The 72,089-nt window shown below is 39.1% G+C and overlaps 1 protein-coding gene across 2 annotated transcripts; it reads right to left on the minus strand.

Annotated features, from left to right (window-relative positions):
* Positions 1-319: 319 nt before the first annotated feature.
* LOC135467817 (uncharacterized) lies at positions 320-48,308 on the minus strand. Of its 2 annotated transcripts, XM_064745691.1 has the most exons (5): positions 47,077-48,308; positions 13,130-13,539; positions 6,377-6,427; positions 3,313-3,424; positions 320-2,578 (listed from the first exon to the last, which is right to left on the minus strand). In XM_064745691.1, exons 1-5 carry the CDS (start codon positions 47,155-47,157, stop codon positions 1,895-1,897), a joined length of 1,338 nt encoding a protein of 445 aa, XP_064601761.1. In that variant the 5' UTR covers positions 47,158-48,308; the 3' UTR covers positions 320-1,894. The 2 variants fall into 2 exon arrangements, with proteins under 2 accessions (XP_064601761.1, XP_064601763.1); XM_064745693.1 differs by lacking the exon at positions 6,377-6,427.
* Positions 48,309-72,089: the final 23,781 nt, after the last annotated feature.

The following is a 72,089-nucleotide window of genomic DNA, read 5'->3' on the forward strand; positions in this document are numbered from 1 at the left end:
TAACTTGAAGGAAGAAGACCTTAAAAAATAATAAATCAGCCCCATAGATTTCTGGGAACACCAAATATTCAGTTTGGATAGAGATTTAGAGAAAAGAGAGAAAAGGAATATAATGAAAAAAGAACACATGATAATATAGTCTAAATAAATCAAATATGTATATGAATATAAATCATATAAACAGCTTATCATAACACAATAATGACAACCAAAAAGGAGATAAAATACTAAAAAAACAAGTGGTGTTTTCATTAATTTTTTAAAAAGTTTTGTAAAGCTGGTATATATATATATATATATATATATATATATATATATATATATATATGTTTACGCCTAAATTGCCTCATATAAGCTGAGGAAAGCTTGTACTTTGTTAAATATGGTATCAAGTAGTTCATGGTGGTGAGTTCAAGTCCAGCTCATGCTGGCTTCCTCTCCGGCCGTACGTGGGAAGGTCTGTCAGTAACCTGCGGCTGGTTGTGGGTTTCCCCCAGGCTCTGCCCGGTTTCCACCCACCATAATGCTGGCCGCCGTCGTACAAGTGAAATATTCTTGAGTACGGCGTAAAACACCAATAAAATAAAATAAATAAATAAGCAGTTCATGGATTAATCTGGATGTATAATTATTCTAGAATGCCTCAAAAAGTTAAGTTTTTTCTTAATGTTGATTGTTAACATGATAAAGCACACAAATACTTCCTGCTTAATCAATACTGTATCCATAGCTATAGGTAGACCTACTTTTCGATATACATACAAATCTGGACAAGCTTAAGTATCAAGGTAACTGAACATTTCAACACAATGTGATATCTGACTGCTAAAACAACTGTCTACTATACAGTATAAAACTAAGATTTGTGCATGGAATTTATATCAGCCTCTTGCATGGCTTCCCTGACATTAAGACTACTTTTTATTTAATTTTCTAACTTTCTTTTATGCCAATCAACACACAAAAGAGAGCAAATCTAATAATGTTGTTCAAGGTTTTTGCTGATGAAGTAGGCTAAGTCTAAGTCCATAGACGTGGATGGTTATCTGTCACATAAGTAGTTTTCTGAATTAAATAAGGGAGCAAATGTTTCTGAATATTTCTTCTTTAATTCCCGTAAGCTACATCAGTATACTATCTTAAAAATTTGAGAAACAGGTCAGGTACCGGTAATGTCATATTGTTCATCAACACACACACAGCTTTCCAAAATATGACAGCAAACAGATACATAGGCCTATGCATGGGTTTACTGAGAACCACTGAGTGGCGAAACATAACACCGAAAACATAACACAAAAAACAATCATCTTTGAAAGTAAATATTACATGTAAAATGATTTCTTCATGTATCCCCATAATGCGTCATGATCCCATAAAGATAACAGAAATGTGATAGCAAAATTGAAAGGCACTGCGATATTCTATCACACAGCAAGATTCAAGAGAGATATCACAAACCAAATGCTTGTGGCAACATTGCATCATATTCAATGATATCACCAGTCAGTGATATCACATATCATACATGCTACATGCCTGTACGTTGCAACACTGCTACATATGGTTATTCAGCGATATCTAGTAGCATCCTTGTGATGAAACTTCTGGGACAGTTTAGGGAAGATTTAAAAATCTTCACAAATGCAATTTTCATAAGTGAAAAATTATGAAAACTGATTCACCAAGTATTGCTGAAGTGGGCTTAGTAAAAAGGAAAGTTGTATCTGAGGGCCAGATTGCGTGATATCACTGAATAACCATTTGTTGCAAAAACTTCATGGCAGTTGCTGTGGTATCAAAAAAGACAATTAAAATTTGCAAAGAGGAGAGTTTTTTCATGAGAGTTTCAACAAATGGTCAATAGGTAAACAAGACACTTTGAGAACTGCTATCACTGGTTAAGACTGCTCGAAGTTGTATCACTCTCTGTCTCTGAGAAACTGGAACTGGTTTGTCGTCTCCGCTTTCCGCGGCGTGTCCGGTGAGGGGGTCGTATGTGGTGTGGCCGTCTGTCCATCTCCTCCATGTCAAACAGTTCCGGGGCCCCTAAAGTCTGTGTCCAGCTCTCAGCCATCCTAATCGGGGGAGGAGGTGGAGCTGGGGGAGGGGGCACCAGAATGCCTCCGTAGGAATGTGATCTGTGGGGGTCAGTATGACCCCTGGGTCTACATATCGGGATCTCATACGCAGAGATTATCTCCCTTGGCCGCTGTGACGGAACAGAGTTATGCCCCCTGCGAGGGCTTGGCGCAATCACTCGGGGAGGGTAGACCTCATTGTCAATGTACTCATAAATGGGAGGGTCATCAGTGCTACAAGGGGAGGGCGTGTCCTCTTCGGAGAGCTTCTCGTAACTCGACCGTGTGGGACTGACGTGCAAGAATATGTCCGGCGTGGATGGGCGTTGCTTTTTGTACAGTCCGTTCTCCTCCCTAGCTCCATATGGCCCGCAGGAGTATGGCCCGCCATTGGCAGCTCGCATACTGTCCTCGCTAGCATAGTGGTTATGGAGCATACCCAGACTGTCTCGGGATCGACACATAGTGCGACTCATGCGCTCTTGACATGGAGGTTGCTGAGGAATAGACAAGGAAACAATGGGATTAGATTTCAATCAGTCAATCATAGTCATTCAGTCAAAAACAGTATGGTTTGAAATAACATTTATTTCTTGCCATAATTAAGTCATGTCTACTTATGGCATTCAAAAACATTTTATTTTAGTTTCTGAGGAGATAGATGTATTTATTGAGTAAAATTCCTTATATTTTTGCCTTTTTACTACCGTGATCATCTTTACAGTTGAAAAATAAATTTCATAGGCTTCCTTGGAGTCATAATATAAGCATGTCTCATTCTAAAATGGCTTTCAATAATGTAACAGCTAGACAAACTACCAAATCCCATTTGGGTTTATAACAGACTGTAAAAGTACTAATTGGGGCTAAATTTTCCCCATGATTAATAATTACTCATTTTGTGTAATCCTACGATCTAAAATAGGCGTTTTTGAGATTTTTCTAGAAGGTAGGATAACATCATACTGGAAACAGAAAATGTAAATTTTTGGGGTTTAATTGCCTCCAAAAAGCACTTTTGGTATGAATTTTTCGTGAAAATACATTAGCTGGGTACATTAACGAAACCACCAGTCACACCTGTTCCCACCTGAGCATTTTTTTCATGCTCCTAAAAATGCACTTTTCACATGAATTTTTATGGAAAGTACATTAGCTATGTACATTGACGAAAACATCCTCATCACACCTGTTCCCACTTGGGCAATTTCTCCAGTTTTTTTGGACTCACCTGTAATTTAGTTTCTTGTTCCACCTGCTCGCTGTAGAGTTTGTTAGACGTGGCATTAAGAGCTGTCTGGTGAGTAGGACTGCCCGTTACGCTATAGATCTCGGGCTGTTTTCTGAAACAAGATCACATAGATATATAGAAATATGAGAAGACAACACCAGGTTACTTACCATCAGGAAACAGTAAGTACACCTGGGTACCTGTTCATTTATTAAGAATAAGCAGCCTGAATGTTTTCCAGAATGGTTACCATGGTAATGAGTCTCCAAAAATTATAAAAGAAAGTCAAAAAATAAATTATAAAAGATAAAAGTACACATTAAAAATCTACTTATTATTTTATTCACATCAGAACTTTAAAAGAATTATGATGCTCTCATGTGATAAAACTGATGCCAATAACATTTTAGTTTCCAACCAAAAACTGTTCCGGAATGGATACTACAGAGCTAATTCAAACATTTTTTTCTGCTATGTGTTAACATTTTATATCGACATACATGTTACAGACAATTTATGTATCAGTTGAATCTAGAAATGTATTGCACCATATAAGTATATAGATATATATATATGCATGTATAATACCCAAGCAAAGCTTCAGTGTCTCTGTCATGCATCATAGGCATATACAGGCATATATAGGCACAGAGTAGAAGTCCCGCCATTACTATGCCAGGGTAGTTGACTACTCGCACAGGTTTACGATTCAAGATACGATCATCATACATTTAACTTAATTTTGTACCATAACTTAACTTGGCTTGCTGACATCGTACTTAGTATATGGCTACAGCACTAAGTTTTTGCCTATACTGAAAGCCCACTTCCACAGAAAAGCAGATTTGGCGCAAACCAATAGCTAAACAAATTCAAATTTTCAACTTAGCAAATGTAAATGTAATCAATTAAACCTTTTGCAATTTTACCAACTGTTACAATAAATCTGTTACTTTTTCCTAAGCAGATTTTGCACAATCCAACTGTTTGAGAAATTTGACATCAATATTTGCAAGAGTCCTAAATTACATCATGTGCTATTATTACAGCTTACATAATAAACAAATATACCTGTATTACTATAAGACCAATATTGGTAAGGGTATTACCAGTACTATGATATATAATCATGTTCACAAACCAACCAATTTATTATAGTATATATATGATCATATTCATAAAATTAAAATATGACTGTTAATAATACTTGTAATCATTACGACAAACCAAGAAATGTTTATAACACTTGTGTTCAGGAACAGAGTTATGTTTATAATACTTGTGTTGACAAACTAACTTATGCCATACAAAATATCTTGTTAACATCATCGCTATACATGTATTTAAAAAAAAAAAGTTGCTGTAATAATCAGAGCAAAGGTAATATGTAATGCATAAAGAACATATAGCAAAGAGCTCCAGTATTTATACTAGTCCTTTTTTTTTACATTGCTATTCTGATAATGATGACACTTTCTCTCATATTACTGCTCAGATTCTGTTTTTCTCATTGCGTAATGGAATATTCATTACCATATTACTCTAACGTTTCGTACACCCCGATTTCATGTGATTAAAATCATTCTGGGACTCACCAATTCTGTTCCATTATGCTTATCAGGATAGGCTTTCTTATTAAAAATTCATGTTGCGTTTAAATTGGATAACACTTAAACAATCACAGTGGCAGAGGACAATCATTCACATTTCAGCACAAATTGATTGAAAAATAACATTAGACATGTATTATGAATACGCATTCCCTATCTCCAGAGGCACTTGATGCAAGCTAACAAAACTAATTAAGGCATACTTTTCCATGCAAAGCATGCTCAACTATCAAGACTTCAATTTATAAAGAACAAACAATGTGTATATAAAAAAATATACAAGGCGCAGAAATTTATGAGCAGTGCGATATATGTACAGGTACCATAAAGCAAGGGATGACCTTTCCTCATTATCTATGTAGGCCTATAGCTGATTTATATGGTGAAAGGCAAGATGTTTGGAAGGGAGCATTCTTATCTGAAATACTGTGTTTCTGAGAGGATTGGGTTTCTATTTTTAATGTAGACATACTGTGCTTTGAAACAATCTTATAGTTTTTCGTTTTTCTCAAAAAAAATTTGATGCAAAAATCTGGTTGTTTAACCAACAATTTTCATGTAAAATGTCAGTAGTACATGAATTTATGCCATTGCTTTCCATTTAGTACTCCTGATGTTGGCATCACGAAATGCGCAAATGCAGAGGAATGGAATATGGCTTCATTTTCTGGAGTAACACTTCTCGTGTTTTAGAGTACTGAATTCTATAATGAATAATCTTGGCAACAGGTAGTGTTAAGAACTAGATAATCAAAAAAGTTTCCACTAAAGCTTTGGCAGTCATCCTTAGAGAGAGGAAAAAAGCTGTCTAATCCTGACAAAAAGCTGTTGGTGGACTAATTTCAAGGTGTGAAACGTAACTGGTGCATACACAATATGTTTGCATGTCTGCTAGCTGACTTACTACAGGTAACAAATCCTGTTTAATATATGTACTACCCAGAGAAACATTTAAGGAGACTTTCAACCAAAGTATTTAAAAAAAATTTAGCTGCCTTTCTTCCCAGCTTCTTCACAAATATGTGATTTTTGGTCAGTTTTTTTACTGATTAAATTTCTTGAGGTTGCACTGCTATTTATATGGAAAACAAAAGAGTAAATAAAAGAAAAACATGCATGTCAATGAAAACATGCCATTTGAAATCAAACAGTTGCTAAGATATGCTGGTGTCTCAAATGTTTTAGTAGATCCTACACTACAAAAAAAAAACCACACATTCCCAGTGGCTTCAAAGCTTTTAAAAAATTATTTCAAATGCTAAAATGAAATGCATCACATTATACTAAACAAGTAGTAACTTAACTCCAAAAAAAAGAGAAATGTTTGAGCGATGTTCAAATGAAAATGCAATAAAACACGAATCTGAACATCCTAAACAAACAGAAAAAAAAATTTGTACATGGAAGCCAGGCTTAGTGTTCATTGCAACTGCCATTCCAAACTAAATGTTTACCTGCGAAGGAAGGCCCAGAACTCAAACTGAACAGCCCTGGACTGCTTCAATCTGGGAAAGGATCAATATCCAATGTTCTTTAAACGCGCTCAGAACACAGAAAAAACAAAACAAAAACGAGACAAACAAACGGAAGACTCAAGGAAGGAAGCGAGTTAAAAAAAAAACACGAGAGTATCAAGACAGACGAGAAATATGGGCTTATACCCAAGCTAAACATGTGTAAAAAGCATATCAATAAATCAATGAGGTTGTATGTATGTATGTAAGTGTATTTGTTCGAGATAAAGAGTTTCTTTGGAGTGTTGAGGCTGACATCCCCCCACATGATGGCTGTGGTTGTACTTGAATGAGTTTGGAACCAATACTCAAATGTCAACTCATCACTGGTGAGACAGCATGATGGATATCTACAGCAGATGTTCTCTCAGGTTTTATTCCTGTACTGAAGACTCACTGCCAGCAGATGTTCAAATTCATCACCAGTACAGCCAGTAGAACCTCCCCCTGCCTCTCCTCCCCTTCTCTACTGTGCCTCCCTGTCTGTATCACTGCAAAGCTCTCACCTCACTCCCCCCTCCCTCATCCCTTCTTGGGACTGCTGCACCTCAGCTGGGGGCAGCAGACCTTAGCAGGCCTAATCACACCTCCGCACAGATCCTTCCACCAATTTACAATAAACATACACCTGGAATTTATTATCCAAACAAATTCTTCAGATAAGTAGCAATTTCCCAACTATTTTTGCTATAGTGCAACACGATGGTTTAGCGGAAAATCTGCTAATTGGTTCATTAGAAAGCAAAATTGTGGCCATCAATCCTGACTCTAACCCACCACCCATGACCTAGGAATGTGGGGTAGAGCTGGGTACATACTACTTTTTATATCATCATGTCATCTTCAAAAGCTATATATTATATTTAACTTGTCTTCCATCAAGATCTGTTATCTCTTACTATTAACATCCCCGGTTGCCAAAACAGAGTTCTATTTCACAGAATCTCCAAATCTGATTTTGGCCATGACAGATACTAATGGTGCACAAGGGATAAAACTTAAGACTTCAGAACCCTTAGGCCAATGATATAAAATTTGTAGTCTGTGCGGAGAAAAGCTTACACAGAAAGTACATAATCTGCACACACCTATGTCTACATTTTACATATGTTTACAAACAGCCAACATACGGAAGGTAAACAAATGTCTTATCGGATGATGGGTTGGTCTGGGGCTGAAGTCAGACAGCATATTTATACATATCTATATCCGGAGACTAAAGTACTAATGCCAAGTCTAGCTGTGTATAATGGCTGCTAACTGGCCCTGCTGTCAGTCATTACAGTAAACTTTCTGCTGGTAGCCTGGCCACCACCCAAATGTCTGTGGAGCCATAACCCTCTACAGCCCAAAGGTTTTCCTTAAGGACAAGACTCGGTACTATATCTACTATGCGTTTTCATTTGCTGGAATGGGCAAAGTTGCCAAACACTACAAATCATCACGGAGACGGGGAAATGAAAAAGCTGTCAACATGCAAGGCAAAAAAGCTACAGCCAAAACGATGTGCTTTGTTGGCATTCCAATAGGGCCCTTTCTGAGTAAAGGCCAGCTTTTTCAAGACTTGAAAGGAGCAATTTGAAAATTGCCTTCCAGATAAATGAGGTAGACTGCATGTTGAGTTTGCTTGAGTAGCCCTGTGATTTGCAGTTAGGAAAAAAAAAAGCCGCTAACATTTCCACTCCAATTCCTAATCAAGCGGGTGAGAAAAGGGGCAATTGGGTCGGAATGATATTAATCCGGATTCCCTTCAGCGAGCAATTGGCTGACTAATTCCATCATTTGTGTATTCAATAAGGAGCGTTTGGCTCGTGTTTCGAGTCCGTGGACAGTGTGAACATTAGAGGTGTAACTCTTGAGCAGACAGAAAGGCAGGAAACTCAGGAAGGTTCATTATGAAGATACCTCATCATTGTACTTCATTACTTTTGCTGTTTTCCTAATGCCTCCTGGATTATTTTTATGGTTCCCAGGCAGTTCTTAGCCAAAGATCACAGAAATAAAATCATTTTTGATCCTCTGATCACAAGTCTCAATGCAACTTAAGTACAGTTCATTATGCTTGCTCTAGACTTAACAACTACCCAGTCCGGACGCAATGGCAGACAGATATTATATTTTGAGGTATTTTGAAAGCAGGGGTTGGGAAAAAAGATACATCTGAATTAATCTCACAAAAAATACCCCCCACCCCCACCCCGCCAAGAAGCCAACACAGGGATCATTATATTAGATTTTTCTTTTTGATTATTGTTTAAAGCCTTACATCTACACAAGAAGTTTCCCTTACATATGGTGGCATATAGAACATTATGGTGGAGGAACTCAGATTACATGACAGGATTATTCTGAACCTAGGACATCAACCTTTGGTAAGTTAATTATCATTAACTTTTGAGAGAAGATATATATTAACACACCGTCAAAAGGATAATCGTAAAATGGCTCTTAATTTAATTAAATTCATACTGAACTCTTTAATCATCCCTTATGTGAACGATTAATTTAATGCTAATAAGTGGTTTTCAATCAACTTCCATCGAAATCTAGAATTCGAGCCACAGGCTTTGGCAAGTAGAGGTAACAGATCGCAGGAATTAAGGCTGGTTACCTGAATCTCGTCTCTAGATCTGACACAACTGTGATAACCATTTATGAACTGAAATTGAAAGATGAATCATCTATCTTCCTTCCATCTGTGTGTTTCAAACTATACCCAATGAATGTTTGCCATTACTCTAACTAATCATGCAATACGAAGGTTCTTGCAAGATTTTTGCAGAACTCAAAGATCCCTTGATAATACATATATTGATAACAGATACACTGATAATACTAAATGGATATATTGATAACAGATATACAGTCTTGATAACTCTGAGTTATAGTGTAACAGGGTCCCAGCTACTTGAGGGAACTAGAGAAGCACTCTGGATTCAAGTGTGTGGGGAGGGAAATGTGTACCTTCAATGTACCCTATTCAAATGATCAAACTAACCATAGATTTTGCACATCTTATGATTCTGATGACCTCACAATACTATTGACATATTTCATCCCTCTGGCTCGATCACCAGCTCCACTGGCTCTGTCTTCCAACAGGTTATTATAGCCACAAGACAAATGTTTGAGCACGTGTTGGTGATATTGTAACCATACCCGCATGTCCCAATCTGTCTCACACTCTCTCTGTCGACTTTGATTAAAATGGATTTTTGTAATGCCCAGCTTCTCCAGTCGCCAAAGGTTACAGTGGTTAAGCTCAGACAAACTCACACATGTCTTAAAGGATCCTAACCAAAGACACCTTCAGCTCTGTCCACTTGGGCTCAGTTTGTTTTAGTATTTTCTGTTCTAACATATCCTGCCAGGCCTGCAGACAATATCTACATGTATATCGAAAACATATTCGGATCAGACATTTGGATATCATGGGGGTATCATGAATGGGTTTGCGAAGTACAGGTTTTAATCCCCTCCATATTGACAGACTGGGATTACAGGCACATGGCAGACACATGTACGGGCCTGATGGGGGGGAATATCGACAACAAATGAAAGAGGACAACAAATACTGGACACACTGGATACACAATCGATAGATGTTAAGGGGGTTATGGCGGAGGAATTAAACAGGGGCATTGGAGGCACATATAGATCTGTACACACCAATAAGGCCATGGGACTCAGCTCATGCCTTCATAGTATAAGGGCCATATTTTGACTGTGTATGACGAATGACATATCAAATATTTGTACAGCTGGTATTGATGTGAGAAAAATAGTTTGGTGGATATATATGTTCAGCAGAATTATACATACAGAGAAAAAATGTCTTTCTTTGGACTCAATGAGTTCAATATTTGTATTTTGTTCTCTTTGACAGGAGGAAAGCATAATTGTTCGCTGGAAAAAAAAAGATATTGCTCCATAAAGTTTGACTGATTGATAAAATAATTCAGAGTATGCATTTACTCTCAAACTCCTTACCCGATTGAAATATACATGATGATACAGCTTTACCTTTACAAAAGTCAAATTGGCACAGAACTTCAAAATATTTCTCTGTAAAGCGCGTAAAACTTTTTGTTCAAAGCACTGAAAGATTAATAGCATTTTGGAATTGTGCGAGACGTTATGGAAATTTCACGGAATCGTGCCGTGGTCATTTAAATGCTGTCTTCAGCTGTGAGTAACATACTTCAAAGCCACCGACACTAGCGAGATGTTTGTACACATCAGGTCCTTGTACCTAGCACAACCCAGGGGTCCAGCAGAAGACAGACCCAGCTTTGGTTGGTTTGACAGTAATTAATAATGAGCTGTCTGTTCTCACCTCGTTTATAATTGCTCCATTATTGTTTAGGCAAGGCTGTAGCTGACTTGTCTGCTTCATGTTGTATTGACATTACAAACAAGCTTTGGCAGATGTAATTCTGGTTTGTTTGTTCAAAGACATAATTGAAGTGGTTTCCACGACCCTAGATAAAGACAAACCTTCAAGTGACAGTTCTCTTTGAGCTCCTAAATACCCTCAGGCGGGAATGTATGGGAAATATGTCATGTTTGGGGGAGATTTGAGCATTTCTTTCCTACTTGATTATATCTCCTGTTACAAAACAAAACAGGAACTCTACAGAGAGTATATTTTCTTTCTGACAAACCTCTTTTTTTTTCCTTTTCATACAGGACTAGGTTTATTTTCTGTAACAATGGACACAATAAATAAATTCCTTTCACAACAGAATTTATAAGTTCATACACAGTTGTTTTAATCAAAGCATATATGAACAACATATGGAGAGATCTTCTTGTCACCTATCCATACACACACACACATATATATATGGTCTTTGGTTATATATATATATATATATATATATATATATATATATATATATATATGACCTTTCACAACTGAGTTTATACGTCTATACAGGCTTTTGAACAAAGCTAGTATTTGAAAAGCAAATGACACAAGATCTTTTTGTCAAATACTCATATATTCCCAACAGCCGCAGGCCTACATAATGCTTTCTTAATGAGGTAACAAATAATTAACAAGAATACTGTGTCAGCAGTTTGTCTTTTTAGGTAAAGTTTGATAAGAAGATGAGCAAACAGGGCAGTTGTATCAGATACTGGATATGGTAATAATATTATTAACAAGCCACTGTTAACTGAAGGTCAATAAAACAGTAAGTTGAGTACCAGTTGTAAAACAAAAACTGTGACGTTTTGCTGGCCAATTTGTGCCAGGGAACAATGGGTTCAAGGCGAAATGTGAAAGGACACGGCATATGAAATCACCTCATTTGGGGGGTAATTTGAGCTCATTAATTCTTAGCCTGGGGATCTGGTTGTGTGACAGTTTTGCTGGCACAAATGCAGGGATTGATTTACAGTCTAAATCATACACAGGGCTTGAGTTTGTGTTAGGGGTGAACGAAAGGGGCAAAGTCTGCTCACTAACGCCAAAATTACCCATGAATTCTAGTCATTTATCTGAACAAAATACCTGCACATGTTAGCATTGTAGCACATATGAGAAGAGAAACACAACCAAACTGCAGCTTGGCAAATTTTATATATACAAACCTGGAAATAAATTTTTAAGTTGGTACAGTACATAATGGCAGATAAAAAAAAAAAGTTACAAAAAAGCTACTATGTTATTTACCGGACAGTTTTGTCTTGTACCAAACAGATGACTCCTGTCAAAATACTTCATGTATCTGGTGTAGGAAGCCTGCTTATTTAGCCACCCAACCTGCGAATGGTCATGGATTTCCCCCGAGCTCTGCCCGGTTTCCACCCACCATAATGTTGGCCGCCCACGTATAAAGGAAATTTTCTTGAGAAGGGCGTAAAACACCAATCAAATAAATATTTAGCCACCCTTACGCTAGCTAGCTGCCTGAACTCATTTTATACCCTGTTTTTTTTTCTTGTATTCAAAACTGATAGCTTTGCAGAAAGAAGTTATTAACACGACAGTGTCCCTGCCCTGACAGTCCTCTTTCTTATAAAAATATAAAATTTTAGGAATGACTGTTCAACTTCTCTCTCAATTCTTTAGATTTTTAATTTGACTTGATTGATCAGACTCTCAGGGATAGTCAATCCTTTAGAAGTCAAATACTGGTTAACCAATTTGTTCATAGCCATCCAAGTCAATCCAACACTCACTTTAAACTGATCATCGCAGGGACCGTTTCCGACACATTAATTGACATCAATTACGGTACAAAAAAAGAGAAGGTGACATGCGAAAGAGCTTTCATGTTGTCAACAATCTACGCATATTAAATCCTTATTAGATTTCATTTCCGTCTTTTAACTAAAAGCTTAAAAAAATTTATAATGTCAACATAACCACAACACACATTAAGTCAAGTGCTATTCTGAATCCATGTTGCAGATCTTGTAACAAACCTCATGTGTGTGGCAGGAAAAGCCGGGGGTGGGGGGGTGGGGTGGAGGTGGTTGGGGGGTGTAGTGTCCAGGGTGCGGGTAGGGGAAAGAATAGCATCAGTCTCATTAAATCTCTCATCTGGATATGAACCATCTCAGTTTCAAATCCAGATTACACAGTCCTTCATTTCAAGTCCTGCAATAAAGATATCGAGGGTTAACATCGATAAAATTTAATAAAAGAAATTCATGCATGACAGCATGAGAATTTATACTTACTTGTATAGAACACAGGCTAGGACAATAACTGCCACACCCACAGCAGAACAACATATACAGACGATCACCAGTTTACAAGAATGGCCACAGCTGAGGGAGGAAAGCACTGTAGCCTTGACCAGGTTAGCACCGGGAATGTCAATGTTGCACCGTCGTGCCAAGTGAAATTTTACGTCCCGCCAATGAGGTCCAATACAACTCCAGTTCACTTTTTCCAACAGCTTTCCTTGCGCCCACGGCGGTGGGCAAGGGAATTTCTCCCAGTATCCTAGTATGAGCTCCTTGTCATCATGCGCACTGAAAGGGTTTTCATTTGAAGCGGTTGGGAACTTTTTACAACACTGACTGCGGTGGTTGGGGTCAACTGGGATAGACATCATCCTTTCTCCAGTGTAGCGAGAGGGAAAGTCCTGAAGAGAGGATATAGATGAATTATTGGTCTAAAATAAAGAGGTGAAAGTTACACAAGTATTTTGAAAACTCTCTGTCATACCTTATGAATGATGAAAAGAAATATACATTAAGCAAATCTGAAGTAAAAAGCAGTTATCGGTTTATACATTGCACTCGCTTTCATACATACATCTATCTATAATTACAATGAAAGCTAACAAATCTCATAAACACATCAAATTAAAAGTTTGTTTGGTACCATATGAGTTCCACATACAAGTAAGTTATAAAACAACCTGTGGAAATCAGATAGTATTGCTCTAATATGGTACGACATTCAAGAGATTTGTGGTTGAACTTGCCGAGAATTTAAAGCAAAAATTTGACTTTATTGGGAAATTTAATGTTTGCATAGTTGCTGTTACTAAAAAGTAGAAAATAGAAGTCCCCCAACAACTATAAAACCCAATAGTTGAACTTCACTACAACAATTCTGCTTGACATCTAGTTTATTTTCCTAGACCCAATAAAAACGTTTTTGTGGGGAAAGTTCAGCATTCCAACCTAACCTACACACTACACAGAAAAATGTAGTTGCCAATGTGTTCCACATGTGAAAAACACTGTTGTGGCCAACAACACAATAGTTCTTCTTTCCTTGCAGGTGCCAAGCTTATTACCACATATTACATGATTACAGAGAAAATGAAATTTCTGCACAAACTTGATAAACACGAGGAAGTAATTTGGCAAAGAGGTTTGTGAGGTTGAAAGATAAAAAATTGTGGCATCTTAACATTTAGATTTTTTTTCTGCAAAGCCTATTATATTTGTAATCCTCTGGCTTGAGGTTTAATGTTGTTTTCAAAATTATTTTGGTTATCTTAAAAGGCTAATTCTTTGAATCAGGCTGGTGCCAATATCAACATATATATGGCATTGCCCCACTGGAAATCCATGCCAAAGACACCAGATCTGACTACCACCATGCTAGGAAGCATCAAGATTGTTGACTTTAAGGTTCAAGGCATGACCCTATTTGGGACTGAGGCCCGGGTATATTCTTCCACTCAACCATTACCATGTGGTTCCATCCAATTCTGACATACGAATAACCTCACTGTTGAGTCAGGGACAACTAAAGGTGATTAAATGCCATAGTGTAAGTTGTTTAATCTTTTCTGTGTACATAAATCAACAAGGTCACACTAGTAACTACCACTGCAATCTGGGTGGAAGACTGGTGTACTAGATGACCTTTATCCACCTAGTTACTCCCAGATAGACCAGGGCAAGAAGCAATTGTGGGACCATAAAGCTGGAAACCTTATCAATAAGAACAGCTTAACAAGCCTCTGAAGGGGTTTGCCAAGGAAACAACAACCATCTCTTGGGGTGTGCATCAATAGAACAGCCCTGGATCTGCCAAGACATTAAACTCCCATCTGGCAGATGAGGGGGAGCCAGACTGTAGAATACCTGCTGAGTATCTGCCATTTACCAAGCATCTCATAAGTAGACCACTGGGATAAACTGGTGGCAGAGGCTACAAGTTTGGTATTACTCTTGAAGTCTACCATCATGCAAGTTTCATGACCAAGGCATCACTAGCTGTTCCCTGATCACACACCTTTACATGCCGAACATGCCAGGCTAATTCCTTAACACAACTTCATCTGCACAGTGCCTGTTCTACCAGACTCCCACTGGCTATATTTGCTATTGAGAGTTGTTTATGACTTCTACATTTACTCTGCCATGAAACTTTTGTCTGCATTAGGGAAAAAGATATTCATCATCATTTAAAAATCCTTTCTTTCATTTGCTCATGAAAAATATGATAAATTCCGGTTACGTTTCATTCCACACAGTACCGTTAACGAAATAAAAAAAGCCAAAAAAGAAAATGTATAAAATTAATTTGAATTTAAATCTGCACTTTTCATTTGATCAAAGAAATTCTCTGCTCACATGAGCAGAGACAGAGATAATTTCAAACAATTCTATGGAAAAACTGAGAGATTTATTGGGAATTTATGGTAAAAGTGGGTTTAGTTGAAGGAAGGCTTTTAACTGGTTAAGTGGAGAAGCTGAAAGACATTGGAGTTCACTACTGAAGAGGGACAAGGGCTTAATCGCAGACTAATCACTTAGTCTACTTAAAATTCTGTGGCATAAAACCCAGAGGAACCTTCATACTGCACTCTAAAAAAAAAACAAGGAAATGTCCAAGAACCTAAAAAACAGCATAAAAACCACTGACAGCAGCCAAAAGTAAAGTTTTTGTGTTCAATTTCAGCTTAGCATCACTTTAAATCTTAAACATTCAGCATGTCAAGACAATCGGGTATTTAGAGAATATTGGCAAGGGAACTGAGATAAATGAAACAAGCCTGCGGTCCAAAATGGAATGCATCAATGCAAATAGATACAGTGTTTCTGGTGAGATTGGGTGTACGCAGCAGAACCTTTGGAGTTTGAACCGAGACAGACCCACATGCTACTGACAGAAAGTCAGTGGTATCTCTCGGGACCCATGCATACTATTAAGGCTTGAGCTGATTGGGCAGGGGAGCTGTGAATACAGTTTAATTTTCTCACCAGACAGCTGACCAAACAGACGGAAATGATGAAGGAATCTAATTTCTCATGGCCTGCCATTTGTACTACTGCTGTTATCAGATTAATGTTAGAGCACTGTGGGGTATGGGTCACTCCAGCCACAAACTGGTCAGATTCTGCATGGTCAGGGCCAGGCCTCTAGTGACTCACCCACAGCCTCTTCAGCTTACAACTGATAATCAACTCCATCCCTCTAGTTATATAATTCATTAGATTTCATAGAGTGTGCCTAACATCTGATAAGACCCTATCTTAGTCATTTCTGAGCTCAGATGATTGAGGGTCAAGTCTGCTGAGTTTACCACCAGATGGCATAGGGAATCCAAGGGGACCAGGGATCTGTAGACACAATGGATTACCATTCGAGCCAGGCATAGACAAAACCACTTTACTAGTAACATCCCTCTAACCATCACCACGAAGGAACTGTGAATGTCCAATTTTGTCCATTTTGCAATTTCTGAACAAAATTTTATCACTTTACAGGGCAATAACCAATGCTGATATACATATGGTTTACACACCTGAAACTCCAAAACAGTCAAGAGAAAATCAGGTTTATTTCTGATTTTATCCACAGCTCATGATAAATCCAATTTACTGCTGACTGGACAATTGCATGACATGACTGCTGGCAAGACCTCCATCTTGTGAGTTAGCTAGAATTGTGAAAGCGGGCGTCCAAACATCCTTCTTTTAGAGGCCATTATGTTGGAGTATGGGAGAAAAATTTTCTTTTTCCCCTATGTTTCCTTTTGTTAAAAGTACTTAAACAGGGAGTCCAAATAGCAAATCCAAGTTTTCTATTTCACAAGTCCACTTGGACTCCATACAGATAGTAAGGAAGCAAAAATGCCTTTGATAGTATGACCCTGGAAAAATTTTCATGACCACAGCCTATATACAGCTTAGACACTGTATTTCACATAGTCACACATTTTGCTTGATTCTCACTGATTCATCTGCCTTAGCAGCTTTTTAAAAAGTTTTTTGTGAAGTTTGATTATTGACTTATTGCAAAAACTTAAGTGTTGGTCTAAAGTGTTATTTTAAAGCTTAAAATGTTGATAGTGCATTTTTACAAACCAAAGTTGAAATACAGTACATGCCACCTGCTATCTCCTTCAACAAATGCCAATCAATATCTTAGTATATGACTGCAGTCTTTCCAGTATTAACCCATATAAAGGCATCTCCAACCAATTCCCTGTAACCCTTGATGGAAGTGAACTTGAAAACCTTTCACCAGAACTCTTTGATGTTTTAATGTTTGTCGTCGTTCTAGCCTAAAGATTTCAATTTACATGTCACAGCACCCTTAAGACTGTGAGTGTACAATGAAAAAGTTCTGCAATGTTTGAAAGGCTTATGAAGGCTGATTGATTACAGAAGCCCTTGTCCTCTAGCCCTCAGAGAATCAGGGTGTCTTTCAAGCGCTGATATCAAGTCTTTTACAGCCAATAGTCCTCAGAATAAAGGAAAGCAATGAAGGCATCTCAAAAAACCCAAGTTTACAAACAGCAATCAATAACCGTCTTAAGTGTCACTGAAGAGTTTTGTGTGAAAAAAGGGTAGTTGGAAGTTTAATGCAGGTAAAAAGAAGAAACAGTATCTAAAAGTTGGCTTTTGAAGAAAAAAACGTAAAAATCCTTCAAAATTACGGAGAACTACCAGGAGGGTTTCAGCTGCACATATGTGGCATTTGTGAAGGTGAAAAATTACATTTACAACAATAAAATCTTTCTCCAGAGAAAAGTCAAATTACCTATTGGCAATGTTGAACCTAACCATAATGTGAATAAATGCTTAATAAATCTTGGGAGATTTGGGGGGAAAATTGACCTGAATGGTACTCATACCCTCATACTCCACAAAAGGAGTGAGGGAATTGATTTGACCTGGCACTGTCCAGCCATTCCATGTAAATCACCCTCATGCTGTCAATTCTTGTAAAGCTTTATTCCTCTATGAGTAGTCGCATGATCTGATGCTGCCTTACACCAGGGCATGTAGCAAGTTTGAATAGTGCATGTGGATTAAAATTTCTTCAGAATTCTCCGCATGGAGCAATTCAGAAGAAAACATGGCTGTTGTAACACAAGCTGTCATGCAGTATTATATTAGCTTTCAATACGGTTGTTAAGACGCATGCTGACAATGCAGTCAATAAAAGGCTTGGACATCATGAAAATCTAAACATACCTGTACAATAACATGTAGGCCTACTTTGTCACTATTGGCACACCCGATTAAAGCAGGGTTATTTTGAGGCCTGCACCACACCTGGTATTAATTAGCTGAGCTAGGCACATCACCTAGCTTTAGGATTTATCGCCACTTCAAACCAGCCAGTTCAATGGAGCTTTCTTAAGAGGCTTATAAAACACTTCTCCCTTTAGACATGACGGCCACATGTGCCATCCCTCAACATGTGAAGTATACCATACAGACCCTAATAACTTGTGATATTTAATTGCTTGTACCTATGTTAATGGTACTAATCGAGAAAACAGACCTTTTAGGAACTTTCTGGTTACATATTCTCTTTAAGCTCCAATAACTTGGGATTTGCTATAGTACTCACTATAGTGAAGTTATAATAATCTAGGAAATGAAAATTGTGCACATGTGATCTTTTTAGTCAAACACAAGACCAAATAATTTGTGATTTGTTAATATCAGTTGAAAAAAGTATAATGCAGGAAGTATGTACTGTGTGCACCCACTAATAATTTGTAACTTGTTTGCATTTATATCCAGTAAGGTAATCAATGGGAAATAGAAGTACATGTAGATCTATAGTAAATCTGCAAAATTTATCATACAATAGAAAAAAAAAGAATGATCTTTTCTGGCAACATATGAGTATGCATAAAGAAAAAAACAAAGAAAGAAAAATGCTAAGCATTTATCAAACAAAGAATACTTTTAACCACTTGTTGTAGTGGTAATTTACTCAGCAGCAATTCCACTTGAGAATGCTATGTTTAGGTGCACTTCAGAATAATATTTCTTTAAGTTGCACAGCTTTTAACTGAAGCCAAGTCTATAATAGACAGCTGCTCTAGTTCCTTTCTCCACAGAAAAGTACATGAGTATTTATTAAGGAAGAACTCCTTGAGTTTTTTTTGCTGCACGAAGTTGTGGTTGTTAATTCTAGCTATCCTAAACAAAAATAGTCATCATATTTTTATTAAATTTGATTTTTATTCAAAAACTTTTATACTTCATTCTCCTTGCCCATATTGTTTTTAACCTTGCTGCGAGATAAGGTGGTACAGTACCTGTAGATGGAACAGCCATTACTACTGGAAACTAACAAAAACTAATGAAACTAATGAAGCTGTTGCAGTTTACAGGCATACCACTAGCTCACCACGAATACACCTGCAGCAGGCTTCTAGAATTTATATTATTTACCTAGCTAGCATTCAAATTCTGTGGATGTACATGTAGAATTCTTAAGTGACGATCACTCAAATTAGCGTTTTTTAGTGTTTGTCAGTCATTCCACTGGTGTGTCCTTGTGGCTTATTACTGGTAGGCAAGTAGCTTGTTACTGGAAGACTTTTCTTAGGGTCCTGCTACTAAAAGGCTTGTGGCTGGCTATGGCAGGCTAATGGCTTGCTGTTGGAAAGCTTGAGGTTTACTGTTACTGGCAAGCTAGTAGTGTGCTACTGGAGGGTTATTGGCTTGTTACTGACAGGCTAGTGGCTTGTCACTGGTTGGCTAGTGGCTTGCAACTGGTGGGTGAGTGCTTTGCAAAATTGATAGGCTAGTTCCTAAAATTGATACACAGCTACTTGTACTTGCGAACGCCTGTGCTGTAAAATTCTCATTTATTAGCCAGATAGTGGTATTCATCCTCTGAGTGCTACAGCAATGAAGGATGTGCATGTATCTGGAACAGCCATGAGGGATGTACCAGGACCAGTGAGGGCATCCACAGGAAGCAGTAGTGCGGTGTTTATGTAACATACGGAACTTATAAAGCTGAAGCCAGTGCAGCAGACTTCCCACAGTGATAAACCTGTCAAAATTAGCCCTTGGAAAAACAGACATTAGCCTGGGAGAAAATAATCCCACCGTGCACCTGTTGCCTGGCTATAGCTGGAAAGATGATCTTGTGTTAAGTCTATCTTTAAACTTTGATTCACCTCTCAAAAAGCTCTTGTCATTCATATCTTACATACAAATCCTTTGGTATCTGCTACATGGTCTTGTTTATGTTTTTAAAATTAGATTTATGTTGCAGAAGGTCAAAATCATTCGTGCTTTATGATATGGTATTCCTCAACTATCTTCCACTGGCTTCCATGGCTCAGTTGGTGGAGCAGTTGGTAGAGCGTCTGATTCGAGGCCGGTAGATCCAGGGTCAATCCTGGGTTGTCTCACACATAAGACTTTAAAAGAGGAAGTTGTAACTTCCCCGTTTAGTGTTCAGCATTAGGAGGATAGTGCCATGATTGGTTGACCCGTATCAGTGCAATGGCTCTGGTTCCTAGGGCAAGTCATCTCCGTGAAGCAGCACTAGATAAAAGAGCGGTGGAAATCCGTCCTGCAACAAGGAGGTACATTACATACACCCTAAAGGATTCCTTTGTCGTAATATGACTGAAAAATTGTTGAGCACAACGTTAAACCTCGAGCTCTCACTCACTCACTTAAATGACAATTAAAGCGTTATTGGCTGTTTATCAAATTGTTTTGCATCTGGCATTTGTCCAATGCCAACTTTTTCCTCCCTCACTCAACTATCTTCCTTGGTGGGGCTATAGTCACACAGAAGGATGCATTTGTACCTCCTCTCCACAGTACATCTACCCTAATTCCTCAACATTTTCGCATATCAAAGAGCAACTTTCAATGCAATTTATGCACACTTTAATCTGATTATGGAGACAAATCTACATTCGTTGAATTGGCCAATTTCAGGGAGTCACAAAAAGTATAATTTTATCAGTCTACACCGAGACTGATGGAATAATGCCTTCAGAATATGCTTGAACAAACACCTTGCAAACATGCAAAAAAGTTAAAGAATTACAGTAATATTGAAAAAGAACAGCCAAGATCATATTTGTTACATCATTTTAAATATCTGAAATCCAACAGATCCCATTTCTCTTTAACATATCACCACCACTATATCAGGTTACAGACTGACCTGAGTAATTGCAAGAAATGGAGGCTATAGGGGTAAATTCAATGTTGAGTATCATATTAACTGCTTCCTTACAACCTTAACACTAACAGTAGTATAATACAAGGTTGTCAGCATTCAAACAAGGAGGGTAATTAAGTGTGAGTGAGTTTGGTCATAATGTGAAATGTCAGGGCATCTGGAGAAAGCCTGTTCTATAACCATTTATAGCAGGATGACATTCCCACTAGGGTCAGCCATGTGTCCACTGCAGGAAGTAAGCAGTAGTGGGTCAGCTAACAATTAACATTCCTCATACCTCACATACAGCATCTAGCACCTCAAGGAGGCAGCAACTGGTTAAAGCTGTTAACAATCTGTTTACATCTTTGCAATCACTTCCAAAGTACATATGTACATGTAGGTGCACTGCGTCTTCAATTGCAGGCTTTGGAAAAAGAGTACACAACGATAAATTATCTCTCATGATAATGATAATCTAGATCCTATTACAATAATCTAGTTTTCATAGTCTTAATTTATATCTTAAAATGATAATCTATCTCTTACAATACAATGATAATCAGGTCTTACAATGATAATCTAGGTCTTACAGCACAATCTTGCTGTTACAACAATTTACCTTAATACAATGATAGATAATATAATTGTGGTAATTATCAAACATTTGTGTTTACATTATCAAATGGGTAAACCAGTGTTATTAACTTCAAAAGCTCATAAATGAGGTATTATCACTAAGGATATAACAGCATACATCTACCCCTACCACAGTATCTTCAAATGACAATTATTTACACTGGCCCAGATAGCACAGTTGGTAGAGTGTCCGCTTTGGGAGCAGTAGATCCAGGATCAATCCTGGGTGGAGTCACACTTAAGTCGCACCTGAATGCTTGTCGTTCAGAAGGGGATAGTACAACGGCTGGTTGACCCGTATCAGTATAATGGACTGGCCGGGGTGGCTTACTTGCCTCCGGTAAATTGTCTCAGTGAAGCAGCATTAGATAAAAGAGTGGTGGAATTCCGTCCTGCAACAAGGAGGTACATTACACATACCCTACGGATTCCTTCATCATCGTATGACTGAAAAATTGTTGAGCACTATGTAAAACCCCAAGTATTATGGTGTGTGGATACCAGGCAGAGCCCAGGGGAAAACCCACGACCATCCGCAGGTTGCCGGCAGACCTTCCCACGTACGGCCGGAGAGGAAGCCAGCATGAGCTGGACTTGAACTCACAATGACCGCATTGGTGAGAAGCTCCTGGGTCACTACACTGCGCTAGCACGCTAACCGACTGAGCCACGGAGGCCCCCAAATGACAATAAAAGCGTTGAATTATTGTCTGTTTATCAAATTGTTTTGCATCTGACATTTGTCCAATGCCAGCTTTTTCCTGCTCATAATCAAACATAAAGCTTTACTCATAGATTTACTTGTATCTGTATGTAACAGATATAACCTTTGAAGTACAAAAAAAGATAAGGTTTCATAACTGACAAAGGCGGAATACAATAATAGATGAATGTGCCAGTTATAGATCTTATCTCACAAGCTATTAGGAAAATGTAATATGAGAACTTCTTAGATTTATCAATTCATCTTAATTCTCCTTTTATATACAATGGACAATTATGTAATCTAAGTAAGAAGCAATTTATGTAAAACTACAATAGCAGACACCATTCATTCCAAATAAACCGCTGACAAAGGCTTAAACTTTGAAGTATTATATAACCAAATGAGCATTAATGTAGTCACGGGGGTGCATTTTTGATTATAAATTCATAAATACACACGTCATAACATTGCATGAAAATAACAATAACTGATTTCCATATATCAACCATGCAATGTACTGCATCAGGCCTATAATCAATCAAGAGAGCGGCTTTGTTTTTATATGTCATTCATAAGGCCAAACATTTGTTCATTTTAGAATAATCGTAGAGAGAATGAGCCAAGATCCTGTTTCCTGTAATTATTGAATTGACTCGATTCACAAGAGGCCCTTTGTGTCTAACTGTTACATCATGGAATCCATTATATGCCATTAGCAAAGAGTGGGGTGTAAACAGTGCTGGAAGTCTGTGCCAGGCAGGGTCTGTAACGGTGGTAAGGTGGAGAATGCCTACATCATTTATACATACAGCTATTATTACATCTAGACACAAGGTCAAGGCTGACTTCCATCTGAGGTTACATGTATACTGACCAAGGCACGCCATTAGTGTTGCATGTACAGTATACCTTAGTTGTACCAGTACAGTATACATATCGTCATTATATATAAACAGTAAAAATCATGGTATCGGAATTGAATCAGGCCATTTATATCATTACCATGAAGTCGCTAAAAGTTCAATCAGCTAAGTGCAGGTTTTAAGTTCAAATGTTTTATGGTGCAATGCTGTATCATATAACGATGTTATGAATTTCTACATATGCAAGTTAAATCTGAAAGTTTCAGAAGAAGTATGGAATTTGGTCAACATTAATTTCAAAGTTCAAAGGTTTTATCGGATACACTTTATGGAATAGTTTTAGCCATTCTTTCATGCAAAGTTAAAAAGAAAGAAAAATGTCTTTCTTGTTCTCATAATTTCTCCTTTATAATGGTCATGCCATGAATTTTTTTTTAAACAAAGTAAATAAATTTAGATTTATTTGCCTGAAAATGACAACATTTTAATGAACTACTGATGATGTTCATTTGGCCTCAAGGCTAAAACTATATGTTCATTTAGCCCTTCAAGATGTAGTGCATTAGAACATGGGCGTGTGCATGGGTAATGATTGACAGCTCCATGCCTGGGGCACAAAGATAATGGATCTCAAATCTGAAGGATCGATACATTATCAGATAATGGCAAACATACATTTCTTAACAATAATTCATGACATGTTTACATAAGAATAGCTTGCTTGGTTATACTTACTCATTTTCAAAATAAAAAATACACAAATATACTGAACGAAATATATATATATACCAAGATATTTTGGATGCCATTAGACAGGTGAATGTTCCAATAAATACATCAGATATTCTTGTGCCACTTACACTAATTGATTTCAAGTGCACATACCAGGCCAAATTTTTTGTACAAAGAAAATAAACTTTGGTGGATTTGTCCAAATGTGCATATTTATGGTGGTGCCATTTCCCTTTGTGTATTGAGCTGGAATCTGAGCGGACAACAAATCCTTATCATGTGAAAGTGCCAAAAACAGTAAAAATGCATTAGATCAAAAGTCCATCGCTTGTTCAGTTTTATTATTGTTGAGAGACCAACATTACACTGGTAATACTCAACTCCTGTACACTTACCTCCGTATCCCTAACATAGCCTCAACAACAAATCACTTTACACATGTCAAGCAGCCACACTTGAACACAGTGCCAGTGTTGACAGGAATTGGCAAATCTCTGACAACACCGTTATCACTGATATCATGGGCTGGGCGGGGCCACATGTGGCTGCCATATGTTAACAGCTACACCATTATTCAAGCTTTATTGGCCATTATTTATAGGGTAGATGATTGTTATTGCCTTCTATGGTTCAGAATTTAAGAACGAGGTAATTAGGTGCCGAGTGTTTCCATTATGTTCATGTAAGGCATTGGAGTGGTTTTGCTTTTAGGAGAGGTCCTGGTAATAAAAGGAGATATTCTGACCAGTTTTATCCTGGAAAATGTTAACAGCTGAGGTTTGTGACATTTTATAGAACTGCAGCTTTTAACCCTGGTCACAAAGGCATAAAAGACCATTAAACCTTTTTCTGGTGTATGCAGGCATTGTTTGTCTGGTGGATTGGTTTCAAACTTCACAAATTTCACTTATCGGTGGAAAAGTTTGTCAGTTATTTGCTGATGATTGATAGTTTTCTCCACGTACTTCAGGTTTCCTCCACTTATAAAACCAATTGCCTACATGTACAAGATAACATGTGCAAATTCATAACAGTTGTGACATCAGGCTGAAAGAGGATGTCATCTTGCACCTAGGCACCTTGGAATGGAATGACTCATACTGACAGGTAGGGCGTCAAAAATCTGACCCACAGACATTAATTCATTGCAGACAAACATTAAGGACAAAACACCAGTACCACACATACATCCAGGACACAACACCAGTACCACATATACATCCAGGACACAACATCAGTACCACATAGACATCCAGGACACAACACCAGTACCACGTATACATCCAGGACACAACACCAGTACCACATATACATCCAGGACACAACACAGTACCACATATACATCCAGGACACAACACCAGTACCATATATACATCCTTGACGCAACACCAGTACCACATATGCATACAGGACACAACACCAGTACCATATATACATGCTTGACGCAACACCAGTACCACATACAATGAGCTGTAAAAACAACAAAGCAATAGCTTTAAAAAGCTTAAATTCTCATACCCAATTAGCCCCATCATAATTTAATAAACCTTTTAGAATTCTTTTGGAAGTATTATTTGATGGAGTTTAATACTGGCACTGTCAGTAACACATAATCATTAAAAAGAATCATATATACTTTATTAATTATAATCTCAGGCTTTGTAACTGTGGGAGTTTTCAATAAAGATCATTAAACATCAAACAATGTATTATAAAACTTTCCAGTGACTTATGTATTTGCGTCTTCTTGACATTTACATATTAATAAAACATCTCTTAATAGTCTTGAACCACAGATAATCAATACAGCGACTGATATAATTGCTTTTCCTGAATCATTAAGCCCAGTACAAAGCTAAAAAGTCATTAAATCATGTGCATGTCCCACTATTAATAAAGAAAGAGACTGAATATCAACTAGCATTGCAAATTTATACTTGCAAGAACAATCCCCTTAAGCCAGTGTAACTGAACAGAAATTAATATATTATCGTTTTTAATATTCAAATATGTTAAGAATATTCCATCTGACATTAGCCATATCATTAGCTGGTGCATATTTAGAAATCTCTGGGCCGACTGCCTGGAAGTCATAAAATAATTAGGTTTCTCTTTTTCAAATTACAGTATGCCTGAGGTCTATGTCCACACATGTACCCCAAATCCTCGAAAAATTTGATGACAGACATATAATGCAGATCTTCGAATATTAGAGAATGTACATACCTTAATTCTTCTCATTTTGCGACATACATGTATATTAGTAATGTTGAAAGTAGAATATTACATTTCTTTACCGGCCTTTTGGAGAAGTAAAGATTTGAGTACGTTGTATATTAGATAGTCTAACCATGTGAGAAAAAAGAAACTCAATAGCATTCCTGCTACAATTACAAAATGGCTAAAATGAATGTAGACCATGTGTCCCAAAACTTTGAAAGTAGGTATTTTATAATTTCTCTGAAGTTAAAATTTGCAATTACATGAGCAATACATCTCCATCTTCACAACCATAAGAGCTGGTGGCATGGAAAGAGAACTTTAAAAGTATTGTAGTGCTATTGCTTGCAATTGACATAAGTCCTTTTTATCTTTCTAAAAAAAATGAAAAAAATAATTAAACTACAAGAATTGCTCTTTATTGCTTCATGTTCATTGCTTAAACACACACTACACTTAACACAGGCATGCTTAACAGTAAACACAGTTAAAACTGGGTAAAGTCAGGCAAATTTCCTGGTGTACAGCCTTTGGTTCCCCACTTTGGTTTTTCTTCAAATCAGTGTCTCTCACACACCCTGATTTTCTGGTGCAAAAAAAGCCACCAAACAAATTAGACTTGTGATTGGTATTGATTGCTCAAGTAATTGCATCCCAAATGGTCAAGAGATCTCGGCAGGCTTTCTCTGACAAGTCAATCATGCTAGGTTCCAGCACCCCTCCCGAAGCCCCTGGTGCCCTCCCCTACATAGCCCCCGTGAGCAAGGACCAAATATCATACTCAATCAATAATAGACATTAATCCTTTCACACCCAGTCAATGATTGCCCGAGTAGGTAGGGTTCGAGATAATCACAGGCACTCTAAAGAACAGGTCTCCCAGTCCAAATAGAGCTGACTGTTAAAGTCCAGGCTATTGTCTTGTGTAAATAGGACAGGAAAATTTGTGCCTGTGGGCAATGGGAAATAACTGTTCTAAAGTCCAAGAAAAAAAAACATGCCCCAGACAAGGCTAGTGTTAACAACATTGAAATCAACACTTCTGCGTCATTACATCTTCAATTATCCCCCATTATGTATTGTGTGTCTGAGCATCACAAGTTTGTGTGTGAACCATTATGGATGGGTTCAATCAATAACAAACTTGCACTTAGCAGGTGATATAGTGTCTCGGTGCATCCGCAGGGTTGTTAATGCTGGCTAGAGTACTGGTATTTTCAGTCAAACAAACCTTGCACTCAAACCTTTACAAGATGCATGCATGGACAAAACAGTCTTTCTCTGACATACTAACAAAGATCTTTCTTGCCTTCTATCATTAGGCTCCCATATATAGGATGTAAACCTTCTTGAATTTATTCTGCTTGGGGAGCCGGTAGATCAAGGGTCAATACTGGGTCGGGTCACACCTGTGACCTTAAAACAGGAAGTTGTAACTTTCTTGCTTGGCGTTCAGAATGAAGGGGATAGAGCAATGACTGGTTGACCTGTATCAGTATAATGGCTCAGGTTGGGGGCCTTACTTGTCTTCGGTAAACCGGTGCTGCTTCACTGTCAGTGAAGCAGCACTAGATAAAAAGTGTTGGAAATTCGCCCTGCAACTAGGAGGCACATTACATGGACTCGAAGGACTCCTTCATTGTCCTATGACTGAAAAATTGTTAAGTACAACGTTAAACCCCAGGCATTCACTCACTTGCTCTTTTATTGATTTAGATGCACAATGCTTAATTATGTTTTATGCAATGCAAGAGAAGCACATGTTAGTTGGCTGTACATATGCTTATATTTTTTGAGGGGTTATTTTAAAATGTACAGTAGATTTCCAGTATACAGAATACAACCTCCGTCTGAAAAAGATAGGTTCATCTATACTACATGTATTAAAAACGCATTTCTTCCTTCACAAACAACTTTAGCTGCTGGTGGCTCTGTATACAATAGCAAAATAATCACTAGTTACATTTATTATGAAGAATTATAAACGAGTGGCTCAAACTAACAGCATTATGACAATACTGCATTTATAATATTGTTATTTTAGAGTTACTCTTTCTGGGTTTAGCACACATTCTAGTGCTGAAAATTGGTTTAGACCACTCTGGGTTTTGAACCGGAGAGCTCACAGTCAGGTTATTAGTTTATTTGGTGTCATACGCCATACTCAAGAATATTTCACTTACACGACAGCACCAGCACAAGAGTGCATGGAATCCGGGCAGAGCCCGGAGGAAACCCACAAACATCTGCAGGTTGCTGGCAGACCTTCCCACATACAGTCAGGTAATTAGAGTAATTGCCAGTTAACATACAACTTTCAAAACTATATACAAATGATAAAGTTCTCTATCAAAATTCATCTTAGTGCTCCTTAGGGCAATTATTATTTATGTCCCGATAATAAAAAAGACTTTCGAGATATCATGTCAGACTGCAACCATCAGTTAACTATTAAGGAATTTCCTTTCTATTGGAAACTCTTATTTTATTGAAATATCCAATATGAGGTGTTACAAGATTAAGTTCCCTATTCAGACCTTTAAGCAGCTGTTTACAAAATATCATGTTATTTATTATCATTGTTTTTTTATGTCCAGTCCGTCTGTAAGTAAACCATGCACATAATCCTGTTATCAGAAAGCCTTACCCACTATAACAGAGTGCCTGACATTTATCACTGATAGCTGCAGACCATTAAATCTGCCATAAACTGTACCAGAGCTCTGCACCAAGATAAGGTGATGAAACAACATGCCGTGCTGTTGAACTTATCTGTGCATCCCCAACCCACAGGAATTTCCCCTCTATCCCCCCCCCCCCTCCCCCACCACCACCAACACACAGAATCACCACCACAAGCCTTATGTAATACCTACCTAGCCGCAGGCTCAATGCACTGGACACTGGTCCAGAAAACATACTTTATGCAAGTCTTCAACCTTTTTGCATGTTTGCAAGCTGTTTATTCAAGCATGTGAAAGCATTATTCTGCGATGAGTGACAAAACTATACTTTTTGTGAAGACATGAAATTGGCCAATCCAACCATTGTAGTTTGTCCCAAAAATCAAATTAAAAATATGCATAGATTGCACTGAAAGTTGCTCTTTCATATGCGACATTAGGTAGCGCTATGAGAAATGAGAAATGTGGATTTACATGCTGTAGTTCTTCTTCGCTGATATGTATTATTAAAACTGATATGTACATAAGGCCTAAATTTATCCCTCCTAGTTAGCACTGAGATATGTAATGTAGGCCTACACAGTGACATTTCTTTGTACAGAACAAATCAGAGCTTTATCTTAATTAGAAGTTTTCATCCTGAAAGAAAACCGGAGATAGCTGACTAATTGGTATCATATGAATAGCTGTTTATTTTTTAGCCCCAATACACAGTCAGTGAGGCTTGGAGATTACCATATATCATATATATGTATATATATATATATATCAGTATACAGATTACCCTCGGCAGGAAACATCAGTATTGTTTCAGCAAATATCCTAATAAACTTGGCCAGGCACATCTATAATCAGAACAAGATCATCATCATTCATTATACCGGAGTAAGACAGTACAGCCCGGGTTAGAATGATCTAAGGCATCAGAAAAACTCAGACCAAGCTGTCCATTTTTGTGACAGACATCCAATGGCTTAAGGCAATACAGATCGGAGATTTCACAAATTGGCATATCACATAAACATGTGTAGCAATCAAGCATGCTGTTAATGGTGCGACAGCTCTGGACCACTTTACAAATTTCTTCATAAACTAGAAGTCAATGGCGTCGAGATAACGCTACGCGCTCTGTGATCGTAGGCACAGGTCATGTTAAAGCTAAATTGAGAGCGACATAACGCGTCGATAAAATCAATCTATTGACTAAGCATGTAAAGGTTATGTCGGAATGATTGCGCAGCAGTAATGTATACTCTGCTGATCCCGCTGCCGAATCGGCGGCCGCTCTTTTGTACAGTGTCATCCTCCCTCAATCCCGCCCCCACTGCCACAGATTTCTAAGGTCACCTCAGAGGGGCCCAGATCAATATCTACCCAATTGCTTGCGCAAGCGATATGTTCTCTGAAGTTCCGCTATATACACTTTGAAGTGAGCTCTAAATCCAATCCTTTATAATCACCTGATCAAATGAACAGGTAATTAAATGGTGGGCTGTTGGTTCTCAACTGCATGTGCCCGATGTACCTCTACCAACATCATCTACATTTACCACATCAAAAACATCAAAGGAAAGGATTTCAAAGGGGAGCTCTTCAACAGGGAGGGCGAAAAGCAACAAGCGCCCAACAGAGCACCATTCACTGGGCAATTCTTCAAAGTCACAAGGGCCTTGTTCAGGAGGTCGAAATAGTGTGATAATCATTTGAACAAGCACTTGTCTAAATTATACATGCTTAAATTCACACATCGTTCAATATACTCAGCTATTAATTGCATCTCTCCGGACAGTGCACATACATGTATAGTATATGGAGGGTGAATGTATCTATGTTACATTTATTCAACATTGAGGATGCTGCATCCCTTGTAACAATGCAATATGCAACAGAACAATATATGCACATAGATGGACAGTCAATAAATATGACTCAAAAATCAATTTAATTTGACAGGTAAATCACTTGACACCATAACATGCATACCTTAATGGCACATATGACTTATTGCTCAATAGAAGTTAAGAAATACAATACACCATCACTTAATAATACTAGTATGTGTGGCAATGTACAGTTTGAGTCTCGCAATATTGCACAAACTTTAAATAATCAAACAATGTTCTACTGATATAAGATGAAACTGTTTGGTGCTTTGAGAAGAACTTATTGCTGATGATGAAGATTAGCTCTCAGGAGTTCACGTGTATTTATCTCCCTAACAATAAGTTGCTGCAGCACAAAGAATAAATATTGTCCTGAAATGAATAGACTTTTTTTTATCACACAAACACTTCTGCCTTAGGCCTTACTGCACACAGCTTATTACAGATCATGAATCCGAGACACAAACTGACAAATGCACATATCTGGCACCGACAGCTGCAGATGATATGCGCCTTTGGACAGTCCATTTTGCAGCCAAATGAACATAAAAGGTGGGGTGGGAACTGGGGTGGGGAAATGGGGGTGAGGGCGATAAGGTTGAGGTGTATACATACTGGTGGCAACTCTTTCGGATCAATTGTAATTGGCTACAGGAGAAAAAAGCAAAATTAAGCTCTCAATCTTCGCCTAAAAATCACATTATATAAAATTCAATTTCCAGAAAACGGTTGGGCTGGTTTTTCCCTGTTGATGAGATGGTGTGTACTTTTTTGTGAGGAAGGATCATGATTTGAAGCGGCCTTCTCTACCCATGATACATCTGCCCTATAACATCAGGGGAGTTCAACCACGGATTTCATCTGCATAATGCAGTTTTTCCTTAGCTGAACTCTAGCTGCCCTGATTTGAAAATGAAATCCTTAAGGAAGAAAAATCAATCCGTAAAATATACTGACAAATGATTCATGTGGATAAAGAGCCCAGCTGGTTCGAAGCTCTGTATTGTAGTGTCATCTTCCCAGAAGCAGTGAGTATAGGCAAGGCTGCAATGGTGCTGATATTTTCAGATTTCATTAAAATCCACTTACACACCATACCCTGACTGCCATAGCTTCAAATCAATAAAACTATAATTTTGTTTCCCCTGTGTAACCGCCAAGCGTAAAATCTGAATTTGGCCATCGACAAGGGCCTGGCAAGCTAGTAATTTGATAGATTGGGGATTAATCGCCCAATGGTTGTTATGGAACAGAAGAATCTACATAACACTGACTCTACAAGTAAATTGGATCCAACGCACTGCTAATCTTGGGAAATCAATTAAAGACGTCAAAGAAAAAGCGACCCGTTCGGTGTGATTTGCCGAGATGTAACGATGACAAAGGGTGATCTAGATTTTATAAGTTTTATAGTTGGTATAAATCTCCCCCATAGCCCCCCACCCCCCTCCCCACCCCCACAGAAAATGGTCTGCAAATTCTATCTGAAGACTGCCTCTATGAGTTTGATAATCCATGCGTAAATTTCCTTTGATATGAGAGACTGGTGTTGAGTGGTAAAACACCAGACTATGAACTCTCTGGCAAGTTAATGGATTGAGCAATGTCCACAAGAGGCTTTACAAATCTTCAAAAGTGCTCCACTTAACAGGGGAATTTAATTTACAAAACCAAGAACCAAGCAAAATTCTGTCGTGTGTGAAAATGTTCTGGGGTGTAAAACAAAGACAAACTGATCATCCCTCAAATGCATTTATCCTGAAATGTGGTGAAAGACTTTAAAACTCAGAAGAAAAAAAAAAAAAAAAAAAAAAGAAGAAGATAAGGAAAAAAATAAAGGTCTTTCCACTCAGCCATCACTTCATTTTTCTAATTTGAATACCCCTTTTCTACAAACAAATCTTAAAAAATAGGCCTGTCTTTTTAAGTATTTATCCCAGACAATTAGAAAAAGGGACAGGAAAACTATCAGTCTGTTAAACGAAACCTTGTACTGTATATTCTGTTCACACGACCCATGTGCATTAAATAAACACTTCTCAGCAGTCCTCTCCAGTGGGTCCAAGCATCATGTCATAAACTACTGAAACTAGCCCATTGTTTCAACATGCCCTCCATGGTAATGTTATACACACAGAAGGTTAGTGTTCCACTATTGTTTAATGAAACAAGGCCACAAGGACTTCAGCCACCTTTAATAATTACACATTGTTTAACAATGTCTCTAAACACCAGATCTGTTTGTAGTGCAAACACTGTAGCATGTCTGATAGACATTAGGCAGCAATAACAGATACTGGTTTCAATATTTACACACTAATGTTGTCACAGATAACACTTTTTTGCACTCTAATTCAACAGAATGATATTATGTTTCACTCTGTTACAACAAACTTGATACATGCCATGAATACAATGGTTTTTTACTTTTACCCACCAGGATCCAATAGGCAGGATTTGCTTTATTTGTCTTTTGTGACGTTTTTGGAGTGGTTTGCAATCATCAGTTTTGTCTTGACAAGCCTACGCCCCCATTCTTTCACAGGGCTTGGCATTTTAAGCACCAAGACTGTGGCCATGCCCTGTAGACACAACATTTTGAGCGTTTCAGTGCAGTCTGAAGATCACAGCATACTGTGACATATCACACAATTCTTCACAGCACACCACAAAGGCCTGACTGCCTGTTGGTATCTACCTTTTCACTGTCAGGGTGTGTTGGTGTCAGTGGGGAGGGTAAACAGATCATGGACTGGCCTAAATGCCACATGGATCTGTCTAGCCTCACATCAGCAACCTATTAACAGTCTCAAACAAGGCAACGGTGTCAAAACACGACCATATTTCCCAGGTGGTAATTAACTCAGACAACTGATGCTAATGAGGATACCTATATTAGTGGCCACAGGGAATTTTGGTCAGGTTATTTTTGCATGTGTCAACGATAACTGTGAGAAACACGACCCAGACTGCAGAATTACTGGAATTCCCCTCCTCTATATTAGATATGTCTCTACTCTGCTGAAATTATCGACTGGCCTGATTGGTATTTTTCAAAGTTTTCCATACATCTTCTGAAACACGCCAACATGAATTTACCATTCTGCCCAAACACTTCAGATTAAGGCCTACAATGTATGTGATCAAAATCAGCTTTAACACAAAGATCCATGTTCCCATTACATTGGTCAGTTCAACTCAATGCATTATCATTTGAAATCAAATAGATTAGTTGTTTTATTGTTCTCTTTTTTTTTCGTTTTTTTTTTTCTTTTTTTCTTTAAAAGAATACTTTACTCCTCTTGTGCCTCCAGCTTAGCCGGTCAGGAAAACAGCCTTCCCCTATCCCCACCACAACTAACTTAGGTATCCTGTTGATTCTACCCTCAGGGTGGTAAGCCTCTGTGTGTCAGTCTAACAGACCTCTCACTTAACACATCAAACATCTTATAAGCTGGACTGGGTGTTCTTCACCCCTTAACTAAGCCCCTGTTTCAGCTGGTGGGAAGGTGAGACTCATACATCTGTTATCTTCGGGGGGTCTCACGGGGATTAACTTTGTTACATTCCCACTGTGCCCTCTATTTACCTGAACCACAGGATCAATTCCTTACATTTCACCTTTTTTTTTACTTTCTGGGTATATCAGGTGTTATAATCCAATTCCGTGAAGTCCTTTATGAGTTAACAGGTTCTGCTTCATTACACAACACAGCTGGGCATTAACTGTCCTATAGACATATCAACAGGTCTTCAATGATGTATTAATGAGTTCTTAATTGAGCCCATTAACCCCCACTGATTTATGTATGATACGGCTTACAGAGGTGAATATAGAAAGGTAACTGGGGAGCAGACTTATACCCTGTAAGTGCTTCACACCATTTAGATATATACCTCTTCGGTAATGCTTGTATCTGTGTGCAAAATGTATGAATGCATCACATCTAAACATAGCGAACTAATATACTGCATTTCTTGACAAGAATAACAAACTGCAGCAAAAAATACAAAGATATAGAAATTTAGAAAGGTTTGTTCACTTTTTTTTTTCTTACATTTCTCCATATTGAATAAATCCTATTTTCATACCTGTAATATACATAAATTTTCTTTCGACTAGATTTGAAAATCTGTTGTGCTTGTCTCAAATGGGGGGAAATTATCACTTCACACAAAAAGTGGATGTAATTCATTTGAAGAATTAAATGTGGCAAAAAACTGACAAGTGTTAAAAATAAAACCTTAGAAAGGTTCAATAAATTAATGGATCAGTCATCTATAGAATGTTGTTGTTGATATGTCAATTAACCTTGTGACAAGATCACCTGTGACACCTGGTCAGGTATTGATTAAAGGCTTACCTGTATCGCCTATAACAAGTTAGAGAAGTTTATATGTATCAGCTACAAAAGCTTGCCTTGTAATGACCGCTCAACAGCTGTCTTAAATATTGACTCAAAATTCACACAAGAAGAATAAAACTGACAACAGCATGGACTGTGAATTTAATCATGAGTGAAGCTCAAATAATCGAAACTGTAACATTTTGAAGCCTGATACAATGCTTGCATCCAGAGGTAACATCTATTTGAAATTCAAAATCTATTCAAACTTTATAACTGATAAAATGTTGCCATGAAATGTATCAGTCCATATGAGCAGCCAATGGATTTTGGAACTCAAATAAAATTTTCATTTATAAAAAGGACCATTCTTCTACCATCAAGGGGTGGAAGGGTTGGGGAAGGTCATAAGCTGGTCCCAATCTTTTTCTTATCTTGTACCTCACATCTATTATAACATCAAACAAGCCACCCCTTCAGAGGGGTTGGCCTATTGACCTCTCTGACAACACCATGGTCATAGGTGGACACAGACCCCCATTACAAATTTTCTTTTTCCGAACGTAATTCTGTGGATTTTAGGGTGTTAAGTCTTTTTTCCTGCCAGCCTGCCATATTTGGTGTACAGGTGCACGTTTGGTATGAAAATGATGGAAACTGTCTAAGCTTTGGGCAAGTATGAGTTTTAATGATGAAAGTTTGAAATTCTGGGCGAGAGGACACAACGAGACAGGTGGTGATAAGGCTGTGAGTGACGCCCCCTTGGATTTGCTAGGCACCCCTCCCAGCTGCCAGCATAGAAAGGTCCAGATTTTGAGGGCCAACCTATGTCAAAATTTTTTGACTTCTTTCTCACAGGCTGGGCCAGGTATTCACAAAAGCTTATTGGCTGCAGAATGTCTGGGACTGAGCTACATTGCTAAATATTAACATTGTGGCTTATGGGAAATTAATGGGGGTCTGTGGCCTGGTTTAAACACTATCCCCGCTCCCTTCACTATCCCGGTTTTAATGTGAGCTGAAGATGGATCAGAGGTATAAGTGTGTAGCAGTGTAGGACTGATAATGTTGGGAAGTGGTGGTGGGGGTCGGGGTGGGGGGCTGGGAGGTAAACCACAGAAATATGCCACTACTGAACCCTGATTTATGCTTCAGATAATGAAAGAGGGTGCAGAACAGTAAACATCAGGAAGAGAAGGCCCCAGGAATGTTACTTTCTCTGACAAGGCTATCTGCCAGCACTTAAAACCTCGACTTATCAAACATACCTAGGCCAACAGGCCAAATTCCTGTCCAGGCAACATAGTTTAAAAACATTTCAAGTACACCAGAAAACTTTTTGTCAAACTTACTTAGTGGTGTATGTATACAAAAGGTTAAACTCGGGACAACAAACAAGCAAACCAAAATACTTTGTTTGCATATGAAGTACTTGGAGAAAGATGGCGATCTTTCAAGTCTTCAATTAAATCAGACTGAAATCTTCAGCAAACCTGAATCTCTCCATACCAGACATACATAATAACAACTGTGATGGATCAGTTTTGGTTCAGTCAGTTTCACAACTGGTCAGTCAACTGAGCATAAATCATAATTCAATGGCTTAGATACTCTGAAACAACGGAGAACTCACACATTTGCTTGCTTCAGTATTTCAACAAAATGATATATGCCACCTTCAGGGCACATAAAGATGATTTCCAATGCCTGAGGGTACATATGTTAAGCCTCGCTGGACATAAAGGTATAATGTTTACACTTATGCATGTAAACACCAATAATATCCCGAGCTGCAGATAAATTCATAGCAGTTTCTCCCCATAAATAACAATTATGTCACAGCTGCAATGCTTAAAGAAGAGCTACAACTGTACAGCCAATATGCACGTGTATACAGCCATTGCTACAGCAAGAAGACAAACTGACATTTTTTTTCTCACATAATTTGACACATGTAATACTGTCAGTGCATGCTGTAGTATCCTTCAAGCCTGAACCTTATCACGAATCTCCCACACTGAACGTTGACAGAAACAACACTATCTACTAGTGTTCTGTAGCACACACACACACACAAAAAAACAGGCTTATATGCAAATAAGGCAGTGAAGGAGCAATTTGTGTGGCTCATTAATATTGATAGGTTCTCGATAAATCACCAGTTTTTATTGGGCTAAAGGTTGCCGTTATTAACCTCTTTACATGGATATTGTAATCCATGACAGGCTAAGGAAGTGCATGTAATGGATTTCATATGTCAGTTGTCATTTAGTGGGAAATAACCCACCTGGCTTCAGCAATTAATGCACTAAGAACACAATATACACAACAGCTGATTCCTGTGTAAAGTTTGAGTGTATACACCCAGGCCATGTGACATGTGCCCATTATGCGCCCTGCCTTGGGGCAATGCTGAGTTTACCCTAACTTACATGTGTAACTGTCCACATATTAGTCTGATGATATAACAACATCAACGCTCATCACCGTCAAATTAATCAAGCATATAAGTGGATACCGTAGAGTTATAAAGAAAAACATATACATACATGTATATATAGACAAACCAAAGTTTGTTGATGATCCTCCCATCGGCTTATTAGCATAAGGGAAAAAGTGTGAGAAGTTACATTTTAATATTCCAACAAAGTTTTGTTTGCTATCTTCAGAAAATGTGAATATCAATTAAAGAAAAGAAATGTTAATACTCACATCTTATATCTGTCAAACGAGTGAGACTACAGTTTGAGTGTAGCTTAACTGGCATATATTCATTTACCCTAATTCCTCAACCTTGTCGCATATGAAAGGGCAACTTTCGATGCAATTTATGCACATTTTAAATTTTACTTTGGAGACAAAACTACATTAGTTGGATAAGCCAAATTCAGATCTTCACAAAAAGTATAATTTTATAAGTCAACACAAATTAATGCCTTCAGAATATGCTTGAATAAACTTGCAAGCATGCAATAGGTTGAAGAATTACAGTACATGCCTTTCTGCTGTCCATACTGGTCTGTGTGTGTATCCATGACAACATGTATTTTAACTAGCTGACACATTATTTTAAGCTTTTCTGACATCAATTAATGCTTCTGACATTCATCAATAAATAAGTTATCCTCCCTGTAAAAATTTACCAATTAGGTTTTTGTTCAGCTAATTCTTCACATTACAGCACAAGCTGCTACATGTATGTTTATATAGGCCTACTGTTCTGTTACCACAGCACTGGAACTGGCAGTTATTAACCCACATAACAGTACTTTAAATTAACAGCATCGGTGATACAGGGCAAAAAACCAAAGGCACATGCACGCACATGGCTTCTGTATTTTTTTGTTATGGAACAATTTTTGGAAAAACTATGGCACTACCTTATGTCTTTATTAGTTTGATTGGTGTAAAAATATCCATTGCAGCCTATGTCCATTAGTACTTATTTACCTGGGTTGCGGAACAGGAGCCCGGGGTAATGTAGCGTAAGCTACAATCCCTGCCAAGTTGTATAATACATTTCTGGAATTAGACATGCCAGTGCTTCATTAGAGCTAACCACGCAATTCTACCCACCCTAAAACCCTACATTATCATCACTGATTAGGTCAAAATGGTTTTATTAATATGAAATGCAGAACAAAAGACATTAAATGAACACGCACGTTCAAATGATATGCCATTTTAACCTTTGAGGGAATCCTGCATATCACAGAATTATATGATTGGTTTTTTTTTTACCTTAGAACTATTAAAGTCGTACATAGCATATTAAATTACAGCTAGACATATTAAATTACAGCTAGACAAATTAAATTACAGCTAGACATATTAACTACGGTACATCAAGGCTGTTCCCTCCTGCCACTGTTCTCAGGGCCAGTTTTTTAACGGAAATGCTGCGAGATCTCGCATTATATTATCACGCTGGGTGCTAATTTTCACTCAACAGACTATGCTTTAACCTAGCTGCAGCATGCTTCCCACATTCAGTATCTGTTTCATTGAACTTCTGCATTGGAAATTGTGTCCCCATTTGTAGTAAGTTATAGTAAAAACAATGGAGGAACGAAAAATGTCAAGTAGAAAGTGTTATTTTGAAATGATGCCATTTTATTGGCCGTGAAAAGCAGCCGCAACATGAAACTTCAAATGCCACTGTCCGTTACTGGACGCTAATTTGACCACAGCTGCTCTGTTGTGGCAATTCTAGGGGTGTGCATCCCGAAATACAACTGTTGCTTACAATACTCTTTTGTGTGGTTTAACATGAAGTTTGCTTGATTCATGTTCTCCGGTAACTTGCCAACACTCATGATAACGGTAACTCATGAGTTTACTCCAGGCACTCATACTTCTACCACTAATAAAAATGTAGCTAACATATATAAGCAGGGCCTAATCTGAATTCAGAAGGGCAGGGGGTGGAACCACCGGTGAAGGGCACATCATTGTTGAATATTTCGATTCTCATACATTTTTAACGGCCTCGATTCCTATGGTTGACCTCCACCCCACGTGCACACCACAACACGTACATAGCCCGAAAATTCTGTCTAATGATGCCATTTCTGTGTATTTACTGATATGTGGAGACCTCTGCCATCCCGGATGACGTGCATGTGATCATCCCGTTGTATCATAGATACCCCAGACCATCATTAAAAAGTTGTTCGTTGTGGGTAAAAAATCCTGTTTCGGTCGGGTCGGTCGGTCGGCATTTTTTTTTCTTGTTTTTACAAGTAAATTGAAAGTAATTCCTGGCCCGCATAATCTTAATGCTAATTGAATTATCACGCGTCCAATTTTCGTCACCTGCTTCAGGGCATGCATTTCCAATTTTAAATGCTCTTGAAAAACTTTGTTGTTTTCATAACCAAGTTCTTTCACACTGAAGTCAAATATTCCTTCTTGATTCTGGGTCCAACATTAAATTTGAGTAAATTTACGAACTTTAACCCTATACAACTCAATTTGAAAGGCATTCGCCACTGTGGGGAAGAGACGCCAATTTGCTTTCGCCACACAGAAATTATATTCGCCAAAACTAATATGGCGAATGGCTAGCCCAAGCCTAGTGACTGAGTAGCGAAGGGCTGGATTAGGCCCTGATAAGTGAAAAATTTACGAGTCGTTCAAACAATAAATACATCATACAGATACATCATGTATAAATAAAAGGTTCCAGTGAAGTTTAATGGGGCTTAAAACTCACGTGTAATATACTTTAGAGCTGGAGTCATCTGTACCAACATCAATGCATTAAACTGATGCCAAAACAACATCTGGAGGTTTACTCATCAATATATATTAAACATTCCTATCCCATGATAAAACGTCAGAAAGTGGCGGGCTAAATACCGCCCCTTTCATATAATATCTTATGATGAATATCTAACTATTAAATCATAATAACAGTTTATCTTCTTCAAAGTTCATGTTTCGACCTTATTCGCATCTATTCCATGTCTTCATCAGGTGTGCTATGCTGTATGATGTCCTACAATTACTGGTCTCTGACCTGCTGCAAACTACAGCAGTTTCTTAATAACCTATATTTATCATGCTGGGATTTCACATAAATTAATAATAACTTGTCAGGGTTGAGTGTTCCACTAGGACACGCTCCTGTATCAATAGCAGCAAATGTGATTTAAATCTGAAGCTCCCTTATTCACTAATTGCTAGAAATAGACTTGGAAAAAAAATTTCCAGTCAATTGTCTGCGAGAGCCATTATATCTTGCTGGATGATTACTCCATAGCTATTAATTAGGCATCCTATACCTACTGGTGAAGTTGGGTGTCCCCAGGGATCAATAGAGGACAAGGCTCTGTGGGAAGGTGGAGGGGGTGGGGAGTAGCATCAGATGACAAGATCCTTGTGAATCTGATACTGCCATCCCTCATCCCCACTAAACAGGGTCAGGATCACTTACCTCAGCAATAACAAGGCTCAGTCAACATTTGTGGGGGCAAAGACAGTCAGCCCTAAATTACAAAAACAGAGCTGTAACTGATGCCTGCAAAAGGCAATTTAATAGCCCTGTGTTTTGTTCCACTAAAGCTAAACTGGTTACAGTAGACTTGAACCCAATGAAGCTTGAGGTGTAATGAACCCAGAGGAAGGCAGGGACTAGAATAAGGAGAGTAGAGGAACTGAGTGACTTAGGAGCTCCCTGAGGGTGTTTGGGTTGACCAGAAGGGGGTCTAACTGACCAGTAGGGCATGGTGGGACAACAGATGCCTAGGTGGTCTTGTTACAGTTGGGTGGGCTGTTTGGGGATAGGAAGTCTAGATAGCCTTGAAATTGAAACCTGGGTGACCTGCTTATGGCTGTGTGGACTTGTTACAGCTGGGTGGCCTTGTTACAGCTGGGTGGCCTTGTTAGTGTTGGGAGGGAAAATGAATGGGAAAAAGGTGGGTTTAGGACAAGGTGGCCTGCTTAGGGTTGGGTGGGCAAATAAAGTTAGAGTGGCCTGATTTACAAGGTGGATGGGCTTACAAAGCTTGTTGGGCTATGGGGCTTGGTGTCAGAGTTAATGACAGCTGGGTGGAAAAGATAGTTAAGGGTAATAATGGTTCGGTGTTCAAACTGTTCAAGCCCGAGTAGGCTGGTTAAAACAGGGTGTGTTGGTGAGATAAGCAGAAACATTCATTTGCTTGTAAATGCTTGCCAGGATGTTTTTGGAATAGGTTGTCTGGGTAGGATAGGGTGACGTACTTTGGAATGGCTGGGATGGGGGCTGTCCTACTTTGGAATAAGTTGTCTGGGTGGGATACAGTGCCGTACTTTGGAATGGGTTGTCTGAGTGGGATATGGTGCCATACTTTGGAATGGGTTGTCTGGGTGGGATACAGTGCCGTACTTTGGAATAGGTTGTCTGGGTGGGATATGGTGCCCTACTTTGGAGTGGGTTGTCAGGGTGGGATACAGTGCCGTACTTTGGAATGGGTTGTCTGGGTGGGATACAGTGCCGTACTTTGGAATGGGTTGTCTGGGTGGGATATGGTCCCGTACTTTGGAATAGGTTGTCTGGGTGGGATACAGTGCCGTACTTTGGAATGGGTTGTCTGGGTGGGATACAGCGACGTACTTTGGAATAGGTTGTCTGGGTGGGATATGGTGCCATACTTTGGAATGGGTTGTCTGGGTGGGATACAGTGCTGTACTTTGGAATAGGTTGTCTGGGTGGGATACAGTGCTGTACTTTGGAATGGGTTGTCTGGGTGGGATACAGTGCCGTACTTTGGAATGGGTTGTCTGGGTGGGATATGGTGCCATACTTTGGAATGGGTTGTCTGGGTGGGATACAGTGCTGTACTTTGGAATAGGTTGTCTGGGTGGGATATGGTGCCGTACTTTGGAATGGGTTGTCTGGATGGGATACAGTGCCGTACTTTGGAATGGGTTGTCTGGGTGGGATACAGTGCCATACTTTGGAATAGGTTGTCTGGGTGGGATACAGTGCTGTACTTTGGAATGGGTTGTCTGGGTGGGATACAGTGCCGTACTTTGGAATGGGTTGTCTGGGTGGGATACAGCGCCGTACTTTGGAATGGGTTGTCTGGGTGGGATATGGTGCCATACTTTGGAATGGGTTGTCTGGGTGGGATATGGTGCCATACTTTGGAATGGGTTGTCTGGGTGGGATACAGTGCCGTACTTTGGAATAGGTTGTCTGGGTGGGATATGGTGCCGTACTTTGGAATGGGTTGTCTGGGTGGGATACAGTGCTGTACTTTGGAATGGGTTGTCTGGGTGGGATATGGTGCCATACTTTGGAATGGGTTGTCTGGGTGGGATACAGTGCTGTACTTTGGAATAGGTTGTCTGGGTGGGATATGGTGCTGTACTTTGGAATGGGTTGTCTGGGTGGGATACAGTGCCGTACTTTGGAGTGGGTTGTCTGGGTGGGATATGGTGCCATACTTTGGAAGTAGCAGACTAGAGAGGATAAGGCAAAAAAACAGCATTCTGATGAAATAAATTTACGGTTATTGAAGAATGTGGTCATTTGCAAAATTTAGGAATATACTTTCAACTGTACTTGCAAGTCTACACAGTTATTTCTATTTACTATGGCTCAGCTCATATTATCCATTAACAAATGTTTGTCCTTAAGTAAATCATACAGAAATTTTCTGAAATGTTAAAACCATAAATATATACACACAGCCACTGAGCAAGGGACCAAGAATTTATGCCAGAATAAATAATTCTACAACCACCTTAATACATTTTTCTTGTCCTCTTGAACAAATTGTGGAGATTATTGTTTCTTTATTTCTTCTGTACATTTCCTGTCTATACATGCTGGCAAACTGTTCGACTACAAATGCATAACTATCGCAGATTTCTAAAGTGATGGCAACTGGCCAAACTTCTATCACCAAAACCATTGTTTTATCAGCCAATATGACAGAAAGAGAACTTCAACACATGTTCTCCCTAAAACTGAAATGAGAACAATACATCTATATGAAACTCTTCTTGTTCTTGTTAAGCTGGGAATTAAGTGAGACAAGCTAAGTAAGCCTGACAATTATATTATATATCTTACAATACACACCCTGTCCCTGCACAGACTGGGTGTGATAGAAACAATAGAGCCTGTATCTCATTTCTACACTAGGGTGTATATTACAATCATAATGACGGTAACACAGCCCTGATGATTAGGTGCCTGAGCTCTCCAGTCATGTTTATACCCATATCTCCAAATGTAACAGGCAACTTCCTTTTTTTTCTCTGCCAAAATGCCCCTCCCCCTCCAAAAATTAGATTGTGTATTGGCTCTTGTTTTACCCTGATAATCACATCTGAGGCTCTAGTACTGCATGAATATTTATAAGTTCCCTGGTTCAAGTAAAGCTATTGTCGGGTGGAGCGGGGAGGGGATGAATGCCTGTGGGACCCTGGTCAGGCAAACTAACAAAATACCATAACTCCCCTCCCATCAATTACTGGAATTACCACTAGTCCTCTAAGGCACTGTACCCCGACACTGGCTACACACAAAATAGTATCTGTTATACATTCACTTCACATCTCATCAATAATACAGAAACCGTCATATCTCAGAAACAGAAACAAAGACCAGAGACAAGAGAGGTACCAGGGTAGATCTAGTGCACGACATACATGTATCAGATAGCCATTAATAAGTGAGACTGCGTTTTAAATATAAACAGGGAGTGGATTATGCTTTACTATGCGTCTAGTCTTCAATCTGGGTAATAAGACTGGAATCACGAACAACGGGACGGTCGGCACTTGATAATGGTCTACATGACTTTATCATTATATATCTGGAGTCAAACTGACACGAAAAACAGAGCTTGACAATGGTCTACATGATTCTGTCATTATGTATCTGGTGTCGAGACATGGTATGAAACATGGAACTCCATAATACTCTACTAGACTCAATCACTACATATCTCGTACCAGATCTGATATTTTGTCAGCTAGTAAAATCAGCCTGGAGATGCAATCTGCACAAAAAATGTCTTTTCTTAAACCATGGTTTCTACTGACAAATGTCTTAAGACAATGGCATTTACCATCTCAAGTATATGTTTGCTTTTGGTATTGTTGCTGCTTTCCCCATTACTTCACTCATATCATATGAGAGTATCTGCTGACATGTATATACGTGTATATTCATATATTAATTATGCAGCCTCTCTAGAACCACCATGATGAAGACACAAGACATGACACCCCAGCCAGTGATACAGTATACTAACAGCAGGTTGACCAGAAGTCTTAAAATGCCTTGGAGAGGCCATATAATGATGAAATCTACATGGAAGACATATGGAAAATAGTGTGAAAAAAATTGTAAACGATATACCCTGATTTCAACATCTAGTTAAATCTGTAATGAGTGCTGACAGCTGAATTACGAGAACTGCTAATTGTTAAACTCTAACTGGCTTGACCTGACTTGGGATTGAACTTTGTTGTACAGCTTCACAATCTAGTCACCTGGAAGTGGTGTGTTTTTCACCCACAAGCCTCTCAGTTGTATATACTTTCTAGTAGGTAGTATACATATTTTATAGTATCTCCTGTTGTGAGAAGGTAGGCATCGTATGAGAAAGACAGCTGAATATAGTCAATAGGCTTTAAGCAACAACAAGGAAATTATTTAAGAGCAGATAGTCATGATTTTCTTTATAATCTGCCTTCTGGGATGTAATCAGTTAGATGCTAATGCTACATAGAAAAACCTTTTTGCCTACTTATATCATTTATTTACAGATCCACACCATGTAATCAAATGTAAACCTACAAAACAGTGGCAGACATATCAATAATTATATAAAAGCATACAGCTACAGCAGCACATATATAATTCCCCACAAGTTGATCTGATTTACATATATGACAATGAAGAGAGAAAAAAAATATTGCAAGTTTAAAAAAAGGTTGTTATTTTCATGTAAGAGGTAACCTAAGCTTTTAATATAATATCACTTTAGGTGCTAAGTATAAACACACTGATTACAAAGTCACAAAAGAAAAATGGAATTCCTGACATTTATGACAAATGGACTTCACAGGTGAAATTTATACTCAGCATCAGCTAGGTATGTAGTAGGTAAATTGGCATTCAGAGCAGCTCAGCTCATTCCTGCTTCCCACCCAGTGTAATATAGGTGTTGCTTTGATTAGGTCCAGACTTCATACAGTGAGTTTGGCAGAAGCCTCGCCGATTTATTCAGAATTGCATTACAACTGTTCCACAGGGGAATACTGGCTATCCTTGCCTATCTCTCGGGTAGTAAATGACCAGATAGCCTGTGATATGGGGTCCCCAGTGTATCCAAGAGTCTGTTTAATTACTAACAAATCGTGAGCGGTCTGCCGTTACAAAGACAGTCGTTAAACCGCTGTCACTCGATACGGTAATGTATGTGAGCGAGCACAGCGCGGAGTATACTTGGCCCTCAGCCGCCCGGAGACTGCTCGCATTGTGCCTGAAGAGGCGCGGTCCAAGACGCCCTAGTCGGCCACCGTTGTCTACCCGCAACTACCTTGTCAAACATGACAAGCTTTTGTCCGCTGCCCTTCGCGGCATCTTCAAAAGCCCGTTGATATGGAAACGAAGGGGACATTTCAAACGGCATCTTTAATGCACGTGTCACCTGATAAAATGTACCATCTGTGAGGTTAGAAAGAGCTAACCATTATGTTATCCTTTATGCGACGTGACTCCCTAGGATGAATTGTACAGATGTAGCTCGAAGCACCATCATTTTTACGTCAATATATGTCTGACGTTCGGTGTAAATAATTGCTGCACTGCATTTTCATCACAAAACGGATCGAGTTCCTATGTCTGAACCGGCTTTCACAAAGAGCGCAGCGTATACTACCGTAGTTTCGCTTCCGTCCACTCGACTTATTTCTATTTTCTCATCTTTATCACTACGATCGATTGCAAATTCTAGAGGATGCTACCATTTCCTCCACTTCACTTCGGCATAAAGCGGAAGAATCAGGCTCAATCCGCTTGACTACCGCCTAAATATCAACTGTTAAACTCTTCTATCATTCAGTAATTCTTTGTTGGCTCCTTTGTTTTTCTCGTTTTTTTTTTTGTCTTCTTTTGTTTTCGCAAGACTGTAAAAAAACTTCCAAAAGTAATCTAAACACACACATCAAAATAATTCGCTCAACTCACCTTACAGACAATTTCCAAGACAGCTGTCAGAATAATGAAAGTATGAGTCCCAATCTTCCAGTCCCGTCCGAAGACTAGCATGGTGTGGTATGTTCAGTCTCTGCCTCATAAGGCTTCATGAACACACGGGGCAGTTGACAGGTAAACGGCCGTGGAGTATTTCCCAGCAAGGTAAATCCTTACAGCTGATATGTTATTAGTGCGCATGTATATATATCACACTGGACGCATCAATCTCAATAGCAAGAAATGTTAACAATGTCAGCAAGGGATAAGATAAGTACAGCGCTCGAGGTGACAAAGCTCAACCCGATAGCGGGTAAGATGCTGTAGGTTTATTACTGTCATTCATATGCACGTGGTTTACTGTGTTGTCATTGGTTGTTACTTTCTTGCGGCGTGGGACTCCGGACACAGGTACCTCTCTCCCGGGGGGTGACTGGTGAGGTGGAACGGCGGGGGAGCTCTCCAGCTGACAGCTTCACACAGCACCGCACAGTGGAACAGAATCTTAGAAACAACAACACCTCTCCCAGGTTGAAGTTTATCAGCTGTTATCAAAGTCCTTGGAATTCTAAACGATTATAACATATATCCGTGTGGCAATATCGAACTGCCTGCTACACTGACATGCAGCCACAGATACCAGCCATCACAGACATTCAGCGTTTCTGACACAAACGGACTCCTCCAGCATGCACGTATAATAGAAATGTATATACACGTATCTATATACATATATACGTAAATAACAGGTATGTGGCCCAAGAGCTATCCACAGCTCAACGTAATCCCCGAAACACGAAGAGAATGAGAGCTGAAGTTCTCCATTCTCTATACGATCGGCACTCAACCAGCGTTTCCAAGGCCCCTCAACTTAACAGATCTCTTCCATCCCGGCGATACAAGTTTTATATTAGCCCCTTTTCCCGGGCCGAGTGGGAGGGTTCATTCCATGTGGCGGGGAGGTAGACGCACTGCGCACTGTGTGCCGTACCCACTGCCTCGGCTTCGTCTATATTTGGATGTATTTTACTGTTGCAATTTCACCCGTATTTTATATACTCTACACATTTATATGGCAAGTCTTGTGTTTCGTGACTGTTAACGTGGGTGGTATAAGTTATCGTGTTGCTAGCAGACTTATACAAGGCGATAAAGTTCAAATTTGACAAGAACAGCTGTGAAAGGGATCATAGTTATAGGGCATAAGTATAGGCCTTAGCGGAAGAAAATGGTTCGGCTACACTTCATGCCAAAATATGCCCGCGATTTTAACACTAACATTCTAAACTTCATCCCCGGCTTTCCCGAGGGCTTTCCGCAAACATTTCTATAGAGGTGGACATCGGACATATTTGTGACAATATTTTCACAGCTCTGTCAATAATCGTCGACGTGACGCGGGGACGGAGATCGTCACAGAGTCCAGGATACGGGCCGTTGAGGTACTTGTCCTCGTGAGAGATACCGGGTGCCTCCTAAATGTACCCCACGATCGTGCCGAGCAGTGGTCGACTCTCTCCTTGAACTGTAACACAAGGTTTTTACTACATGCAATCTGATAGTAGGTCGGTGCTAAACTGACTGAGTTATTTTAGGACGAATTAAAGCAATCGATTCGTTATAAAAGAATTAAATAGCAGAGGAACACATGCCATGGCTTAACCTGGAACGAAAATAATTAAATGAACAGTTTATTTTGGGGGATTTAAACACGATTAGGGAACTACTCAAAAGTCTTTCTGTGTATAATAGGCACGCGGGAGTTGTTTATTTGCAAAATTGTCTTGAAAGTCGACATGCAAGTTCTGGTACTTGACCTTTCGTGATTTAATTCTTTCTGCAATATACGTGGGAACTTGTCACTGTTCACAGTGACTGTTTTGTCACTGGCATACAAGATATCACACCGGACTGTAGTATAACCTTCTATCACATAATTATCATTTTTTAGTCTTTGTATAATATTGCTTATTGATGAATTAAGAATGAAGTCGATATGAAATCGATTCATTGATTGTTCAGTGGCATATATACTTGCGAATTATACACGGGTAGTGAAAATCGGGGGCCCATGAAAAACCACGGGCCTTTGGCAAGTTACTGACGGCTTTTCCACGTGTGTATTCGTCATTTTGGTATAAGGCGAGTGGTCCTAAACGAAGGCAAACGCAAACAACGCTAGGGGTAAAGTGGATGGTGTAATGTGACCAGCTGTACTCCACGAACAGTAAACCTAAGATTGCGTAATCCACAAATTGCCTGCCTGAGGCCGGGATTGAACCTGCACCTCGTGTGCCTCGTAATCGGGAACATAGAATAACCGATACAGGATTGCTGGCGTGTGGGCAACCCTTATCTAGCTGTAGTGATCAAATTCACGAGGCTGCCGTGCAAGGCGAAGTGACATGTTAATTAAGTGAGCATGTATCAGAGAACATATATCGTGAAAAGAAATGGGGCCTACATGAATAAATTGTACGTATATCAACTGCACCACTGACCATATGCACGTGTACCCTTGTGGTTCATTATGTACACGTATATGTATGAATGGTTTATACCATACTGGTTTGTATGTCAATATAAAGCCGATATAGAGTTTCCTTATGAATTAACTGAAGACAAACCACATGGACATAATTCAGAAATAAATTATGGAACACATGCCTTAGTGGTTCCTCCTTTCGTTGAAGTATTCAAGATGTCATGGGCACTTCGGAAAGTTACAGAAGGCTGTAGCTTCTCCATGCATTCACGCGCCGCACATAACGAATGTAATGACAGAAGTCATAAACTGAGCCAATACTAGGGTCAATCTAAACTCCTCCCTGATTCCTGATAACGCGTACGTGGGATGGGCATGATCGGTATAAATAGTTACCACACGCGTGACGATAGTCCTTGTCAAGAGTATTAATTTCTAGCACTTGATAAAAAGTAATGTCGAGTTAGGTAACAGTCACCGATGGGAGTAGTGGGGGGGGGGGGGGGGGGGCTTCACACACATGCTTTGTCTACTTGTGTTACGTGTGTATATACACAGGCAGTATACTAGACAGTAAGATTACGTGACGTGTATACATTGAAAGGTGAGTACTGTGCGAGGGTAATACCTACACGCTTGTACCCCCCAAGGAGGTATCACCAACACGGTTTATTACACGCTAATTCTACATGGAAGAAATACAGCTCAATACACTCGCCGACCTGATAATTTTGTGCGACGATACTCACCTTGAATGGCGGCACAAGCGTAGCCACAAAGGGCAACATTCCCTAACTTGATAACCAGTAATTTTACAAGTGATAAATTACGTTTGGATTTCATGGTCACAAACTTATTTGTAGTGTGAATGTGAATATCTGCTGGCGTAGCGTGAATTTCACCTTGAGAAAGTATACCCATTCAGCTCTTGGTGTTATTGTCATGAATGTCGTCCACATACATCTGTCGGCATTTAGTCCATAGACTCCTGAGTCGACATGTTGCACAAGGACATCGGTGTTCACATGTCGTATGACGACAGATCGACAGATGCGTGTCTGATAAGTCGATAAGAAACTTCTTAAATATTATCCGTAGACATTTGTGTTGTGGGTTTCATCCACAAACATTTGTGTCTACGTCTCATCCAAAACATCTGTGCTCATCTGTCATCCACAAACATGTTGTGAACAAACATCTGTTGTACCTGTCATCCAAAGACATCAGTATCAGCGTGTCATTAACAGACATCTCTGTCTATGTGCAATCCACAAACATCTGTGTCTACATGTAGTCCACGAACATTTGTGTCTACGTGTCATCCGGATGCACTGTTTAGGACGTGTATATGTAATGTCTTAGTGTACGTACACGTATGATTTATCTGTTTATTTGATTGCAGTTTTACGCCGTACTCAAGAGCAGTATGGTGAGAGGAAACCGGATAGGGCCCAAGGGAAACACATGGCTATCCGCACGCTGCTGGCAGGCCTTCCCATGTACGGTCGGAGAGGAAGCCATCATGAGCTGGACTTTAACGCACCGTACACGTATACATGGCGTGTAACGCACTGTATTATGGCACATTGATCCGAGCCGACCGACATGGCGTGTCTGTAAACGGACATCTTACTTCAGTCAACTCTTCTGTGTTGTCTTTCTGTGCTAAGTGAACGCATGGTAACGCCACACCTCAGACATCTGTGTTCACGTGTCATACACAGGCATCTGTATGTACATGTCATGCAGAAAGATCGGTGCCAACGTGCCATCCACAAATATCTGTGTCCACGTGCCATCCACAAATATCTGTGTCCACGTGTCATCCACAAATATCTGTGTCCACGTGTCATCCACAAATTTCTGTGTGCAAGTTTCATCCATATACATTTGTGTTTACGTGTCATGCACATGTGTTTACATGTTGTCAACAAACATCTGATTCCACATGTCATCCAAAGACATATGTCCATACATGTAATCCCTACACCTAAATCTGCATTTGCGTGCTGTCATCATGTATATCTGGTTCTCTTTGTCGTCACTTGTTTCCAGTAGACAGTTGCGCGTTAAAATCACACACACCTGTTTACATGTCATAAAGAAACATCTGTGTCATGTACAGACATCTGTGTCTACATACTGTGAAAAAACACCATGTAAATTTCATCTGCAAATTTCATTTTTTTCAACGTGCCTTCCGCAGCAATCTGCTTGTAGACCAAGTCTACATGGATATTTACATGTTTCCCACATACACATGCGTCTAAGCGTGTCATACGAGTGCGTCTGTGTCTACATGTCGTCATCCGACATGTGTGTCCTCATGTCATCTATAAATATCTGTCAGCATGTCATATACCGATATCTTTGTCACTGTGTCATCCATAGACATTTGTGTCACTGTGTCACCGATAGACATCTGTGTCAACGTGTCATTCATAGACATCTGTGCCATTGTGTTATCCATAGACATCTATGTCAACGTGTCATCCATAGACATCTGTGTCAACCATATACATCTGGGTCACTGTGTCATCCATAGACATCTGTGTCAACGTGTTATCCATAGACACCTGTGTCAACCTACAATCCATAAACATCTGTGTCAGCGTGTCATCCATAGACATCTGTGTCAACGTGTCATCTATAGACATGTATCTGTGTTTACTTGTCGTCCATATACACCTGCGTGTGCAGGTCATAGAGCAGAAACCTATTTATACATGTCGTCTCCAGATATCTTTGTGCATATGTCGTCAACACACATAGGTGTCTGTGTGTTAACACACATCTGTGTCTATATGTCGTTAAAAGACATCTTTCTATATTGTTAACACACGTCTGTGTCGGTATGTTGTCTACAGACAACTGTGTATATATGGCGTCGACACACATCTGTGTCTATATGTCATCTACAGACAACTGTGTATATTTGTCGTCAACAAAAATCTGTGTATATTTGTCGTCAACAAAAATCTGTGTTTATTTGTCGTCAACACACGTATGTGTCTATATGTAGTCAACACACATCTGTATCTATATGTCGTCAACATGTATCTGTGACTATATGTCGTCAACACACATCTGCGTTTATATGTCGTCAACACACATCTGTGTCTATATGTTGTCAACAGATATCTGTGTCTACATGCTGTCAATAAACCTATGTTAACATCTCGCACAAGGACTCGCACAATAGAGAATAGACCATCGAATAAAGGATCGAAATTTCAACTGGAAAACAAATTGGCATTAAAATACTTTCCTGGAGGAAAATCAAATTTTCCCTCATCAACAACACATGTAAGCCTGCTTCTTGTTTGACGAAGTTTACAGTCCATCTCGTGAGAAAGCTTTCGATTGGTTTCTGAAGATATTGCATGATGTAAATCAGAGGAATCTGAGGTAATATCGATAGTCTACAAGAGTTGTTACAGCAGAAGTATTAGCATATGTTCCTGGGACATCTTCCGTCTTTTGGGTTAGCAAATAAAATCTCTTTCAACACAATGTTGCGTCATCCGAACAGTGGGATTTCATATTGCTTTGAAAAGCCGCCACAATGTGTCAGGTCTTTTGTGCCCCTCTCTCTCAATGGAGTTAATTTACAGTGTAAAAGGCACGGTAGCAATTGTTTTGGTGTTGATGCTAAATATTCTTTATTTTTGCCTTTAGATATCCAGTGGTGAAAGATTGAAAACAATAACCAATTAACATTTGATATGCTTATGGACATTCTGTCATCGAACAAAACATGCTTCTGAAAAGATGAATACGTAAGGTGTACACAAATGTACTTTTATTTTTCAATCCAGCCCTGTACTTGTGTTATTCCATAGGCCTGTATTTATGACTTTCTTGGAAGCCATACTTAACAATAATAGTGTTTGTCCTCGTGACGCATGCAGTTTGTTTGATTATCTACGTTACACAGAAGTAAACCTTTTATCCTCGTCTGTAATTTACGTGCTCTGTAATTTACGTGCAGCACTTAACAGCCTGCAGGCAGCGATTTAATGTTGTCATATAAATGAAGCTCCCCGCGATATAGCTGGATCTTAAATAGTACAGCTGCTACATGCGGCCAGGTGAATAAAGCGTTCGCCCAGTAGACTGTTTTTTCAATTTTAGACTATTAATGGACACTGACTGACAGTTGTGACGTAGGGGGATTCGTTTTTGGCTCGTGCAGTTGCAGAGTTTCTATGAAAAGGATACATAAAGTTCAGATAGTGCGATGTGGGTGTGTGTCTTAATGACAGTTAATTGAACAAAAATACACGATTTTGTGCCCTTTACAGGTGTATGCAAATACTTAACATATTGTCTTTCAATCGCTGTGAGTTATGAGTTGAGTTAGTTCAATCCCAGTCTCGCTGAATCACTCGCGATTCCATGCGTTTTCGTGATTTTCGTGGCATAAGGCGAAAGACGACCCTCTTAGGTGGTCCTGTACGGACTTGGTTGGCTGTCCCATGCCTTGTACCAATGTGCACGGAATAATAAAAAAACAAACACCAATCAATCAAAACCAATTCTTATTAAAAACCCAGTCAATTAAAGGAAGATACTACCCTCCCCCAACCCCCCCCCCCCCCAAAAAAAAACAACAAACAACAATGAAATCATATTCTTACTGGTGTCAATGAATGTGGGGATCCGCAGTAAGTTTGTCTCTTGGATTGTATATCCATTAGATATAGGTGAAATACCGTGAGTATGAATTATGACATGACTCATGTCATCAGTCATATATTTATTTCTTTTTTATTTCAATGAGTTCTCAAAAGGTTTTCACCTGTATGAAGATGACGGAAAACAGGATTGTGGTGTGTCCGGAGTAAGCCACCGCCCTTTACCGGCTACCTGGAGCACATCCTGACTTAAGTCCGCAGCTGAATCAGCGAGAGACGGATTCGAACACACGGCCAAACTGGTCAAGTGGCTAGACAGTCGAAGTGAGCCAGCACTCTAACAGTCCCCTCCTCAGTGTTATGCATGCACGGCGTCATATAGTGACCATGCGTGGAGCAACGCCACAAAAGGGCAGTAATTAGGTTAACGCTTTTCTGTCTTGCCCTTCTATATATATATATATATATGTGGTGTTCACTTCCGCTGAAGTTTATCCACATAATCTGTTGGGGGACAGCGTATAGGATAGGTGTGAACAGACATCTGAGACCCAAAGTAGGAAGTTGCAATAAGTATACAAAAATGTTAAAGTACAAATATATGACCCTTAGCCTCATAAATGTTGGGGCGATTAAGGTTACAGCAAACTTCCAAGATCGTTTCTTTCTCATCTTCCTGTTCCCCTGAGGAACTTTTTGCTTTATTCGAGACTATACTGACAGAAAAGACGTACCGGTCGAAGCCTCTTAACCTCATAAATATTGTTAAGGTCAGTGCCTCCAAGGTCGTCCGTTTCTCAACTTTTTTTTTCTTGGGCATCTTTTTTTTTGCTTTATTAGATACTACACTGCCAGCAAAGGCTCGCCTTTCGAAGCGATCCCTTGTTGGCCGATAAAACGACTTTCCTCAATCTGATTTTTATCTACACCCGCCCTCTTCAATTTCAGGACAACGATCATTGATGAACTGGCTATTGTTTCAGAATTAATCCCACTTGAGTCTTTACAAGTTTCTGGTGTCTCGTGAGCCCCTGTATCTCATCGTGCTTATTTCAATGACCCGACCGTCGGCCATCAGGGACTGATGTTCATGAGTCACAAGACTAGAATTTTTGGCAGCAAAGAAGAATCCTAAGTGAAGCACCCTTCATCGTTGATCCCAGGCGACAAATTTATCAGTTCCGACCAGAGCAGTATTCAGACGGCCTAATTTGATTAATCGTTACCCCCGCCAACTTTGTTGCCAAATTCCATATATCGTCTGCTCGTGTTTTCGTCTACCTGGTCGAGGCGCTGAGCAAACTGGCCTATAACACAGAATTCCCGCCACCAGGGTGCAGACGACATTCTGGTCATGTGATCAATTGGCAGTATTTGCCTGGCTTTGCTTTGGGTAAATATCGAGGCATTGATGACTGACAGCAATGACGACTGGTGTCTGGCAAAACACCTTTCAGGCTAGTCCCCTCTCTGTATACATCTTATAAACCGAGAGATCGATAACTGGTCAACACACCATGGACTGGTCCGAAGTCATCACCGGGAAAACGTTAAGCTGTAAGCATGCAAAAAATGTGCATAAGAAGTCGTGAGGTGACTACTGTAGCTAATGTACACGATCTAAAGGCGCGTGCTTCATCGTTCAGAATCCCTGATGAGTGTTTGGTATTGTAAAGGCGTGAGGTACAAGTCTATAACGTTGAATAGCATTCAGTACAAAGGTAAGATGCACTGAAGAAGATTTTTCGCAGTTTGTATAGTAAATGTGGGCTTCGAATGTTTTATACATGATTGTTGATTTATGATGTGTATGGTTGCTTTATGTGATTGATATAAATATTTTTGGTGATTTATGGCATAGTTTTATGTTTTAGGACGACAACTACTATTTATTTGATAATAATAAATATCCATAAATGGTCACAGGTGATGACACTGTTATTCAGTGCCAAGTCCTTTCACGCTGCATATACTTTTGTTGTGTGTGTGATCAGTATACACATTGTATTTTCATTTATTCATTTCATAAAGGTCAAATCAGAACAGAAAAAACTTTAAATAAATGGCTAAATAAATTGTAAATTTGTGTGGTTTTTCCTTATTTGAACAGAAAGGAGGAATAAAAACAGAAATGCTGTCGACAAAGTGCTGAGGAATTGGCTGGTCAGATCAGCTAGGGGTACAAGTGCTCGGGATTACATAGGCCCTAGAAGAGTGGATCACCCAAAGGGTACAGCTTGTGGGGAAAGGAATTGTCTTAAGTCGCTGGCACACGTTCTGACAGGGCGGCACTTCACGGCGAGCTTTGCCGCGATCTTTAACTATACTCCAGTCTTTGTCTATCTACGTGTCCCATTCGATCACCTCTAATGTCCTACAGCACAGCGAAAATAAGAAGCATGTGTGCAATAACTTAAGAGGTGAATACGGCTGAATTACCTGGTAAAACCTTGTGTGGAATCTCAAGGTGGCGCCTCTTACATTTGGCTCACCTGACACCGAGACTTCGCGGCGAAGGCAAACACACGGACGTTAACCCCTGGCAGGCGAAGCCTTTTAAGATAGATTAACCGCGCCAAGTCTCCGCCTTTCTTACTTGAGGCAAACATTGGCTTATTCGATCAACTTTGTCAGCTTCCCGTGGATTGGTACCACAAGATTTAAATAAATCGATTTTACTGTAAGTTTTAAAATCTGAGTGTATGAAGAAACAACAACAACAACAACAATGATAATAATAATAATAATAACAACAACAATAATAATAATTATAACTCTTATAATAATAATAATTCAAAAAAAAAGAAAAAAAAGCACATGGCAATAATATAAAACGATTTATTTGAAACAGATATATCTTATTACATGCCAGCATTTTCAACGCGGTTGGACATTTCTATAAAATTCAGCTGTGAAATGGACAAAGGATCGGAATCAAATAAACCATTCTACAATTATTAAGAAATATAGGTTTAAATGGTTAGTAGTTGAAACATTAGTTTTCACTTTGACAGTTTGTGTTTTCTTAGAGTGTCCTCTTTTTTGATTTGTATTTGGCAAGTGAGAGTTATTACTCAGTGTTTCAGATTATATGTTTTTGACTGCCTGATTGTAAAAATGGGAATGGAAATTAAAACAGCTTCAAACAGCATTTATTTTTATCACATTCAATTCCAATGTAACGTTGTCAACAGCTGTTTCGTTAAGCGACCAGTGTGTCAAGACTCCAGGTTGTAGCTAAGTTAAAATGAAGTGAAAAAAAAAAACAACAACATGAGTTTAGAAAAACATCAAATATCAGGAAATTTATTGTTCTGTTTGTCCGGATGTGAGTGACAATCGCCAAACATAACGTCGATGTTACAGCATCAGGAAGCATGAAAAATGTCCATTATTTATTTTACGAAAAAATAAAAGAAGAAAAAATCGTAAAGTCGACATATACGAAATATGTTAATGATTTATCCGCACTTGAACATAGACTTATAGTTGTTAAACACAAGTTCAGCTTTTTTTTTCCACACTCGGGCTTCTGCGGGCTGAGGCATGGAATGAAGGCAGAGAATTACCTCTGTCATCTGTCGACACCATCCTCTTGTTTTTACACCGCATCCCAGGTGCTGACAACTTGAGCATTGCAGAAATCTGACAGGCGTATGGAAGGGGTAGATGAAGTGAAGAGGACGTTAAGGAAAGGGGAAAAGATGGTGGGGGAGGGGACATTCTGAACATTCGGGTCATGAGGGAGTGACGACAGACTAAGGAGACGCCTTAGAAAAAAAATTTTGGAAGCACAGGAATAAATTACTCCGGTTGAAATGTCATTTTTGCTTAGCAAATTTGCATTGCAGGTTTAAAAAAGAATTCTGAGCAGCTGATCCTAGTCATTGAACTTATCTGACTCCTCCATCTTCATGTCTATGTACATTTGGAAAATCTTCAAGCCCTTTCCACAAATCCATCCAGGTAAAGTTGGTTGTAACTACCAGGAACACATATATCTTAACGCATTTTGTATGTATACATGGTATGGTTACTATCGACTTTATCGGGTATTGGGTTATAGAACAGATTATATGCCAACTTGGCCTAAGAGCTTGAAGTAGTAGCTTTTTAAAAATATTTTTAACACTATACGATATCCATTGAAAGCCACTATCACGTCACATAGGGCCGATTCCACAAAGCCAATTTAAACTTTGGTTTAGAAATATGATTTTATCGCTTAATATTTTTAGACAATATGAGATAAAATCTGAAAAACTTATGAAGTGTTATGTTAAGAAAACATCTCAAATTGTCAGCCCCCTGATGAGCAATGAATCGCGTATTAAACAGAAGATTTAACTCAAAGGCTTAAATCAAAAAGGTTGCTTCAGGGTCTTAAAGCCGCGCAATACCGTATACACTGTATCAGCGACGTCTGACGGGTCATGTCACGTTAATCAGACTGAAATCAATAAGAACAGATCAAGGAGGGGATGTTGTTGTGTTTATTGGCACGTAAACGTTGTGTACTCGGATAAGGGAAGGCGGAGGAAATAGGACGTGGCTGGCGAGCCCAAATCAAACATGTTTAATTCATACATGTCATGCAGAAGATGGCGAATTCAAGCTGACGTTGTCATCATTATTTGTAGCGCTTCTTGCCAACGACTTCCTGGTAAACGCTTAAACTGTTTTGCCTTCGGGCTAAAATCACGAAAGGCCGCCCATCTTGACAGTGGATCAATATTCGATATTGAACAATTTTTATCGAAGTTATCAGAGACCTGAGATCAAACCCGGGTTAGGCTATATCAAATACTTTAAAATAGGTATTTGTTGCTACCTCGCTTATATAGCACTGCTAATTTAGAGCAAGGAAAAACTGTAGTATAATGCGACTAGCTGTGGTGTCATGGTGTCTTCGGTATGATACTTCAGCGGCATTGGCGGCATGGACTCGGTCTGCAACAAGAAGACACAGTATATGTGCACACATCTAATGGCTCCTGGTCGTCATGTGACGAGTACAATTGTGTAGTACAACGCAAAACCCCAAGAACACACACACACACATTTAAGACATTTTATTAAAACTGGGTCTTTATGGATAAATATGGACACAGTGTGATGATATCGTATCTCAGGTAATACTTCTATAAGAAAATACCTTTTGTATAATGAAAACACTAAAATATTATGGCACATGAAAAAAAAAGAGTACAGAGTCACCTATAAGAGATGCAAATCATTGACTGGGATAAAGCATTTAATAATGTAAAAATATATCAAATCTAAAAAGATTCCAGTTTTGTATATATCACAGTGTTTTCAAAATGACGAAAAAATTCATAAACCTGAATTCTACACATTGCGCATTTATAGCATTTTTATCACAACACTTTTTGAGTAGATGATGAACAGTTTTGCAATTACTTTCTCTCCAAACTGAGTCAGGACAAAAAACATGGAATGTACACATCGCGTTTTGCGCGGGCGATGTCCTAATTGAAGTGTTATGACGTCATCACCATCAAACTTCCGGAACGGTAAGAAGATAAAAACAGCTACACTGTAGTTAAACGTTTTACGTCCATTATTTTTGTGAGAAATGTATACTTTTAGCTCTTTTCCTGGGTATAGAATGTAACGTTAGTAACAGAACCCATGCCTGTTAATCACCCCGTAATGACCTGCCGACCAGAGACATCGACGTGGCTGGGGAATGACTAGCTGCAATAAGACAGCTGCAATCTGGACTGCGTCGAGACGCTAACGAGCAATCATCGCTTATAGTGGCCTGGCAATCGCAACTCTAGCCGTGTCGCCACCAATAAAGAAACACTTATTCTTTGCCTTGATCAGCGGCTTAAAAATTCCCCCCCCCCCCCCCCCCCGCCACAACTAATTACATAGCGCCAGCGGAAGACATTAGATTGTATTCAGCACTTTATCACTGAAAAGAAAATCCCTATTGCCTGAGCCGAAGTGTCCTATGTCAAGCTGAAAACGGTTTGGCGGTAGAGAACAAAAATAACGCTGTTTTAATGACACTTTGCGTAAAAGAAAGGTCTCAGCTGTATTCTGAAAGTTAGATAGTTAATTTCTATCCTCTGGAGTAAAAACAGTCCAAAGAAAGAGTGAGGGAGGTTTATGAAATGAGCAAACGGAATTGTTTTCAGGCAATCAACATTACTTGTATACGACATGACGGGACGCAATACACGCAGAATGCTTGGGAGAATAGAGTGTGTTATAATTTCAATTACACACTTAATTACATTCAGCAAGAAAGTCGCAGGTGCATTTTTACAGAATTTGCATTAATTCAAAGAGATTAGGGTAAGTTTTACAAGGCTATTTGATGATGGACGTAACCATTTATGATTCGGGTAAATGTTCGGCTAAGACCTTCGAAATGCGTCTAAACGTATATGTTCCATGAGTGTATTCTCATGCACCGATTAAGTACAGACGTTTTAAAGTAAGTTTTTTTCATGTATATACACTTTTCGATAAAGTAACGGAAAAATAAGGATTAGAGACATATTTATCAAAGGGAAATGCTGATTCGGCTTATAGCAGACAATCCTCCTGAAACAGCCGATCCAACGCGAGCTGCATTCGAACTCGCGACTTCATCAAGGTCTTGGCCGTTGCAGTGAGCCCGCCATTTAATTTTTGTCAGAGCCAGTGGGAACCCATTTAATTATATGAGAATTGATAACAACGAGGTAATTTGTGAATACCCAACTTTTTTCCAGGCATTCTTCAGTAGAGTTTGTGATGAGAAGGCTGTATATATTAATGACATGAAAAAATTGATGTCTAGACAGAGGGCTCAACCACAGTGTAAGTGGGTAATACCCTAGAGCCAATGGTAAATCGCCGTGCAAGACTTACACAAAGGCTTCGTAATGGAACACTTCAGCAAGGCACGCAATGGGTTTACGTAAGAGGTGAAGCGCGGAAGGTTATGTTTGAAGAGGCATGTGTGTAGGGGATTGCGGTTAGACTCACATGTGATCATACACCGCCTTTTTGTTTGTTACATGCTTTAGGAAGTATACAAGATATACACAAGCCAGAAATGGATTTTTTGGGCTAAGCATGGATTACGTTCTTTTCACCCCACTATCCACAGCTTCCGGTGACCTGATGTCCGAAGTTGAACTCATTATCAGTGAGTTTTGTTCTGCTCGACATCCTGTTTGTCTAGCAATCCCTCGTTCTGTTTTGTATATTGATTATGTGTTTCCAACTATCTGATGAATGTTTGCGTAATGAACGGCATATACAATGTACACACGTATAGGCTATAGCCGAAGATACCGATGGCATTCTGTCTTGTTCCATGTATACCGGATACAGAAGACAATGCGGAAGATCGAGCAGCCAAAGAATGGCGAGTATGGCCAATGTCATCTTACAACAGTTCCGTGTCAATATTTACAACGTCTTCAATCCCTTCCAAATTGGTTTAGTGTTGAAAATAACAGAGTCAAAGCTTTAGCACATCCATTAATCTGTCCATACGTGATGCTTAGAAACCTGTCGGAGTGGTGAAGTGCGAACGTATTGTGTCACGCTGATAACCGTCTGGATCAGTCCACCTGACAGTGCGGGGGTAATCAAAGAGGGAACATCCAGCGCTAATTGACAGACTGAAACATGTCGTGACCGCAGCCGACTACATCAAGGTCCAAGGTAACAAAGGGCTAGAAAGGATGCTATTTGGGATGAAGTAATACCGCTGTTTTAGATCTCGAGTCGTATTGTATTTTTTCAGGCGATGTAAACATGTAAAACACCTCCAATTTTTTTGCCTGGACATCACTCTTGGAAAACTTTTTGTTGTTGTTAACTTTGGTGCATATATACTTAAGATATTTAAATCCATGGCAGTCCAAACTGGAGATTCAGTTTAGGACGTACGTGGGTTCTTTAAAAGCATCTAAAAACATATAATGTACCGGTATAAGATAAAATGACGTGTGTAGAGGAGACATAGAAACTTAACTTTATAAATCCATTCCAGTTTTGTGCCTGACGAGAATCGCTTGAATGAGTCTGGATTAACACTTTTAACCATTAACACAAATCAAACACTATTGATAAAGCTGATCAGAAAATGTTCTCATGTGATTTAGATTTTCATTAGACTCTTTCCGCATGAGTTATCTGTCCGGGTAGTAAATGGCACCAACTGCATGATGATGGAAATGTGATTCTGCATCGGGACCATGTGGAAAAGGATTTTACATAAAAATAAATCATTGATTATCAATAATGGCAATAACTACATAAACATGTGATGATCGTATTTCTAGCAATTCTTCAAAGGATATACACAAACACCTTGTGCTGACGAAGAATGGGAACAAAAAATCCAAACAGTCAACTAGAACGCAATAACAGTAAATAAACGGCGTGTGTTTAGTCAATGGCCGTAAGCAATATTTAATGTATTTTTGAAAATTACGCGGTATACGCAAAATTTGACCCAATAGTTTAAACTGCAACCACGTGATATTTAACATGCACATTTGAAAACATATTGTCTTTCAGTCAAGTTTAATTCATGGATACACCAGTTACTTATATCAGAGGAATTTGGTTAAATCTGAAATCCGTTTCGTTCTTCTGAGCCTTAAGCTATCATGCAGCACAGTAGTACAGCTATGTATGTACTCGTGTATTCACTATAAACATTTAATTTAGAATTTTGCGTGTGTTGTCCTCAGCGAGTCAAAGCTAGAGGCCTACGCTCAACAAAAACAGGTTTCCTCTGATCACGAGTTAATGGTGACATCATATTGTTTAGTGAATAATGGAGACAGTCACGTAACAATTGACACGAATGTAACTGGCGCCTCAGCAGGATCCGAACTTTGCCAACGGCCATGTTTGAATCTCTTGACTACCGATCCCTTCTTAGGCTCGAGTCGGCTACATTCGGAGTCATTCGGAAAAAGATAAAGTCGTGGAATTTAAGGATTATTACTCCACAATAATTAATCATTAATTAGATGATAGATAACGTGTTTCGGGGTCCTAACTTTAAATGTACTTTTAATAATGGTCAGAAGCAAATAATAACAACAACATAATTTTGTGAAGAAGAAAAATGACTCTTAATTTGAGAAGAGCAGCCGGGTCCAGGAAGAAATTATTCAAAGCTGTATTAAGGTTAAGCCAAGCTAAATTATAATGCAAGTCTCATCATAATACAAAGTAAATTGTACTTAAGTCTGGACTAAAGTTAATACCGGGCTTACGTCCCGGTATTAACTACGACAGCAACCCTATCATGCATGTGTTACGAAAATGAGGGCTGAAAACGTCTGCAAGCATCTAAAACAAACCTATCCAACGCTGAACAGCTTTGGCACTTTGAGGGCAACACGAGTGAACCAGCAAATGCAACGATTCATCCATGGTACGTGGCAGCAAAGGTGGGAACGTTGGCAACTAAGGTCTTGCAGGACTGTAGCTTTCAAGAATCAATGTACTAACATGTAAACTAGATGAGGTAGGAATGTGATGAGCGTTGACTGCATGAAGTGTTTGGGACCTACAGTGATTGGGAGGAGGTTTAAACAGGCTCAGAATCATCCATAACATTTGCTTCAAAAATAAGCAGCAAAAAGTAAAAAGAATTAATACACATCGAGCAGCTGAAGTACACTGCATGAATATATTCTAAGTAGAACATGCATATGCCAACTATCACATTGTCGTCGCTGTTTTTTTTTTTTAATACATGCACTTTAGTTCTTTTATATTCTAACGCTTTGAATCCTAGACCTTTCCAGTATTCTTTTACATGGTTTTAGGCAGGATTCGAACCTGCGACCTCGGTCGAGATCTAGTGGACAACGGGTAGAAGCCATTAGTCAGTAAGTTACGCATGGTACATAGCATGTTGGTGAGGAATTAGGTATGTAATAATCGTACAAATGCATGTTCTTATAAAATTGTATATTATCAACTTTTCAGATTTCAAAGTGTTTTATATGTTTCTCTTCTTAACTTCTGCGGTTCATGGAAATCATATGTATGTGGGAAAAAGCCAACTTTTACGCAACAATTTCAACACACCCATCTCACTTTGGTACAAAGTATACAAAGCACTTTGAAGAGCATCAAACCATTAATTCGGTGACAAAAGACACCCATGTAGACATTGTGTCCCCAGAGCTTTGGGAAACAAGCCTCCTCTTAGACAGAGTAATTTCACTTTCTCACACGGACAGACCGCAATATGATAGCCCTCTACCTTCTCTAAAACGTCCCTGTCCATCATCCGGTCTTTTGTACGACTCTAATGGCATTAGACCATGCTTCCCAATACGGAGGTTGGATTATGAAGCAGCGTTTTCCCTATCATTACGGTCTAATCCTCACTGATAAGAGGTGGGCAAACAACAGGCATAAAGGCGCTATCTGTAGTCGGGACATTAGACTGGCGGATAGCCTTCCTCCGCTAACTCATGGAGCAGGAAACTAAATACCACACCTCTATGGAGATGTAGTGTAATCCTCATTTCGCAATTACAGAAACGGACTCTAGACGTGGCAGACTGAAATTCAACCCGTCAAAAATGGACATCGCATATCTGCCATTTAGGTTTGTCGCGACATTTGTGTCATCGTGGTGATTTTTTTTTTGAATAAACCAGCAAGGAAGACAAGAGTAGAAAACAAAACCCCAAAACAACGCATGTATAATGATCTTAGAGTGGATTATATACCAGAAATAGAAATTTTGATTAATTTTATGATGTATACTGTTTCCACTTCAGACAAGTAAGAGACGAAGGATTTCGAAAAAAATCATAAAGGCCATTTGAAATCAGCAGACGATGCTGTTCCAGCCTCTCTGTTAGTCTTTAACCTCCCATCATCTCGCTGCATTATGCATGGAAATAGATATTCTTGGTTATGTTTAATCATGATAAACCTTGCTAGGAAGTTGTTATTTTCCATGACCTCCGTTCCATGCCAACGGTGTGCCAATTAGGCGCCGTCTGTATAGCTAGAGCATTGCATCTTAATGTAACTTTACGTTGATTAGACCCGGTTTAAGCGCATTCTACCCTGATCGCCAGCCATTACCATGAAACATTTAGTGGTAGTGAACCCGCAGGTGTTAGCACGGAGCGACCTTGTGGTGTGGGCTATTTTTTCCATCGCCGAGGTGAATCTGTCAGTGTAACAAGGGAACGGAGAAATCGATTACAGGTGCAGGGTATTAAGATACAGCTTTAATGCATCAATGTTACACCATTAATTAGCTGCCGAGAAAAGGAATTAATTCTACAAGGCAATCGGTATACAGAGATATATTAGGCATTCGAAATGATGTTACACTGAGCCTTAAAAGTGTCCCGCGTATAAGTTTTGCAGGGAATATTTTGTTTAAACCAGTCCCATCAGTGTCCTTATCTTATGAGTCCTTAACTGATGGAAAATGTCGATATTCTAATTGATGAATAGGCGCTCGAATCCAGTTAGCCTCATTCAAAAGAAATTCTGTGCGTAAATTATACAGTATAAGAAGTTAACTTTAAGAAACCCGCTATACGACTTATAGTCGCGCAAAACCTCGTGTTGTCTCCAGTTACTTGGTGTCTCCTATAAGAGAACAGTGAACAAGTGGCGAATACGATAACCACACAGACATGTTAATGGATTTTTTATTGGCTCTCTGTGGTAGGACATGCACTCAGACGACTTCCCATTGCTCGATATGTAAACGTCGTGTGTGGAAACGCGGTAAGCAATCACAATTCACATCATCAGGTGTCCTTGGTGCAATGTAAACTTTTCTAAGGGTTTCACTGCAAGGCACCGGGATAACGCGAGATCGACATGTTGCTACGAGATTAAAATTGAACGACCTGCACCTTGCATCATCGTCTGGAAATGAAGTGTCCAATCGCCAAACTTTAAAGCTTTAAGAGCTGTGCATGCCTATGATTAGGCTATGCAGGCAGTGTCAACGTATTCTTACTCCTCTCACCAATAGTCAGAGAGCAGTGGAAGTCGGAGAATCGACGATTCCATGTAAGACACTGGAACTGACCCAACAATTAGTGTATCCTACCTTTAGCGATTGAAAGACAAGCATTCAACCATTCGGCGTCTGTAGCCAAGTGTTTAGTGCAATGACTCACAAGTTACCTTTCACCAATGTGATCGCTGTGAGTTCATGCCTAGCTCACGCTGGCTTCCTCTCCGGTAGCACATGCGAAGATGTGGCATCAACCTACGGATGGTCGGGGTTTCCCCCAGGATCTGTTCGGTTTCCTCTAGCAATAATGCTAGCCGCCGTCGAATAAGTGAAATGTTCTTGAGTACGGCGTAAACTTTCAATCAATCAAATAAATAAATAACTATTTGGCCACAATTATATATAAAAATATATAAATAAAAATCCGTTACCGTTAGTAACCTAACCAGTACATTTTGAATCCTTCGAGGCAACAACTCCTTTTACTTCTTAGTTCATTAGGCCTATAAGGTCTGTCTTTCTGTATGTCTGTCCCAATCTTTCTAACCGCCATATCTCTAAACCTATTCATAGGAAATTTATGAGATTTTGCACAGTAAATCGTTGGAAATTATACAATTGGTATTTTTGCGGTATGTCCTTGAATTAATTTACATATTAATCAGTTCCATTTGCACAACTGTCTGCGTCTTTGTGACCATATTTTTGAACCCATTTAAAGGAAATTGATGAAGTTTTGAAGAAATGATCATTGTGACTCTTAGTTGTGACTTTTTAAAAATTTAGCATTTACAATAATTTGCCTATTACTCAGTTAAATTTGCGCATTAAACAGTAGCAACGTTCATATTTCTAGATTTATTGAAGGGAAATTCATTTCAAAGTTTTGTCCTCTTTATGGAAGCTTTATGGAATATTCATGGCTGAGGAGTGCTGCGGGTGTACTGCTGTTTTCATGAACAGCACTGAGCCTAAGTTAATTTCGTCAGTCATCAGATCGTCAGAGTTGAGATCATAACCAGTGGTGTGTTGAGCTCCTATGGCTTTTTTATACGTGTAGCTGACGTGAAAGCCTCTTACACGGAAGTGCCGTTTTCGTCAGTTTTTTGACTGAGTAGACATGGTAATACCAAAAATGTCACTCTTCACGAAGTATACAATAAATATTTGACCATCAAATACCACTCGATGAGCGAAGGTTTGAAATTTCTGGACATAAATCCTACTAACCTATCATTACTGTAAGTATTTGCGTTTGGAGCCATCACTTTGAACACGACGATGTTGCCCAGCTATTTTGGAGGTTGAGCGAGTGACAAGGAAAAAAATTACAAGCTCCAATACACGTAGCGTACATAGGCAGTTTTATACACCGTCAACATTTGCACTCTACCATTCTACTTAAGTTTTTGTCCCAGGCCCAGTCGACCGTCCCATGACGAACGAGGTTCGAATCCAACTCTCGCTAGTAAAACTTTAAATTTACGTTAAACGTTGTGGTTCTAGTTTACAAAAAATCCATATAATGGCACACTCAACCGCCACTCAAATAAATGAATAAATAAATAAACATTTTATACCTATTTTCCAGATGTTCATTTTGGATTTAATTTTGTTTCTGGAAAATGTGACGCTCCTGCCCGCCTTAGAGTTTGCACCAGACTGGCTCATCATATAATAATCCTGCTCGAACATGGGTTTCTCACGTCGAAGACACATATAACGCCCACTTTCTCTTCATTAAGTGTTACATGGCCCGTCTAGTAATTCTTCAATGTCGTTCTAGCTGTTGGTTAGCGTTATTCCACAGATGTGGCTGTCTGCCATCAACTCCTTTTTCTTTGTTACGTGTCATCTCGCACGTCTTAACAGTCTCATTTCCCCGTTGTCCACCAGTGTCCATACTGTAAGCATCAGCACGTCCCCTGAGAGTATCCATCAGCTTGCTGCCCCAAACCCCTTGTATTTTGTTACCTCCCATTGTCCTGTCAAAAGGGGTGTGAGTGGGGTGTATCGGTCACCCTGAACGTTTTCTCAACATGGCTCTTCCAATGCTGACCAGAAGCGCCCCACGCAAAGGGAAAACGTGATCCTGCGTTTGGCAACAACCTTCTTGGTCAGCCTGGATGTTTCTGTAAAGGTCAAGTGATTTTGTTCTTTAGGGTTACAGCGTGTAAACACCAGCCCATCGGTCGGTCAGCCGCTTATAGTCAGGCTTAGCAGGAAAAACCCTCAGACGCGAGGATACATGTTAGAAGAGCGAGACGTGCCCTCTGTGTCGTGTTCTTGGGGTTAGGATTAGGTCAGCTCTCTCACCGTGTCCAGGGTCATAATGTTCTAGATACATGAGCTCGTGGTGTTTGGCTTAAACCCAGCCTGGAAGCTTTTATTTCCTCAATAAATAGAAGACGAACGGCTTATGTTTGACGTGTCGTACAAAAAGAAATGGCTGAAAACACCTTTAAAATGTAACAGTATGGCGACAGTGTTCATAAACCATCAACTATTGCAATATAAAATACTGTCTTCGATTGAATTATTTATTTATGAAATGATAATGTCCGCGGAGTAGGCAGATTTATTGGATGAGTGTTGTATTAATGTAAGTTTATTGCTTTCCATAATGTCCTTCCCTAATGCATATATCTTCCTACGCATGTCAAACAAACGATCATTTCAATGCCATCTAAACTACACTATATGGAAAACCAATATGTTTCCAATGAGAATAGTCTTAGTCGGAACCTCATAAACTTATCTCTTGAGTGGAAGCCGAGAATTGTTTTCCGGAAGGTGAGAAAAGTTTAAGTTTCTGTCTGGCAGAAATAAGCGTTCTCCGATGATGGATGACTCAGACCGTCAGGCTCTTCTGCAGATGGAGGAAGGAAAATGGAAAGAGATGGATCTAATTGGTAAGATATGGTACAATGAGAGTGGCGGTTATGATGAGAGAAGATCCGACATGCAAATAAATAAATCAATCATCCAGATCTCTATATCTGATAATGTTTCCCGTCTTCGTATCGGATGATTACGGAAACTTTCCTATTCCCAACTTTTTGTTTCAGAACATATGTATACACATAATATTGGCATGCGAGGAATTTATCGCCTGTGCGGTGGGTGATTCGACTGAACTGAAGAAAGAACAAATCAATAATGAACAAATCGGCCAGAACGTTTAGAACAACCCTTGATTTGGTCTGTATATTCAGATCTGGGGGAATTAATCAGCGTGGCTCCGGCCATACGTGGGAAGGTCTGGCAACAACTTACGGATGGTCGTGGGTTGCTTGCATATATATGCGTTATATAAACTCGCAAGATATGGTATTTAAGAAATATTTTTTTTAACTCCTTTTGTCACTTTCATTCAGATATCACGGGTATAAAGAAACCGGAGTCGACCTGTCTTGATGAAACAATGCTCGGTACACCGTGCCGTTTTATCGTTATGAATCGAATGCTGGGATTAAGCTGTAGTATGCTTGTAAATGTGTTGGTTATAAAATATATAGTGGACACTATACAAGGACTAAACTTATACTTACTTGTAGAATACATAGACAGCATGAATGAACTCACGCGGACTTATTTGAAAAGGTGCTACATTTGGTTGTCGAGCACTTATATTTCATGCGCCAGGACAAACGCCCGCATTGGTTCAAATGCAATTGAATTCAGATTGCAGAGTCCTCAATTTGACGACACGTACACAGTGACAGAAACAGTCAATCACTTTGAAGTAATGTATTTATAATGATAAACACAATTTTCTGAGAGTTCTCTGGATTTGCAACTAGCAATATAAATGGTTCCTAGTTCCTAGAAATCAAGCATTTAGATATTTGATAGCTCACATGTGTAGCTTACAGATGTAGATCACAAATTTGGCTTCGAATGCAGCTCCCAAATTTAGCTCACAAGTGCAGATCACAAATGCAGCTCACAAATATAGCTCACAAATGCAGCTCACAAACATATAGCTCACAAATGTAGCTCATAAATACAGCTCACAAATATAACCCACAAAAATAGCCAACAAATACAGCTCACAAATGTAGTTCATAACAATAGCCCACAATATAGCTCACAAATGCAGCTCATAAATATAGCTCACAAATGTAGCTCACAAATGCAGCCCACAAATATAGATCACAAGTGCAGCTCACAAAAAGAGCCCACAAATATAGCTCACAACTGCAGCGCACAAATATAGCTCACAAATATAGCCCACTAATGTAGCTCACAAATGTAGCTCACAAATGTAGCCCACATTCGAGATTTCTCTGAATTTAACGACTTCTATACGTACGGGCTGAAGGTTATACGCATCACAAAAGTAACTTATGCCTATATATTGTGGCGAATACATCTTTCATTTCTGTGTCTACATAGTGACCGCTCTCTGTAGGCTACCAGCTACACCCCGTAAAAGTCACATGGATTTACTATCCTATACAAACATACGGTGATTTCTCAGGACCTTTGACATACTATATAGACTGCCGGATACAATTTGTAGAAGTAAACGACACGCATGCATGTACTATTACCAACAAACATTTGATGTAAGTTACAGGCTTACTTCTGTAAGTTACAGACTGACAGTTACACTCCACAGAAGTAACTCATGTATTTGAATTATGAAACAAGAACATAAAAAAGCTTTTCTGGACGTTGTGACTTCTATATACATACAGGCTACCCGTTACCCTTCGCAGAAGTCACGTATGCGTTTATGCCAACCAACAAATACACAGATTTCCCTGTATTTATTGACTTCTGTGTTGAATGTCAGTTACACACTCCACAGAAATGATCGATAATGAAGTACATGACTACATGTCATCGATGGGACTACTATTTTCATATAAAGGAGATAAATCCCGTTCCAACATCTACCCATTCACACCCCGTTCTATTGACAGAACTTGCAATAAAGCAGGCCGAAGTGAAAAGAGCTTCCCTTTGCATTACAGTCATCGGGAGGAGGATATTTTGACAGGCAGGCATCGGTCAAGCCAGCAGAAGATTGGTGTCGGTCCGTAAATCGATCAAATGATATAAAAACTGTCGCTGATACTGTCATTACTGGCCACATCGACTATTGAGGGATGGGGGAGATTAGAGCTGTGTAATACAGGGGTAGGATTAACGCCCATCTACCCGATACACTATTCAGTCTGGGGGTTCTTATCGCGCCACAGCACCGGCACTCCAGCTACATATAGCGGACAGGAATATTTGTTATGTTGCCTTGGGCCTAGCATACATACATGTATATGTTATACTTTACCTGCAACTTAAACCTCAAGAAAGTAAAGGAAACAAAAATTTGTCTTATTTCACATGTTTGACTATTTTTTTTTTTTGCGGATGCGGAGGATTTATAACAGTCAAATAATAACAGCGATGATCTCTACGTTTCTAACGTTTTAGTAATCAGTTGTGGCCATACTTAAAAAAGCCTAATATACGGATGTTTTAAATCAGTATATGTGATCTGCTCAAGATTGAACTGGAGCCGACATCTGGAAACATATGACGTTTCTCACTGACAAAGAAAAGAGGTTCATCGAAGAATGTACTGAGAAAAAACATTAAATGTATATTTAATCACGTTCATAAATTGCATACAACGTAAATGATATACTGAATAAGCAATTTGATAATTTCGTATTGATTGATTTATTTTTTAATTCACACTTTATATGTGCATGTGGTGTCTGATATTAAATGTTACACATCGAAAGCCTAATTTGTCGTGTTATTCTTGAAGTATGTATTCAATTGGTTACGCTGTATAAAAAAGGGAAATCACTTATATCACAATGTATCTGCGAGTTAATATTTGCCAAGTAGAGATAGATTAGACTATAAT

The sequence above is a fragment of the Liolophura sinensis genome, chromosome 6, assembly GCF_032854445.1.
Source record: "Liolophura sinensis isolate JHLJ2023 chromosome 6, CUHK_Ljap_v2, whole genome shotgun sequence".
Taxonomy (NCBI): Eukaryota; Metazoa; Mollusca; class Polyplacophora; order Chitonida; family Chitonidae; genus Liolophura; species Liolophura sinensis.

Excerpts from the sequence above, each read along its gene's own strand:
- LOC135467817 (XM_064745691.1), bottom strand. The coding sequence starts at position 47,157 with ATGCTAGTCTTCGGACGGGACTGGAAGATTGGGACTCATACTTTCATT. Across the intron at positions 6,428-13,129 it reads CTAGCCTGTGTTCTATACAA|ATTGAAGCAGTCCAGGGCTG; the intron begins GTAAGTATAAAT and ends ATCCTTTCCCAG. Across the intron at positions 3,425-6,376 it reads TTCTGGGCCTTCCTTCGCAG|AAAACAGCCCGAGATCTATA; the intron begins GTAAACATTTAG and ends ATCTTGTTTCAG.